At 41.0% G+C, this 72089-nt stretch overlaps 3 protein-coding genes across 7 annotated transcripts; 1 reads left to right on the forward strand and 2 right to left on the reverse strand.

The window, feature by feature from the left end:
- Positions 1-243: 243 nt before the first annotated feature.
- LOC109872835 (rho GTPase-activating protein 31) lies at positions 244-23127 on the reverse strand. Of its 2 annotated transcripts, none has more exons than XM_020464188.2 (12): positions 21496-22172; positions 18227-18329; positions 17803-17947; positions 10541-10623; positions 10333-10440; positions 9983-10122; positions 9619-9826; positions 9131-9255; positions 7367-7423; positions 6488-7198; positions 6170-6345; positions 244-6057 (listed from the first exon to the last, which is right to left on the reverse strand). In XM_020464188.2, the coding sequence occupies exons 1-12, from the start codon at positions 21593-21595 to the stop codon at positions 3937-3939; spliced, it is 4077 nt and encodes a 1358-aa protein (XP_020319777.1). In that variant the 5' UTR covers positions 21596-22172; the 3' UTR covers positions 244-3936. The 2 variants fall into 2 exon arrangements, with proteins under 2 accessions (XP_020319777.1, XP_020319778.1); XM_020464189.2 differs by having other exon boundaries at positions 2290-6057; positions 9131-9252; positions 21496-23127.
- Positions 23128-23652: 525 nt separating this feature from the next.
- On the reverse strand, positions 23653-32825 carry LOC109873181 (beta-1,4-galactosyltransferase 4). 3 transcript variants are annotated; one of them, XM_020464766.2, is made up of 8 exons: positions 31788-32422; positions 30562-30646; positions 30056-30475; positions 29209-29441; positions 28882-29069; positions 28542-28664; positions 26193-26297; positions 23653-26087 (listed from the first exon to the last, which is right to left on the reverse strand). In XM_020464766.2, exons 3-8 carry the CDS (start codon positions 30336-30338, stop codon positions 25952-25954), a joined length of 1068 nt encoding a protein of 355 aa, XP_020320355.1. In that variant the 5' UTR covers positions 30339-30475; positions 30562-30646; positions 31788-32422; the 3' UTR covers positions 23653-25951. The 3 variants fall into 3 exon arrangements, with proteins under 3 accessions (XP_020320355.1, XP_020320356.1, XP_020320354.1); XM_020464767.2 differs by lacking the exons at positions 30562-30646; positions 31788-32422 and adding an exon at positions 32714-32825; XM_020464765.2 differs by lacking the exon at positions 30562-30646 and having other exon boundaries at positions 31788-32579.
- Positions 32826-52426: 19601 nt separating this feature from the next.
- On the forward strand, positions 52427-66779 carry LOC109873295 (matrin-3). 2 transcript variants are annotated; one of them, XM_020464942.2, is made up of 20 exons: positions 52427-52550; positions 54349-54903; positions 55038-55099; positions 55228-55266; positions 55374-55452; positions 55564-55680; positions 58175-58300; positions 58382-58546; positions 58710-58828; positions 58939-59461; positions 61841-61934; positions 62066-62085; positions 62177-62305; positions 62540-62662; positions 64287-64415; positions 64491-64618; positions 64885-64999; positions 65642-65951; positions 66081-66202; positions 66514-66779. In XM_020464942.2, the coding sequence occupies exons 2-20, from the start codon at positions 54379-54381 to the stop codon at positions 66544-66546; spliced, it is 2958 nt and encodes a 985-aa protein (XP_020320531.2). In that variant the 5' UTR covers positions 52427-52550; positions 54349-54378; the 3' UTR covers positions 66547-66779. The 2 variants fall into 2 exon arrangements, with proteins under 2 accessions (XP_020320531.2, XP_020320532.2); XM_020464943.2 differs by having other exon boundaries at positions 52434-52550; positions 54372-54903.
- The last annotated feature ends 5310 nt before the right edge of the window (positions 66780-72089 follow it).

The following is a 72089-nucleotide window of genomic DNA, read 5'->3' on the forward strand; positions in this document are numbered from 1 at the left end:
AGCTCACCTGCTTTTCAAGAAGCTTTTTGTCACTCCAAGAGAACCTTTATAATATTTCTAAGATTTATTGGTGAATAGTTATTCCAGGAATCCCAATGGACACTGAAGAACCACGGAACCATTGAAGAACCTTTATTTCTTGCACTGTTTTCCAGTTTAGATCTGACTGATGTGTGGTACCATTATGGAAGTGACTAGAGGGGTTCTGTTGCATGAAACAGTACAGTGCTCTAATATAAAATGTAATCTTTATTTTCAGGTTGTTATGATTACATTGCTGGTCCTTTGATCAGACACTGCTCTGGAGTCACTTGGTTTGGAATCGCCATATTGTGTTGGACAGTGAGTACAAAATGCATTGCATCAACTTCCATAGGCATAAAAAAATATATTTTTGCATGCAATAGTATTCAAACAAATCTTCACTGCAGAAGAAATATACAGTGCTTTCAGACGGTATTCACACCCCTTTACTTTTTCCACATTTTATTGTGTTACAGCCTGAATTTAACATTGACTAAATTGAGATTTTGTGCCACTGATCTACACACAATACCACATAATGTCAAAGTGGAATTTTCTTTGTAGAATGTTTTTTAAATTAATAAAATGTACAACTGAAACATCTTGAGTCAATAAGTATTCAACCCTTTGTTATGGCAAGCATAAATAAGTTCAGGAGTAAAAATGTGCTTAACAAATCAAATAACAAGTTGCATGGACTCATCCCGTGTTCAACAATAGTGGTTAATTAACATGATTCTTTAATAACTACCCCATACAAATGATCTGTAAGGTCCCTCAATCAAGTAGTGAATTTCAACCACAAAGATCAGGGAGGTTAGTCAATGTCTTGCAAAGAAGGGCACCAATAAGCAGACAATGAATATCCCTTTGAGCATGGTGAAGTTATTAATTAGGCTTTGGATGGTGTATCAATACACCCAGTCACTACAAAAATAAAGGTGTCCTTCCTAACTCAGTTGCCGGAGAGGAAGGAAACCACTATGGAATTTCACAATGAGGCCAACGGTGACTTCAAAACAGTTACAGAGTTTATTGGCTGTGATAGGAGAAAACTGAGGATTGATCAACAACATTGTAGTTACTCCACAATACTAACCTAAATGACAGAGTGAAAATAAGGAAGCCGGTACAGAATAAGAATATTCCAAAACATGCATTCTGTTTGCAACAAAGCACTGAAACATTTTTTTATTCCTGAATACAAAGTGTTGTTTTGGGCAAATCCAACACATCACTGAGTACCACTCTTCATATTTTCAAGCATGGTGGTGGCTGCAACATGTTATGGGTATGCTTGTCATCGACAAGGACTAGGGATAAAAATAAACAAAATACAGCTATAAGCACAGGAAAATCCTAGAAGTTAAACCTGGTTCAGTCTACTGGGAAACAAATTCACCTTTCAGCAGGACAATAACCTAAAGCGCAAGGCCAAATCTACACTGGAGTTGTTTACCAAGGGCGACACCATGTTCCTGAGTGGCCTAGTTACAGTTTTGACTTAAATCGACTTGATAATCTATGGCAAGACCTGGAAATGGTTGTCTAGCAATGATCAACCATCAATTTAACAAAGCTTGAATAATTTTGAAAAGAGTAATGGACAAATGTTGTACAATCCTGGTGTGCAAAGCTCTTAGAGACACCCAAAAAGACTCACAGCTGTAATTGACGCCAAAGATGCTTCTACAAAGTTTTGATTCAGGGGTGTGAATACTTGTGTAAATTAGATATTTCTGTATTTCATTTTCAATACATTTTCAAACATTTCTAAAAACATGTTTTCACATTGTCATTATGGGGTATTGTGTGTAGATGTGTGAGAAATAATATTTTTCATCCATTTTTAATTCAGGATGTAACACAAAATCCAAGTGTTACTGTAGTTGCTCTTGCATTGAGACAACGTATGCATTAATCAAAATCAGTTTAATTTCAGCAAATAGGCCCAAATATTGTAAAATGTCGTTACTTAAAATGCCACTTAAATGTGCTGAGGAAAAGCTGAAAATAGCAACATGGAGAATTAGATCTTTGTTTTCCTGCAGTTCTTTGTGATATTGGGAGTCATTTTCCACTACACTCAGTCGGATTTGAGGATGACAAAGAAAGCTTTAAATAAACTTCAGTGCAGAGCTACCAGTAACGAAGTAATACAAATATTTACCTTTTTTGTTCAACAAATAACCTTAAATTCAATACATTTTCATCTCTGTTATCAAAATTAAGAGAACCAATGAATACAAAAAAAAAATATTTTGATTTGTTTAACACTTTTTTATTACTACATGATTCCATATGTGTTATTTTATATTTTGGATGTTTTCACTATTATTCTACAATGTAGAAAATAGTCAAATAAAGAAAAACCCTTGAATGAGTAGCTGTGTCCAAACTTTTGACTATGTTGTCAAAATAAATCATTATAAACTGTAACATGTAAAAATAAAGAAGTCACAGTGATGCCGAAACATTGGTGTTTCACCCAATAAATTACTGGGAGTTTATATATATATATACAGTGTGCGACTCTTTATTTTTATATTTTACCGATTATTTGCAGTTAGTCAGCACCTCTAAACTAAATCATTTTCTCTGGGTGTACGCCAGTTCATGCTTTTTTTCCCCAAATAAATCATTACGACAAATCATTCTATGAACAAATCCCTAGAAAATATGTTAGGCCTATACGTGTATTTTTACTTTTCATATCTTTCCATGGCTATACACAATACATCCAATTTTGGTCCATACAGAATTGCACAGGTCACAAATGTAGTATTATGTCAATACAGTTGCAAACAACCAGCATCCCTGTTCTGATATTCGTTTTAACTCTTCGCAAACATTTAAAGAATAGTGTTTGAGTCCTCTCTTTTATAATCTGCACTTGTATCATACACAAATACAAGTGTCAGCACATCCATTTCTCTCACTATCCTTTTCTTTAAAAAGCAAACATTTCTCTTGAAAGCCTGTTTTCATCACAACAGACACTTTTACATTAGGTACTTTTGTCATCTGTCCATCTGTCCAATTAAGAGAACACCAACTATGTCAGTTCTGATAAATCACTGGTAGCACTGGTAACACATACCAGTATAACTATTGGTAACATTACACAATATAGAATTGGTGGAGTAATGTCTGGCTACTAGAATTGAAGCCAAATAAAAACAACAACAACAAAGAATTGGTCAAGTGTGTTAATGACTATCTATAGATTGATAATTGGATAAATAAATACCATTTAGTGTCTATAATACAATTACAACTAAAGTAGCTGCTTTCTCCTGTTCTCATTACTTAGAATGTTGGAAAAACACTGTCCTGATACTATGTCAGGATAAAAGCTGATCACAGCGACAATAGCTGGGCGTCAGTGGGTCCATACTGTATGGAGTCATTATTCAGTTCACAAAATATGGAAGAAAAAAGGTAGAAATAAAAACAAAGCAGCGATCGCTGAAGGTACAACTCTCTTTGGCAAAAAGGCAATCTTGTGATTACCAATGATGACAATGCAAACTAGTAAAATACATTTTCTCAAATACCAATGGTAATATGGGTCGATGTAACATTCTCCTTTCTTTGGCTGTCTATCCTTCATATGCATATTACAAACATGTCTAACATTTGAATAAAAAAATATATATATTAATTGAATATTAATTGATCATTACTGCATATGATTTGGACTAAAATCTTCACCACTAGTCGAGAATACTTATTTTAGTGCAGGACAGAGAGGTGATTGTAGGAGCATTGGAAACAAATAAATGGTTCATTTCCCAAAGGTAGAATTATAAGTCCAATATTGCTAAAATCATTTACATAAGTCCAAGAAAAGGGAGGATGAGCAGAAGGATAACCAGAGTAGTGTTAGGAAACTGGTTACTGTCCAGTGTCTCATTCAATCTGCCTGTGGCTCCTGTTGTCAAATATCATGGACCTCCTCTGTGGCTGATAAAAGCAGCTGGTTGAGGTCTCCAGCCTCTGTCCACTCTTGGGTATTGTCATTTTGTTCCGCAGGGTCACCCCCTCTGGGGTCCTGAGATTCTCATCCATCTCTTTAGAAAAGACATCGAGTTCTGATGTTTCAGTTGGACTTCTGATGGCCGAGAGGAGGAGCTTACCATCATCCCCTAGCGGTGGGTAATCCATGATGGGGAAGGGTGGACTGAACAAGATGAGGCTCTGTGGTCTCTGGCGGTTCCTAAAGGACGGTCTTTGTAAAACAGTAGACCGTTCAGGTCTTGGACAGTCAGCAAAGGCCTCTGCATTGGAGGAGCGTTTCCTCCTCAGCACCGGTGGGTCTGAAATAGGTGTGGTTTTATTAGTCTCTGTAGATTTCTCTGCAATAGACTGCCTTATTTGGGATTTGGGGGCTGGCTCCTTATTCTCCAACTCCTCCTTTAGATCCCTGATAGATGGAAGAAGAGGTACAGTATCTAGTTTCTCTCCCCTGGTTTTTGTGAGTTCTTTCTCTGCTTCATTTCCTGCATCATTGTTCGTGGGATGAGGTATGTGGCTGTACTGCACCTTTGGGGGGATGACAGGCACGGCTTTGGCCTGGCAAGTCTTTATCATGAAGGCCGTCCTGACAGACGACACACTGACGGGGGCGGAGTTCCGGCGCACAGGGGCCTGACGATCGCTCAGGAACCGCTCCAGTTCCTGGGACAGGCCGTTGGATTTGGTCCCAGACGGGGTCACTGCCCCTCTCTGAATGGAGGACAACTCAGCTGACTCCAGGTTTTGCTGATTGGAAATGTCTCTGATGCATCGAAGTCCTAAATCCAAATTGAGTGAATAGGGTCTGTGTTTGGAAAAACTGTCCTGCACAGTTTTTTCTGAATAACATGCTTCATAAGACGTCTGTCTGTGGAATCTCTGGGAGGAGGTGGTGTTTTTCTGCTTGGCTATGCAGCTGTTCTCTCTGTGTGGTCTCGTTGCTTCATCACCGAGCATGGTGGTTTTGGCGGGTAACGGAAGTGGATGTGTGATTTTAGTCTCTGTTTTGCCGCTGCATGCTAGAGAGCTATTTCCTGGGAATACTTCTATGCTCCTAACGGGACATGATCCATTTGTTGGTTTGTCTTCTCTAGATTGAGGAGGAACGTTTAGATCTTTGGAGCTCAAACCTTCTTCCGCAGAACAAGACGATGACACATCTAGTTTTCCAAACAAATCCTTAAATGTGGGTGAATGAAGAGGACTGGTTACCCACTGTTTGGTGGAGCTGAAGACCTCCTCCCAAGGTTCCTCCTCCAAGTCCTCCAATTCGGAGTGTCCTCCACATCCATCCTCATCATTTTGGTGTGCTAGCCCCATGGTGTGGGGTCTTTCCTCCAAACATATTGAAAGCCTCTCAATGCCTCCCATGACAACTGACAAAGCATTCTTTCCATCATCATGGAAAAGCCCTTTGACCCAATCTTGATTTTTACTTTTCCATGATGGCTCTTTTCCTTTCTCTACTACAGACATGCCTATGTATGTTATGTCATCCCCTGGCTGCAAATGGTTTATGACCTGACTTTGTTGAGTAGAATGTAAACTTGGCTCTGCGAGGTGAGGAACCACAAGTCGTGGCTTGATGCTGATGGGTTTATCGGTTTCTGTGTGCTTAGATGTTGGGGAAATGTGGGGTTTGTTTTTTGTTTTATCTGTTGAATCAGCAGCATGTAGAGGTGTATTTTTCATATCTGTGCCAACCATGAAATGTAATGTTTTGTCAAACGGAAATAGTGTGCCTGAGGAGTTCTTTCTTGCTGAATGTGCTACTGTAGAAGCACTTTGATCAGTCAATGCAGGCCTGGTGGGCATCAAAGGCTGTCCCTTGTATAATAACGAGTGAGTTGGAAGACTGGTTCTTCTTTTTGCCTTAACATCCTCACGAGTGTTCTTGGTGGAACAAACGACAGGCATAAACTCCTCTTCCATAATGTCAAGCTCAGGCTCAGTGATTTTCAGCTCAAGATGGAGTTCACACCACAGTTCTTCCTTGATAGGTAGAGATCCCATATCCTGCAAAACATAAATCACAAACGCCCTAATAAAGCGACAGCCATTGTCATTGTAAAATCCTTTGTATGTTGTATGTGATGAAGCACAGAGCTAAACTGGAGATTAAACATACCAGTTGTGTCAGTTCTTTTGTCTCAAGCTGCGGTGCTGGTGGGCTGTCCAGTTGATTCCCAGGAGATTGCTGTTTCTCTTTATCTTCCTCTCTTGTGTTGGGAGTGGAAGACTGTCTCAGGTCAGATACTTCCACCTTCCCTTGAACCTCTTTCACCTCTCCTTCACTTCCTGAAACTAATAACATAAATAGATGTGTCATTATTTTATTAATAGACGCGGTTACCATGGATAATGAGGAAGGTTTTCAATCTGAGTGCATGCGCACACACACACACACACACACTTTTCTCCATGTTACCAGGTGAAAATGTCCTACCTTCTGGCACACTTTCGGAAGCTGCCTCCTCTCTGCTCCTCTCCTCTGCTGGTCTCGCCTCCTTTTCCAGAGGGGTTGAGCTGCTGTTACTGTAAATACTGCTCTCACTCCCCACACTGCTCTCTACAAGGGGGTGCTCTCTGAAACTTGAGCTGCCGCTGCTATCACTCTGGTCTGACTGGGAGGTTTCTCTGCTGGGTTTCAGGGCAGCTGCAGCAGGCCTCTCTTTCCCTGTTGCCCTGCAGGGGGTGCTGTTGGAGCTGATGACTGCAGACACCCTCAAGGGCACGGACACAGCAAAGGGCTCTGATATGTTGAGAGCCTTGCGCTGATGCCTAGGGGAGGACTCAGGGAAGAGGCTTCCTGGGAAGGAGGGCCTGGATGTGCTGCTGTGGGTGGAGCCAGAATACAGCATCCTCCTGTTTTTAGGAGAGGTGGGCTGGCAGCTGCTGAGGTCATCGCCTTTGAAAACCTTCAGTTGTTCAGGTAGAGACTTCTTTTGGGGTGGTGAGACACTTAGAGAGCCCCTTCTCTTCATGTTAGGGCTGCTGCCACCTGTGGCCTCGCTCGATTTCTTAATCTCAAACTCCCACCTCTGGTGTTCACTGAGGTCATAGAGCGAGTCAGATCCAAGTGTTCTGGATTTTATGCCTGGTGCAAAGAAACCGTTGGCCTCGCCTGCTGAGTTGAAATTTCCTGGCTTGTCATCATCTGTGTGTTGGAAATCAAATGTGAAACAAATTGTTAGATATACATCTTCTCAGCCTTATTTACAAAGCAAATGCTACAATGAGGATTTGTTTATTGGAGAGAACTGCTGTGAGTAGATTTCACGATGACAAAAGTCTTTTGTATGCAATGTAGTGCATTCAGCCCCACCTGTTGGCAGAGAGCACAAAGAGTCCATGCTTCTAGCTGGTCGGATAGCTGCCTTTTCTGTGAATCAAGAATGTAGTCATGGGGTAAATCCATTTGAATTCAATACATTTTTGATAGCATCCCTTTTGATGGAAACAAAACTTTCCATACATGTCTGCCCATGGAAGAAGTGGTCAGAGAGTAACTTTTTGGACCTGAATGCCAAAGCATTTAGGAGATAGAGGTGCTCAAAGTTGACCCATTTTGCATACCCTACCCCACGGGGGATCTGGGGGTCCTCCCATTATTTTGGGCATCTGAAGCTCATTTCCTGCATTTCTACTAAATATAACATGACCCATGGACCTTCTAGCCATCTATTTAGAACAACAAAAAGTAAGCAAAAATGCCCACAGTCATCAAGCTAAGTAAAAGATCCTTATTAAATATGTTTAAGTGATTGATAAGACTGAACTATATCAATGATAATTCAATAATCAATATTGTGTTGCTCCTTTAACCAACAGCCTAACAAATGAACAACTCCTACAAATAAAGTAGAAATACCTTTGATTGTCTTTTTGAAGACATCCTCTATCAAATTTCAGCCAGACTGCCCAGCTGCCCCAAGTCGCCTGCACACCAGACCCCCCACAAGTCTAGTCAATAACTTAACTCTCTCCCCAACACAGCTTCTTTCCCATCATTGTTTTATGTCTCAAGGGAAAACAAAAGTTGAATAAAAACACACATTAACACAGGGAAAAAGTACACCCTCCATAAAATTCATATCATAGGCCTAAAAGTAATGTAAGGCTATTTCTACTTACACACAATATGACGGAGTCACCCTGTCCTGCACCTAGGGGTCCACGGCCCTACAGCGCCACAACCCAACACACCCCACTCAGCTTTAGGATCTTACTGAAACATTCATTATTGGTTTCAGGTATGTTAGGCCAAGGCAACCAACAGTGACAACCAACAGTACAGCAGACCCCCAGGGCCAGGAGTGAGCAGCCCAGCAACTAGGGATTTCCTAAATGGGTATCTCCCCTGACACGGGCATGTTTTCAATATAGACTCCTTTTGTCGTACAGTATTCCATATAAGGCACCTAGACCTTATGAAAGTTGAACAGTATACCCTTAATCTTGTAGTAAATAAAATCTAGTGATGCAGTGCCTTCGGAAAGTATTCAGACCTCTTGACCTTTTCCACATTTTGTTACATTACAGCCATTATTATGAGCCGTCAACAGTCCTGCCACAGCGGCTGCAGCGTAACACTTGCTTTACATCGTCATCAGCATTCAGTCTGGTTGGCTGAAAGCTTATGCGCATCAGAAAGACACAGTAGAGAGGAGTGGCTGCATCTACGACCCTCCGACCTAACTTCATCCCTTCCTCAGTCGGGAGTTACACGTGTGTGTCAGGGCAGCAGCAATACAGGTAGTTTGGACTTTTCCTAACCATCATATACTAAAATATCCACACAAGCCACTAGCCAGCCTGAACTGTATATCATGGGTTAAAATATTCTGAATATTACATTATGAAGTTATTATTTAAGAGCATTGAGGTTAAATCAAAAATCAGTAAACCATTTAATATGGAGCTAGCTAACAAGCAGATTTACATCAATCAACAATGATCAACTGATAGCACACCCTCTTTTCCCGATGCCAGCCATGCCTTTAGGAGTCAAGTAGACTTGTTCAAGACCACCAAGAATCACCCTGACCCTGATTTAGCCTACTGCAGTAAAATGTTAAAGTGCTTTTACCTGTGATGTTCTGTGCTCTCAAGAACACACTCCCATTCCGGCTCAGTTTCCCCTTAGAGTCTGTCACAGACTTGCCCAAGTTGAAGATGGACTTCCACGTTTTGGATTTCCCAGAAAGCTTTCTTCTGACAGAAAAGGAGAAACATTTGTGAACAATATGGCCTGTTTGGTTTTGTATTTGTTGATAGTCAGTGTGTTTATTGAAGAGTAAAAGCAGTATGTACAGCAAAACAATGCAGTAACAATAAGGGTACAGTAGCTAAAACCGTACGATCAACCTAGACTGATTTGCCAGGCACTGTACTGCATACATGGGACAGTGTATGAGTTATTGTATACTACATTATGTTTGATCGGGTTATTTTTATTTATTTATGTTTTCACTGCCAAATGTATCCAGGTGCCTGCCTGCCCAGAGGATTTGTGTATTAAGCATGTTTGTTGAGTATACTAAATAAATAAGTCAGCTGAATCCTCATCCATCTCACTTGGTATCCGATATGTCTATGACGGTATGGTACAGGGTGGCAGTGCTGGTATCTGGTAGACTGTTCTCCCGTTGTCGTTCTTTCCGTGCTGGGTGGTTAGGGCTCAGGGAGCGGGCCTGGGCCTCTTCCAGGCTCATCAGCTTCATTGGACCACCCTGACCACTGATAGGCAAAGTGGCATACTTCTCCCCGCACATCAAACCGGGTCCTGTAATACACCATTGTGTAGCTTTTTTACTGTTGGCATGACAATAAATACAATCCATTGTCCAATGGCCATATAAATGACACAAGCAAGAGGGCAACATTCATGAAATGTCTAAATGCACACATTGGACACGATCAAACATTGTGACATGCATACCTTTAGGTTTTATTGGTGCAGCTGCATGGTTGAAGATCTGCTCAGTGTGATTTAAAATGAACTCAACCACGGACTGCTGTACCCGCACCTCCAGGAAAGCCATGTCCCCATTGCAGGATGCAACTTCAATATCTTTAGAGCTACAAAACACAAAGACAAGAGAGAAAGTAGAAATGCTTTCATTCACAACCAATGAGATTTTTTTGTTGCCGTTGCTCATTGAGAGTTACCATATGGAATAATGCATCCGATAGGGTATAACTCAAACCAAAGGTAGTTATCGCAGAACTGTTTTAGTATGTTCTTGGATAAGGTGATATTGGTTTGTGTACAATATGTGTAGAGCTCACCGCAACAGATTTGGAGCCCACACCAAGGCCAGGTTGCGGCTGTGCATGTTAGTCTGGGGGCTTAAGGTGGCCAGGTGGGCCAAATGTTTGGTAAGATATTCCAGAGTCCTGAAGAGAGAGGACACACACTTTCTTTTAGCTTATAAACCACATATAAATGTTGGAAAGGTCCTTTACAAGGGAAACAAAAGCCTGAAGTGAGTTTTACCTGAAGTGGGGGAGTGGTAGCTCTTTAATGACATCCTGAATATGCTGTAATCGTTCATGATCCTCCTGGACTGAGACGGCTTCCTAATAAACAGTAAAAGACGAAGACAAGTATCATTCGTGTTGCACATCATTCTCTCTTTGAATGTGCCACAGTATTAAATGACTAATCTCTCATGTAAATCAAACAGGGATTCTTGTGACCAAAGTGGACACATTACAGATGTATTGTACTGAATCCCTTGCACTGGCTCTATGCACACTTACTAGACTCTACCCACACACTCACACATACTACACTGAAACTGACACTGACACTCCAACACACACACAGATACGCACACTACATATGCTCACACACAAAACACACACACACACACACATGCATATTGACGCCACACACACACTCTACACCTGCATTGCTTGCTGTTTGGGGTTTTAGGCTGGGTTTCTGTACAGCACTTTGAGATATCAGCTGATGTACGAAGGGCTATATAAATAAATTTGATTTGATTTGATTTGACACATAGACACACGTTCACATACGTTGTTGCTACTCTGTTCATTATACAGTGCTGTGAAAAAGTATTTGCCCACTTCCTCATTTCTTATTTTTTTGCACATTTGTCACACTTATAATGTCTCAAATCATCAAACACATTTAAATATTACACAAAGATAACCCAAGTAAACACAAAATGCAGTTAATTGCATTTTGTGTTATGCATTTTATTTATTAAGGGAAAAAAGCTATCCAAACCTTCATTGCCCTATGCGACAAAGTAATTGCCCCCCCCTCCCTTATTAAATCATGAATTTACTGTGGTTAATCACATTTTTTGAAAGCTGAGTTCAATTTCACTAGCCACACCCAGACCTGTTGAATCAAGAAATCACTTAAATTTAACCTGTCTGACAAAGTGAAGTAGGCTAAAAGATCTCAAAAAGCAAGACATCATGCCGCGATCCAAAGAAATTCAGGAACAGATGACAAACAAAGTCATTGACATCTATCAGTCTGGAAAGGGTTACAAAGCCATTTCTAAAGCTCCGGGACACCAGCGAACCATGGTGAGAGCCATTATCCACAAATGGAGAAAATTTGGAACCGTGGTGAACCTTCCCAGGAGAGGCCGGCCTACCAAAATTACCCCAAGAGCGCAGCGACGACTCATCCAAGAGGTCACAAAAGAACCCACAACAACATCTAAAGAACTGCAGGCCTCACTTGCCTCAGTTAAGGTCAGTGTTCATGACTCAACCATTTTACTTATTTTATTTTATTTTACCTTTATTTAACCAGGTAGGCAAGTTGAGAACAAGTTCTCATTTACAATTGCGACCTGGCCAAGATAAAGCAAAGCAGTTCGACAGATACAACGACACAGAGTTACACATGGAGTAAAACAAACATACAGTCAATAATACAGTATAAACACGTCTATATACAATGTGAGCAAATGAGGTGAGAAGGGAGGTAAAGGCAAAAAAGGCCATGGTGGCAAAGTAAATACAATATAGCAAGTAAAACACTGGAATGGTAGTTTTGCAATGGAAGATTGTGCAAAGTAGAAATAAAAATAATGGGGTGCAAAGGAGCAAAATAAATAAATTAAATACAGTTGGGAAAGAGGTAGTTGTTTGGGCTAAATTATAGGTGGGCTATGTACAGGTGCAGTAATCTGTGAGCTGCTCTGACAGTTGGTGCTTAAAGCTAGTGAGGGAGATAAGTGTTTCCAGTTTCAGAGATTTTTGTAGTTCGTTCATTGGCAGCAGAGAACTGGAAGGAGAGGCGGCCAAAGAAAGAATTGGTTTTGGGGGTGACTAGAGAGATATACCTGGTGGAGCGTGTGCTACAGGTGGGAGATGCTATGGTGACCAGCGAGCTGAGATAAGGGGGGACTTTACCTAGCAGGGTCTTGTAGATGACATGGAGCCAGTGGGTTTGGCGACGAGTATGAAGCGAGGGCCAGCCAACGAGAGCGTACAGGTCGCAATGGTGGGTAGTATATGGGGCTTTGGTGACAAAACAGATTGCACTGTGATAGACTGCACCCAATTTGTTGAGTAGGGTATTGGAGGCTATTTTGTAAATGACATCGCCAAAGTCGTGGATTGTTGGATGGTCAGTTTTACAAGGGTATGTTTGGCAGCATGAGTGAAGGATGCTTTGTTGCGAAATAGGAAGCCAATTCTAGATTTAACTTTGGATTGGAGATGTTTGATATGGGTCTGGAAGGAGAGTTTACAGCCTAACCAGACACCTAAGTATTTGTAGTTGTCCACGTATTCTAAGTCAGAGCCGTCCAGAGTAGTGATGTTGGACAGGCGGGTAGGTGCAGGTAGCGATCGGTTGAAGAGCATGCATTTAGTTTTACTTGTATTTAAGAGCAATTGGAGGCCACGGAAGGAGAGTTGTATGGCATTGAAGCTTGCCTGGAGGGTTGTTAACACAGGGTCTAAAGAAGGGCCGGAAGTATACAGAATGGTCTCGTCTGCGTAGAGGTGGATCAGAGACTCACCAGCAGCAAGAGCGACCTCATTGATGTATACAGAGAAGAGAGTCGGTCCAAGAATTGAACCCTGTGGCACCCCCATAGAGACTGCCAGAGGTCCGGACAGCAGACCCTCCGATTTGACACACTGAACTCTATCAGAGAAGTAGTTGGTGAACCAGGCGAGGCAATCATTTGAGAAACCAAGGCTGTCGAGTCTGCCGATGAGGATGTGGTGATTGACAGAGTCGAAAGCCTTGGCCAAATCAATGAATACGGCTGCACAGTAATGTTTCTTATCGATGGCGGTTAAGATATCGTTTAGGACCTTGAGCGTGGCTGAGGTGCACCCATGACCAGCTCTGAAACCAGATTGCATAGCAGAGAAGGTATGGTGAGATTCGAAATGGTCGGTAATCTGTTTGTTGACTTGGCTTTCGAAGACCTTAGAAAGGCACGGTAGGATAGATATAGGTCTGTAGCAGTTTGGGTCAAGAGTGTCCCCCCCTTTGAAGAGGGGGATGACCGCAGCTGCTTTCCAATCTTTGGGAATCTCAGACGACACGAAAGAGAGGTTGAACAGGCTAGTAATAGGGGTGGCAACAATTTCGGCAGATAATTTTAGAAAGAAAGGGTCCAGATTGTCTAGCCCGGCTAATTTGTAGGGGTCCAGATTTTGCAGCTCTTTCAGAACATCAGCTGAATGGATTTGGGAGAAGGAGAAATGGGGAAGGCTTGGGCGAGTTGCTGTTGGGGGTGCAGTGCTGTTGACCGGGGTAGGAGTAGCCAGGTGGAAAGCATGGCCAGCCGTAGAAAAATGCTTATTGAAATTCTCAATTATGGTGGATTTATCAGTGGTGACAGTGTTTCCTATTTTCAGTGCAGTGGGCAGCTGGGAGGAGGTGTTCTTATTCTCCATGGACTTTACAGTGTCCCAGAACTTTTTTGAGTTAGTGTTGCAGGAAGCAAATTTCTGCTTGAAAAAGCTAGCCTTGGCTTTTCTAACTGCCTGTGTATAATGGTTTCTAGCTTCCATGAACAGCTGCATATCACGGGGGCTGTTCGATGCTAATGCAGAACGCCATAGGATGTTTTTGTGTTGGTTAAGGGCAGTCAGTTCTGGGGAGAACCAAGGGCTATATCTGTTCCTGGTTCTACATTTCTTGAATGGGGCATGTTTATTTAAGATGGTTAGGAAGGCATTTTAAAAAAATATCCGGGCATCCTCTACTGACGGGATGAGATCAATATCCTTCCAGGATACCCCGGCCAGGTCGATTAGAAAGGCCTGCTCGCTGAAGTGTTTCAGGGAGCGTTTCACAGTGATGAGTGGAGGTCGTTTGACCGCTGACCCATTACGGATGAAGGCAATGAGGCAGTGATCGCTGAGATCTTGGTTGAATACAGCAGAGGTGTATTTAGAGGGGAAGTTGGTTAGGATGATATCTATGAGGGTGCCTGTGTTTAAGGCTTTGGGGAGGTACCTGGTAGGTTCATTGATAATTTGTGTGAGATTGAGGGCATCAAGTTTAGATTGTAGGATGGCTGGGGTGTTAAGCATGTTCCAGTTTAGGTCGCCTAGCAGCACGAGCTCTGAAGATAGATGGGGGGCAATCAGTTCACATATGGTGTCCAGAGCACAGCTGGGGGCAGAGGGTGGTCTATAGCAGGCGGCAACGGTGAGAGACTTGTTTTTAGAGAGGTGGATTTTTAAAAGTAGAAGTTCAAATTGTTTGGGTACAGACCTGTATAGTAGGACAGAACTCTGCAGGCTATCTTTGCAGTAGATTGCAACACCGGCCCCTTTGGCAGTTCTATCTTGTCTGAAAATGTTGTAGTTTGGAATTAAAATTTCTGAATTTTTGGTGGTCTTCCTAAGCCAGGATTCAGACACAGCTAGAACATCCAGGTTGGCAGAGTGTGCTAAAGCAGTGAATAGAACAAACTTAGGGAGGAGGCTTCTAATGTTAACATGCATGAAACCAAGGCTATTACGGTTACAGAAGTCATCAAAAGAGAGCGCCTGGGGAATAGGAGTGGAGCTAGGCACTGCAGGGCCTGGATTCACCTCTACATCGCCAGAGGAACATAGGAGGAGTAGAATAAGGGTGCGGCTAAAAGCAATAAGAATTGGTCGTCTAGAACGTCTGGAACAGAGAGTAAAAGGAGGTTTCTGGGGGCGATAAAATAGCATCAAGGTATAATGTACAGACAAAGGTATGGTAGGATGTGAATACAGTGGAGGTAAACCTAGGTACTGAGTGATGAAGAGAGACGACCAATTCTTATTGCTTTTAGCCGCACCCTTATTCTACTCCTCCTATGTTCCTCTGGCGATGTAGAGGTGAATCCAGGCCCTGCAGTGCCTAGCTCCACTCCACTCCTATTCCCCAGGCACTCTCTTTTGATGACTTCTTGTTCATGTTAACATTGTCTCTAGAAACATCATTGAAACCAGGAGATGTCATTGCATGTGTGAGTGGTGGAACTAATAGGTTGGATAAGGTATAGTGAGCAGGACTAGAGGCTCTACAGTGAAATAAGCCAATAAACACTAACCAGAACAGCAATGGACAAGACATATTGACATTAAGGAGAGGCATGCTTAGTCGAGTGATCAAAAGGGTCCAGTGAGTGGAGAGGTTGGTTGGGGGTCACAGCGATTTAGACAGCTAGCCAGGCTATCGGTAGCAAGCTAGCATAGGATGGAGGTCTGTTGTTAGCCACCTCTTGCGTTCCGTCAGTATATTAGTGGGGTTCCGTGTGGTAGAGGGGATTAATCCAAATCACACAACAACAACAAAAATAAAAACAATATATATAGTTATAGAGGCCCAAGAAGAAAACATAATAATAATAAAAATAAATAAATTGTCCGATTGTCTATTCAGATAGCAGCCGGTAAGACAGCTAACGGTTAGCAGGCCGCAGATGGGCGTTCAGGTAACGTCGCGATGGAGGAGCCAGCCGGATCTCCTTCGGGTAGATAACGTCGGCAGTCCAGTTGTGAAGGCTAGCTTCTTGGAGTTTCTGGCTAGCTTCTTGGAGGATTACAGATGAGGTAAATAATACTTTTTTATAAATATAAATTGGTGAGGTGGGTTGCAGGAGAGTGTTTTGAAGATGAGTTGATGGAAAATAAAAATAAAATGTATGTGAAAAAAGTTGTAAATATATATATATACAGGACACGACAAGACGAGGACAAAAGACGTCTGAACTGCTATGCCATCTTGGTTGACATGAGAAACCATAAGAAAGAGACTGGGCAAAAATGGAATCCATGGCAGAGTTCCAAGGCGAATACCACTGCTGACCAAAAATAACATAAAAGCACGTCTCCCTTTTGGCAAAAAAACATCTTGATGATCCCCAAGACCTTTGGGAAAATATTATGTGGACTGACGAGACAAAAGTTGAACTTTTTGGAAGGTGTGCGTCCTGTTACATCTGGGGTAAAAGTAACACAGCATTTCAGAAAAAGAACATCATACCAACAATCAAATATGGTGGTGGTAGTGTGATGGTCTGGGGCTGCTTTGCTGCTTCAGGACCTGGACGACTTGCTGTGATTGATGGAACCATGAATTCTGCTCTCTACAAAAAAATCCTGAAGGAGAATGTCTGGCCATCAGTTCGTGACCTCAAGCTGAAGCACACTTGGGTTCTGCAGCAGGACAATGATCCAAAACACACTAGCAAGTCCACCTCTGAATGTCTTTTTTTTTTAAATGAAGGTTTTGGAGTGTCCTAGTCAAAGTCCGGACTTGAATCCGATTGAGATGCCGTGGCGTGACCTTAAAAAGGCAGTTCATGCTCGAAAACCCTCCAATGTGGCTGAATTAAAACAATTCTGCAAAGAAGAGTGGGCCAAAATTCCTCCACAGCGATGTGAAAGACTCATTGCCAGTTATCGCAAACACTTGATTGCAGTTGTTGCTGCTGAGGGTGTTACAACCAGTTATTAGGTTTAGGGGGAAATTACTTTTTCCACATAGGGCCATGACGGTTCGGATAGCTTTTTTTCCCTTAATAAATAAAATCATCACTTAACTGCATTTTGTGTTTACTTGGGTTATCTTTGTGTAAATATTTACATTTCTTTGATGATCTGAAACATTTAAGTGTGACAAATGTGCAAAAAAAACAAGATATCAGGAAGGGGGCAAATACTTTTTCACAGCACTGTATATCCTGATTGCCTAGCCACTTTTATCCTTAGCCACATGTACATACTCTATTACCTCAACTACCTCGTACCACTGCACATTGACTTGGTACTGGTACTCCATGTACATAGCCTCGTTTTTGTTATTGTGTTACTATTTTCTTTAGCAAATATTTGTCTTACTTTTTAACTCTGCACTGTTGGGAATGGGCTCTTAATTAAGCATTTCACTGTAAAGTCTACACCTGTTGTATTCGGCGCATGCAACCAATAACATTTGATTTGATTTTGATTTGATTTTTATAGGTAGAAAGGAAAGGGGGAAACCTAGTCAGTTGTCCAACTGAATGCATTCAACTGAAACGTGTCTAGCCGCATTTAACCCAACCCCTCTAAATCAGAGGGGTGTGGGGGGGGGCTGCCTTAATTGACATCCACGTCATCGGCACCCAGGGAACAGTGGGTTAACTGCTTGCTCAGTGGCAGAACGACAGATTTTTACATTGTCAGCTCGGGGATTCGATCCAGCAACCTTTCGGTTACTGGCCCCACGCTCCTACCCGCCAGGCTAGAAACACTGCCTCTTTGAACAGTACTCACAGTGAATTTCTTGTAAAGCTCATAAGTGAGTAGAGGATTGGGTAGCTCCCTGAAGTACAGCTTGCATAAGGAGCCCACACAGTGGATATCCTGGAGGTACATGTCCTTTGTGAGGTCAGGGCACAACTCAGTGCAAAATTCCTGTCTGTAAGTAAGCACACAAACACATGGGTATCGATACAGCTGGAGACGAATGATGCTTCCACAATCCCTCTAGTATGTGCAGGTTGTTTTGTAAGATTGAAATGTAGGCTGCTAAGGGTTTATATTGAATAAACTAAAGTTGTACAGCATGGTACGTTCATTATGGCCTAAATCGATTAAACGTACTACACAAACATGCATAGTATAGAGCCCAAACTGAAATGTTGACTTCCCTGTGCAAATTCTTTTAGGAGGCACAGTATGTGGTTAAAATAGTTACCTGAGTCGCTGGATATTGGAGGTGACCCCTGAGAGTCTGTATATCCCATCCACAACGCCATGTTTCTCAATGAACTCTGCACACGTCTTTAAAACTTGGGGAACTGAAAAAAAATAACAATAAACAAATATTATTTCAACCATCCATTCGACATGAAAAGACACACACACATGGCAAACCAAATAAAAACATTTTGAGGGTTCAGTCTGGCAACAGACAGACTTTGAGGAGTGAAGGTCAACATATTATAGGGTGGTTCATTCAACGGAATATCTTTCATTGTATTATTTTAAAACGTAATGCCATGTCTTCAGTCTAGGGCAGTGGATGGGAAAACGTGGCAACTTTTAGCAGTTTTAGCAGTTGGGAAAATGCTGGCATTCCATTTCAACTGCTGACATAAGGCAGAAAGAGGGGGGACAGAGAGGGCCTCTATGAACTGGACAGGGTCAGTTTAATGCTGTATTTACTATAAACAGAGTCAGAATCTGGATCTTTGGCTCATTCTTTGAGACAACCCTTTTTTCCATGGCAGAAAAGGACAGAGAAGCGTGAGGAGGATAGTTTGGGAGAAACCAATTGCCATTAGTATAAATTGTATTAGTACTTATTTAGTATTTGAAATCATACTAAACACACTTTATGCTGTAGCTTGGCTTTGTATTCCATAGGGTTGCTGATTGTGAAGAAGGTGGAATTTCACAGGAAGTGAAAAATGGTTTGTTTGTTTCAGAGGAAGGTTGACACACCCAATCCTTGCAGCTGGTATTACTTGTGACACTTCCTCTAATAGAAATAGCCTTTCAAATGTTACCACCCAATTCTCTATCGCTTTCCAAACTCTATTCCCTACTGGGATGTCTCTATTCTTAAAATATGTTATCTACGATGCTATATTCAAGAGGAATGTAGGGTTGCTTTCCACACCAATGAATACTTGTAAATCAAAAGAACATCTTCACAATACATTTAAACTGGAAATGAAACATGTATAGCTCCGCTTTGGCACGGTATGGCGTAGACTACAACAGTTAGTGTCCCTCCTTACTACGCTAATCGAAAAACCATATGATATAGCTCACTTCTTTTTGCCAAAGTTGTTCCACTCTGGACTGAAATCAGCAAACCAATGTATGCAACAACCTTAGACGAGAAATACCCCGTGGACAATGTTCCTGTAAACTCCTCTATCCCTCAAGGAAAGCACTTGAGACTCAAAGCTCAACTAATTTAAGCTAAATAGACCTTCCCACTTGGCAACCAGGCATTCCCCACTTCACAGATACACTAGATGAGGCCCTTCCCAGAACTCTTTACAAGGGGATAAGGAACCATCTCGCCAGTGCCCCAGTGACAGTGGAGCGTTTCGCATTTTTAGCCGCACAATGACAAGCATGGAGGTCAATCTCTCGTGTCCCCAGAGAATGCAGAGCGATATAGTGTCGGTCGACTCGACAACTTACAGTGGAACAGTGGCATAGATCAATGACAGTTTACAGATTGTTTCCCTCATTTGCAGACTCTTAACATATCTCATGAACAACACAAGTAAACTTGAACAATTAAATCAGTAAGCACATAGACATGATGATTTCTTAAAACTGCATTGTTGGTTAGGGGCTCGTAAGTAAGCATTTCACTGTAAGGTCTACACCTGTTGACTAATACAATTTTATTTTATTTGATATTATTCATATGCAGCTGAACATTAGCTAAGCAAAACTAAAATAATTTATTCCATCTTTGAAGCTTTGGAACGTACTAGCCAGAGGTTCCCCTGGGCAGTATGAATGAAAGTCTGTTCTCCCACATGAGGCTTGCTTAGGGACTACACATCGGAACAGACACTCTCAGTGACATGCCTGTGGTCAAAATGGTGGCTGGTCTGAATGGGATTTGAGTCACCATGAGTTTAGAGTATTTTCTCAGAACGAAAAATCCTGCTTGCCTGAAAATCTTCTTGCGGATTCAAAAGGAATCTAAGACTTATTGAATGAGATGCTGTTATTTTAGACGACAATTGTTAAATCAAATAACATCCTCGTAGGTAAATTGTCTGTGTAAATGAAGTAATTACACACATCCTTTCTCTTCCCTGTCTAGGATCAAACAGAGTTAGTAACATTTCAGCAACCTCAATACCAACTCAACAACAGCTGATATCTCAAAGTGCCATGTCAACAAAAGCAGATATTATTATAAGCCACTCGTAATTATATATGCCATTTGACAAATAAAAACTAAAAGTATCATCATATTAACCATATAGTCATTTATACCTTCTCCCCTGTAGCAGAGAAAAGTGTGTATTGTGTAACAAAGATCTACTGTATCAAATCGGTTCCATCGGTTCCATCGGTTCCATCGGTTCCATCTGTTCAAAATAAAGGTTTTCAAGTCACATCACATTACCTCACTTCATATTACAATTTTACCTCCATTCAAATACTATCTGGGTAAACACACCCATCCTCAATTGTTGTCTAAAATATGATCTGTTGGCTGACACTCCCCCCAATGAGCAGTGTTGCCCACCCAGAATCCTCAGACAGCGAGCCAGACACAGGCCTCTTGGTGGGCAGGGGAAGTTGACAAAAAGACTATGAGCCACACCCTAACTCACAAATCCCCTATTTAAAACTCTGTGGGAGCCTAAAGGACTTAATGGAATGTAAAACATATGTACATCGATATCCATATTGCAATATACATCTGTGTCACATACCTGAATAAACGACATCATCTTCTATACAACTGTTAAAAATAGCATGGATCTTTCCTAACCAATTTCACATTAAGTTTACAAAATCATCCAAGGCAAAGAGGTTTAACATTGTTTTTTCCAAAATTATGGGGTTAAATAAGTCTCAATCTAATTCGGAATTCTCCTAAAACCTTAGATGTGTTCCATACATGTATAGACAATTCAAATGTACCATGACACATCCTGTCGCAAACAGTCATCAACATTGTAATAGCTAAATTAAAAACAAAATATGTTGCTTATTAAAAAACATTAAAAAACGAAATGTGTTGTTTATATGGTTAATACATGTCTAATAAATCTGTAAACGTGAAATATGACAATGGCCTCAACAACTCTAGTACATGTTGAATAATGGGCCAATGATTAGGCTCCGTTCCTGTGTAACTCAGAATTCATAAGGTCAATATTATGGGGGCATGATGACATTTTCTGAAATCTGCTGGAAAAGGGAAGCAGCGGGAAAGGGAAGCAACATAATAAACATTGAAAGAAACAAGTTTACCGTCTTGTCCTGAATTGTGTAGATGTTCTGTCAAGTCACAGCCGAATGCATTCTCACATCTTTTCTTTTTGGACCTCTGCTTGGTTCCTTTATTCTTCATCTGGATCCAGTTGAGTAGTCCAGGAGTTCAGAACTAACAAATCCTCAAATACACAACCATTGATCCAACAGACCCTGGGAAAGTGGTGAGATGTAGCCCAGAAGTAAAAACCATACAAACCTCCCAAAAAGGATTCAGCCGCTCACATCTTGACCAACCACACTAAATGTGTGGGAGACTGAAAAGTCCTTGAGAGAAGAACGAAGCAGACGTCACTTTTCTGTCAGAGTTTTAGTGCTTTATACATTTCCAATCAATCTTACAAAAATGTATGGGAAAACCCCTTGTCAGTTATAATTGTAAAATGTGGATTGGGAATGGCAGTCCTCTGAAGTGATTTATCTCAGGAGGATTTGCAGAAAACAGCACCAGAATTATTTGGTTTCCTGTCGTTTTTTTACTCAGTGTCCCTCTGCCTTTTTTCTCTCCTCCTCTTTTCCTCTCGTCCACACAATCTCCCTGTTCTTTGGCTCCTCTGTATATGAGGAAATGTACCCAGTGAGGCGCAGGAATATTGTTTCTTTATCCTTCTGCTTCCAGTTTTCCATGTTTCGAAGGTCATGGTAGTTGTGGCACTGGCGTGGTATGGAGATTTGAAATGTCAAGTCTGTGAGAAGGGGAGGGAAGTGAAGTCATGGGAGGGGAATAGCGGACTGCTCTTTCTCCTCTGGTTTAGAGATTACTGACCCCTTTTATCCACACTTTTTTTTGTTGCCATGGTCCTAACAGGAAATCTGCTCTTTGCCTTCCTGAATGCTCCCAAAGTACACAATTTCCTGTACAGAGCCTTGTTTGGAAAACAAAAACAGACTGGTTCTTAAGGAAGAGGGAAGTGGGGGGAGAGTGAAATGAGGGCTTTAAGGGCACAGATGGGAAAACTGGGAAAAGGGACACATGGTTCTTGTTACTGACTGCTTAGCAGTTTAATCCTTTTCCCTCTAAAGCAGACTGTAGCTCCAACCACGTGTTTGAAGTACACTTCCTCATATCAAATTAATGTTTAACGGATCAGAATGAATCAATACTTTAAAACAACCTTACTAAAACTCAATAGGCCTAAATACATAGCTACTGGATTGGTTGAAAAACATTCAGGGTTTTCCATTTCATTTTAAAGCATATACCTGGATCGACACAACTGATGGATGTCGGATGTGGAATAAACTTAACACTTTTGAGGTCTGAAAACATCAGACAATATTTGGAGTGAATAAAACTAACTTTAATGAACATATGTATAGCTGTAGTTGGCCTTTCTTTGATTTGGTTTAAATAGTTTCTTGGCAATCTGTAGAACTGTTGAAAGAGCATGGTCTTGTAGCCCTCCCTGTTCAAACAAGAAATAAGTACACTACCAAATACCAAGAGAATTCACATGCCCTTGCTGTTCCTTAGGTAGTGTCAAGTAGAGTCAAACAAGGGAGTTTATAGTTGTACGGTATAACTTGGGCCCATAGCTTTTCCAGGTCAGGTTATGTTGTCAGCACTAGGTCTTTAGCCATTAAGGGTCATTTAATTGAACATTTGTTTTTGGCTTAAAATAAAGTTTCCAGTCAAGTGACCAGGCTTGCTGAGCCATTGAGAAAACAACCCACGTAGGGAGTCAATAGTTTCGACATATCCATAGTCATCCCCCCCCCCCCCCCCCCCCCCGAGGACAGCTGGCTAATAGTACAGTAGGAATCTTTTCTGTGGTTTTATTATAATTTTAAGCTCTTTATGTGTCTGCTGTAGTGCAAAGTACATTTCAAACTCTACATTCTATGATATCATGTGATATCTTGTTTGCTGGGCTCAAAGCTTAATGTTTCAAATGTCAAAAGTTAGCCTTTGGTGCCCTGGCCATCCTGGCCTCCACTGAACAAAGCTTTCTTTCTGCACCACAGGAAAACGAGATGACATCATTTTGCCCATACAAAGGCTCGGACATCACACTCCTTCCCCTCTTTGGTTCCCTCCACAAGACTGGACTGGTGAAACAAGTGCTCCCTTGAGAGCACAGCCTTCAAAATTGTAATCAAACTACTATACTGAACAAAAATATAAAACGTAACATGTAAATTGTTGGTCCCATGTTTAATGAGCTGAAATAAAAGAGACCAAAAATGTTACATATGCACAGAAAGCTTATTTCGCTCGAGTTGAGCACAAATTTGTTTACATCCCTGTTAGTGAGCATTTCTCCTTTGCCAACATAATCCATCCACCTGACAGGTGTGGCATATCAAGAAGCTGATTAAACAGCATGATCGTTACACAGGTGCACCTTGTGCTGGGGACAAAAGGCCACTAACAATGTCAAAGATGTCTCAAATTGAGGGAGCGTGCAATTGGCATGCTGACTGCAGGAATGTCCATCAGAACTGTTGCCAGAGAATTTAAATGTTCATTTCTCTACCATAAGCCTCCTCCAACATAATTTTAGAGAATTCTAGTTGGCTGGGCCTAGCTCAGAAGTGAGTGAGCCTATGCCCTCCCAAGCCCGCCCCTGCCCAGTCGTGTGAAATCCATAGATTAGGCATTTATGAATTTATTACAATTGACTAATTTCCTTATTTGACTGTAACTCAGTAAAATTGTTGCATTTATATTTAGTATAGATAAAAACATTTTACATTCCATCTTGTCCATCATTTGTAGAGCAGTAGAGGTAGAGGGTGAAGAACAGGGACTTTCTGTTTAAGTTCAGCTAAGGACCCTACTTTACAAATCAGTATCATCAACCCACTGTATAAACAATCACATTACACAACCCTACATTGCAAATCGAAGACTATCCCCAACTAAAACACACTTGAAAATGACTTTGTTTATAGAAATTCACAAGTCCCATCTGATTCATGTCTCTTCCCACCTATAAAACAATCTACAAGATTAAAAATGTTATTTTGAAAGGAAAAGATTCAAGAGAGAAAGGTCTCACCGAACAAGGCACTCTTAATTAATCAGTCATTATGGCATCCCAAAACATATTCTAAAACATCAATAATTTATAAATCAGATAAAGTAGGACCACAGAAACAAACAAATGTTCAACACTACAGTACTACTCATATAGCTGTAACCGCACACCATGAAAATATGAATGATGCATAACTTACAGAAGGATACATGTGAAAGAGCAGGCCATACCAAAACCATATTAAAATATATTAAACATTTAAACACAATAGTCATATTTGATATGATAAATAACATTGTTAAAACAGGCATAGATGAAGAATACATTTGTGCAAAATGGTGAAAGTGTCAAAGGCAGTATGTGGCTCTTAACAGCCTAAATGGGACAGCTTGCTTTGACTCAAGATGGCCCACAAGGACCCAGATAGACGGGGGGGGGGGGAATCTTGACTCCAACCAAATTATTTAGAATGTTGAATAAGTTATTGCAGGCCATTTGACTTCGATGTGAAAAATCTAAATTTCAGTTGTTTTTTTGGGGGGGCGGGGGTCTGTGCAGTTGTAAAACCTACAAATACACATGTGAAGAACACATGTTTTGGTTTATTTAAACTTATTTGAGAATAAATAGTGAATCATGTAAGGGTGGCAATATATTTGACCGGAAAAGTATAGCTCAGCAATAAAAAAAAAAAACAGGAATGGACCTCTGGTACTTTTACAACTGGATGAATTAAGGCAACAGAAGCAAAGTATTTTACAATATTAGACATTTGACTAAATTAGTGTTGGAGTTACTTCACAAATCTTGTAGCAGCATATTCAAAATATAAAACTTGTGATGTCTAGAAAATGAAGCCATCTACACTGTGATATCACTGTTGGCTGTTGTAACAAGATTGCATAAAAACTACACTTAATTTCCATGTAGCATACTTTCACAAATGTGAGAATGATTCATATATGAAAACGTGTTCCTTGTGTCCTATGTTGTCCCTTGTTCCTCCATTTTACCTTCACCATTCATCAATTCATGTAGGAGGGATTTGAGAGCAATTCTTGGTTCCCATTTTTATTTGACAACCAGAGATTAAGAAATGAAAAAAATCCATGATTCTTTAGAATTAAAAAAGAATAAAATGCTCTATTAGAATGTAAATACTTGTTGAAACAATTAAGTCACAGCAAAACTCTATGCAGAGCAACATTTAATTGTGGTTTTATTCTCATCCCTAGAAACTACTCACCAGTTTTGACTGAAGGGCTTCCAGACTTTACGTTATTAGGACCTGGCGATATTACGCGCCCTGCTTGGAATGGTTTACCGTGAAAACTTTTGCTTACCAGCTACTGCCACTCTGTTTGTTAGGGCAGGTACATAACATGTAGGCATGGACATACCAGAGCACCATTACTGCATTCAATGCAGCAAATCAAGACAGATGCTCTGAAGACTCAGTGCAGTGGTTTGCCAATGTCCACTGTGACATTAATGTACAGAGGTGGCCTCTCAACTGAGAGAGTACTGTAGGAGCAGGTGTTAAGGCCATCCGTTCTCCAGACTTGAGGTGTCCGTCCTAACAAGAGCATCCTGTGAAGTATAGGACAATTTCAGAATAAAATTAATTAAAATGACAAGTAATAGCTTATAATTACAGCAAGCAATTTATAAATTGATGTGTCCACAGTGACTCACCGGTCTTTATTAATTTCGTTGCCGCTATCTCTTTTATGAAATACCATGGTATAGCGTGCTATAAGAGGGGGTGGCCGTATAATCTTCATTTTCTGGAGTTCCACCCTATCAGAGACAAATTAAGTCAATCGATAACATCCCACATTGACTAAGATGTAGGACACAAATAAAGTAAAGTCCACAAATTGTACATTAAGCCAACATGGTTAGGACTGTTGCGGTGACCGTATTACCGCCACACCGGCAGTCATAAGTCATGACCGCAGTAAAATTCCACGTGACTGTTGGGTCATGCTAATCTCCTTTTATGCACTGCTAACTACTATCAGGTGGCTAATGACCTGGTACTCAGGGCTCTATTATCCCTCTAACCACTGACATCAATGGAAATAAGATTAGGGAGGTAAGGCAATAAATAGGTCATAGAGGTAAAATAATTACAATTTAGCATTAACACTGGAGTGACAGATGTGCAGATGATGATGTGCAAGTAGAGATACTGAGGTGCAAAAGAGCAAGAAGATAAATAGCAATATGGGGATGAGGTAGTTGGGTGTGCTATTTACAGATGGGCTGTGTGCAGGTACAGCGATTGGTAAGTTGCTCTGACAACTGATGCTTAAAGTTAGAGAGGGACATAAGTCTCCAGCTTCAGTGATTTTTGCAATTTGTTCCAGTCATTGGCACCAGAGAACTGGAAGGAAAGGCGGCCAAAGGAAGGATAGTCTTATGAGCCCAAGGCCAAAAACAAAACGGAATTAAATGATTGTACCCTTATAGAATGCCATGCGTAATATGCAGTAGGCTGAAAAACATAAAACAAAAATGATTTAAGATGTCTTTTGTACATAAACGGTCTAGCCTATACTCCAAAACGAAACAAAAATCGAGTAATCGCCTTTGAGTGTGGACTATATTACTATGCATACCGGATGGACTGGTTACCTTACGCTAGACTCCAAAATATCAATGAATGAGTCTGGGAGAGAACATATAGCAATGCTGTTGGTTCATTTATTGTGCAGGGCGGCTTACCGTTATCAAATACAAATTCACTATTTGTAGGCTTTGGATTTTGGATGATTGGGATTGGGATTTTTATTTTCATAATTAAATGCAGTGGAACAATACCTTTAGCTGTACAGAACATCTCACCGCAATGTGTTTCCAGCTCCTCCTCTCTCCTTCATTCCTTTATCAAACGCGCAGACAGCCCAACAATAGTTTAGTAAAATATGTTATGAAAAAAAAAGTTACTATCAATGTTCCCGAACAGATTTCACTTGGTTTCACAAATTAATCCTTGGGTAGCTGCAGGAACAAGAATGGAGAGCCCATGGCATACAGAGTTTGGGCGAAATATATCCTGTCGCGCAGCGAGAACATGGACTGGACTGGAGTGAAATAAGTGTCCTTATATTTATTTCTCAGCTGCTCATATTAAGCACATACTCTGCTATAAAACTGAAGTAGCCTACGAAACGGACAGACGGGAAAGCGCTTGGCCTCCATTCGCTATTCGAGTACATACAGATGTATTTTTTCCCACTGCCCATTTGATAATGGTCCAATCTAAATCAAAACTAATTTGACATATTGGTAAAGAGCAGATTAAATTGAGAAGTCTGATGTGTAAATATGATCACTTGATGAAAGAACAGCTGTGCAGCCTGAGGCAAGGGACAGAGCACAAGCTTTATTTTGCTGCTTCCCAAATCATTAAAAAGCCTAAAGTCGCACCATGCAGTCCATATACGTTTTGACTAAGACATTTTAAGGTTTGTATCATTCACAACTAAAGTTGCCAAAAAAAAAGCATATAGAATCAGTTTCAAATTATCACTTTTACACTGACCATAGCCACTTCATATGAGCGCTACGGAATGCTAAAAATATCCTCCTTTTATTCAGCTAAGTTGAATTATATTCCTCTAACTATAAAATCATATAAAATAAAATGGCACGGGACTCAAGCATATCTTGTCAGCTAAATGAACAAGCCTACAGCATATGTCATGGAGCATAGCCAGATAACATAGGCCTACAGTGGGCCAACTCATATTCTGTTCTTCTGAAATACATTTTCTTCAGACCTGACTAAAATAAATAATGGATTTATTGTGATGGTATATGAAATTGATTAGACTTTTTAAAATTTATTTTATGTAGGTTTCAAAAGGTGCGCATCAGCGACTTGTACGAGTCGAGGCCTGGATATGCTAAATGTGTTTCAGCTAATTAACGGTCAATTACCGTGAGACCGACACTATTTTGCATGACAATAATCGGTGGACAAAATTTCACGACCACCACAGCCCTAACCATGGTGAAAAGTAATAGAGGTCTCACCTGATGCGAAGGTCATCATCCTCCCCACCCCATCCCCAGTAAGTGTTTGAAAAGCCATTCACTTTGTGAAACTGGTCCTTCGTCATGGCCGTCACCCCTCCAAAGTACCCTTTGTATCGCAATCTACGACAGCAACAAACAAAAAAAAGCAAGACATTACAGACCTGTTCCCAGGACTTTGATTGAACGTTGGTAATAATTGAAATGTTAAACAGTGAATTTGGTATGAATAGTCAATTTATAGTGATAGCTGCCACATCACTTCGGACATGCTGTTGAGAGAGCATATAGACATTTACCTGCTTTTGCATAAAGGTGAGTTGAGAGCTAAGATATTTACTTGTATCCTGTGGCGTTCCTGCCGACCACTAAGTGTTTGGGCTGTTGGTCACACTTGTATAGGTTGTAGTCGTTCTCTGGAACCAAATCCACGTCATGAAAAACAAAGCAATCCCAATCGTAGTCCTTGAGTGCCTCCAAGTACCCCACATTAAGTAGCTTGGCACGATTAAATGTCACCTCTCCAGCCTGTCACAACACACAAATCAACCACAAACATCAACCTCCTTCAATTTCAAAGTTTGTAACCCTTATCGGCTCAGAAATCGGATACAAATATAATTGAGGAAATGACATAATGTAGTGTAACTTCATATGAGAGTAATACCTGGTGGATGACGTAGATGCCGTAGTGCAGCTGCTGCCTCTGAAGAAAGGGGTGCAGGTGATGCAGGAGGTAGAGGAGGTGTTTCTCCCGGTTACGGTGAGGGATGAGGATGGCCACACTCTGCTGGGCGAGGCAGTCTGGAGGCTGGTATTGGCCCTCAGCCACTCCACTGTTCTCACTCTCCACCTCCTTCAGCGTTAAAGAGTCCTTGAACGTCAGCTTCAGGGCTCCATCTGCAGGCAGAAAATAATAGGCATGATGAAAATCTAGACAACTAAATTGTCAAGTCTTGGAGAAACTCCATTGCAATATATTTACATGGCACTAGTTTAAAATACAATATCATGAACTGAAAAACAGCATGGTCTGGACAGATAATTACAAACGTGTGTGTGTGTGCATTCTGTTTGGGCCACAGACAAACACAAGCCGTCTTCAAACAGGAATTGATGATGATGGAAAACCCACTAACGCTGTGCCATCTGCCTCCCACATGGTGTAAGCCTTATTACAACAGTTGTCCACTTCCTGTCAACAAGGAGCCATTGTATGTAGGCTACATGCAAACTGTTACCACATAGGCTACAGTATGTGAAAAGAATCCAAATGAGCCTCAGCCTAGCAATGGTTATGAGTAATAAATCAGGCGGTTACACAATCCCTACATTGCACATTAGAGTATTCACTTGATTACCAATGTTCTTCTCTCCACATTAAGACACACTGCACATAATGTTCTTTACAAGGAAGTACACAGTAACATGGCATTATCATCAGTAAGTAAGCTATAGCAAAGCCTGTATTAAGCTTACAATAACATCTGTGGATACTGTGTAGCCCTACTTACGAAGCAGTGGTGATTTCTCAGGACAGCTTTCTTTTGGTGGTGGGGTATCAGGGAGAGGATTGGAGAAGACTTGCATCACTGTTTTCCATGAGTATTGCATGCCCCCCCTCAGGACCTCAGCGTTATCCTCAAGTGTCTGTGCTGACCTATGGGTATCCTGAATTGCTTTCACTGTTTCGCCGGCAAAAGTGGCGATCCAAGCCAAAACGGAGACAGAGAGCAGCAACAGTATCATATACTTCCACCTCCGGAAGTACCTGGACACAGCAGGACAGACTCCCATGGCTGATTGGTTGTACAGGTATTAAATCCCCCAAAATGTGGGAGGCTTCAATCTTGGTTTATGACATCTGGTTCTCCTTTGCAGCAGCCACAGGAGAAATTACTGAGTAGAGAGCACCAGGCCCCCTGACATTCAACCTATGATGACACAACGTTCTGGATGAGTTTCATAAAAAAAAAATATCGTTTTTTTTGTCATGTAAAAAAGCATTAGGGTACTTTACATTATTTAGTTGATTTTCCAGAAAATATAGTTGCATGTGAAGGAAGGTGTGCCACTTAGAGGAATTGAGTTCCTGAGTGCTGTACCTGTATATGTAGAATAAAATATTTCAGTTCCATTGACACTTCCTACTTGAATTTATAGCATTTGACTAGTGCATTATGCAAAAAGTAGCCTTAGGCACCCAGGCTTTGGTGAAAGCCTGTGAAAGAGGCTAGGCCAATGCGACAACAGAATTCACAGTACTTTACATTGGCTGTGCACTGAGGTGTTTAATCTATACACACCCGGCTCTATGTACTCCCAGCTAAACTCCACCCAAAAGAAACGGTAACTGAAGTGGAACGGTTCTCTTTTCTACTTCCACCTGTTTGCACTTTGGTTTCATGTTGACAATTACAATCCATTGTCTTTCAATGCACACTATTCAGGGATGTCCTGGATCGTAATCTTAGGCTTTAACTGTAGCCTGCTTTAGTGTGTGCTTAGCTTAGACACATCACATGTTGCCACGTTGTTCTTATTTCTCCTTCTCTATTCACACAACCAAAATGGGATACCTATCCTAATCAAAACGGTCATTAGCTAAAATGAATAAAGAACAGGCCCAGGACAAATTTAAATTTACTGTAAAATGTACTGTAAAAAGACAAATTGCTGTAAAGTCCATGCACTACTAGCTAGTTACATATCCTGACATGAGCAGTAGAATTTAAACACGACGATATGTTGTGCAGAAAGCCAGTAGCCTTCTGCACAATTGTACAGTCAGGGAATTAATGTAAATTGTTGTTTGAATGTTGCCTGTTATACATTCAACTGGCTGTAGTTAGCTAACTTAGCTCGATGCTGACATCTTTTTGGGTGGTCAAATGAATTGATTTACTAGCTTCACGCATACAGATAACGTTAACCAGATTTACAAACGTATTGCTCTCTGAACAGTGACACATTTTACTTTAGAACTCAATAAATGTTTCGTGGATTCGTGCAACCAAAAGCTAGCGTGTTAACTAGCTAAGTAACGTTGTAGCTAGCAAGTAGCTCGGGCAGTCCAATGTAGAGAACAGCTTGCTGAAACTAACCAACAGCTATTACTGTCACCACATTGGGTTAGCTATTTCGGTAAGAATGAAGTCCCAGGGAATACGGGTTGAAATGTACACAGCATTTCCCACATTTAACGAGACATACATTTTCTTAGAGAATGATGAGCAGATGTCTTACTTGCCAGTTGCATAGAGTTCTGCTGTTGTTTTGGGCAGCTGGCTGGCCACTCCCGGTTGGTACTACTCCTGTAAACTCCGTTCTAAAAGGATATGCGCGTTCAAGACTCACACATGAACGTCAAATAGAAAAATAAGGGGAAGGGTGACCCACATGTCCCGGATTGTTTGGGACAGTTCCGAATTGTCCCTCAACCAAACAATCATGTCCGGCATTTTTATAAAAAAATTCAAACGCCACTCGTTTAGAAAAAAAAGTTGCCCTGTATTTCAGTCAGACGTTCCAACCTGTCTATTATAATCACGTTTGCGCGTATGAAAATATAAGGATGTGGTACTGGTGATGTTAAACAAGTATCCAGTCGTTGTTGAGCTCTGATATTTTGTGCGGCGCAAAACGAGACTGAAGGCCAATGGCATAGGACTATCGTCAACTAATCACGTTTCTCAAATCCCTTTGCACTAAATTCCAGCTCAATTTGGAGACAGTTAGGCCTAAATTGAACAACCTCCCCCCTCATAGAATTCATTCGAAATAATAATAATAAGGTTTGTGAGGTCTGGGGTCTGCTCGCCTACCAAGAATTCACAAAATGGGACAAACACCAAATTGACTATGCATGCAGAATTATGCTCAAATATCCTCTGTGTTAAACGTAAAACACAAAATAATGCATGCAGAGCAGAACGAGCCGGATACCCGCTAATTATCCAAATCCAGAAAAGAGCCGTTATATTCTACAACCACCTAAAAGGAAGCGATTCCCAAACCTTCCATAACAAAGCTATCACCTACAGAGAAATAAACCCCCTAAGCAAACTGGTCATGGGGCTCTGTTCACAAACACAAACATACCCCACAGAGCCCCCAGGACAGCAACAGAATTAGACCCAACCAAATCATGAGAAAACAAAATATATAATTACCTGACACATTGGAAAGAATTTATGCCGATGGCAGACTTGGCTCTCAAGAGAAGACTGTGTGCACACTGTCCACAACATGAGGTGGAAACTGAGCTGCAATTCCTAACCTCCTGCCAAATCTTTTTTTTTTTTTTTTTTAACCAGGTAGGCTAGTTGAGAACAAGTTCTCATTTACAACTGCGACCTGGCCAAGATAAAGCATAGCAGTGTGAACAGACAGCAACACAGAGTTACACATGGAGTAAACAATAAACAAGTCAATAACACAGTAGAATTATTATTTATTTTTTAATTTAAAAAAGTGTCTATATACATTGTGTGCAAAAGGCATGAGGAGGTAGGCGAATAATTACAATTTAGCAGATTAACACTGGAGTGATACATGATCAGATGGTCATGTGCAGGTAGAGAAACTGGTGTGCAAAAGAGCAGAAAAGTAAATAAATAAAAACAGTATGGGGATGAGGTAGGTAAATTGGGTGGGCTATTTACCGATGGACTATGTACAGCTGCAGCGATCGGTTAGCTGCTCAGATAGCAAATGTTCAAAGTTGGTGAGAGAGATAAAAGTCTCCAACTTCAACGATTTTTGCAATTCGTTCCAGTCACAGGCAGCAGAGAACTGGAAGGAAAGGCGGCCAAATTAGGTGTTGGCTTTAGGGATGATCAGTGCGATACACCTGCTGGAACGAGTTCTACGGGTGGGTGTTGCCATCGTGACCAGTGAGATAAGGTGGAGCTTTACCTAGCATGGACTTGTAGATGACCTGGAGCCACTGGGTCTGGCGATGAATATGTAGCGAGGGCCAGCCGACTAGAGCATACAGGTCGCAGTGGTGGGTGGTATAAGGCACTTTAGTAACAAAGCAGATGGCACTGTGATAAACTGCATCCAGTTTGCTGAGTAGAGTATTGGAAGCCATTTTGTAGATGACATCGCCGAAGTCGAGGATCGGTAGGATAGTCCGTTTTACTAGGATAAGTTTGGCGGCGTGAGTGAAGGAGGCTTTGTTGCGAAATAGAAAGCCGATTCTAGATTTGATTTTGGATTGGAGATGTTTGAGATGAGTCTGGAAGGAGAGTTTACAGTCTAGCCAGACACCTAGGTACTTATAGATGTCCACATATTCTAGGTCGGAACCATCCAGGGTGGTGATGCTAGTCAGGCGTGCGGGTGCAGGCAGCGAATGGTTGAAAAGCATGCATTTGGTTTTACTAGTGTTTAAGAGCAGTTGGAGGCCACTGAAGGAGTGTTGTATGGCATTGAAGCTCGTTTGGAGGTTAGATAGCACAGTGTCCAAGGAAGGGCCAGAAGTATACAGAATGGTGTCGTCTGGGTAGAGGTGGATCAGGTAATCGCCCGCAGCAAGAGCAACACCATTGATATATACAGAGAAAAGAGTCGGCCCGAGAATTTAACCCTGTGGCACCCCCATAGAGACTGCCAGAGGACCGGACAACATGCCCCCCGAATTGACACACTGAACTCTGTCTGCAAAGTAGTTGGAGAACCAGGCAAGGCAGTCATTAGAAAAACCGAGGCTACTGAGTCTGCTGATAAGAATATGGTGATTGACAGAGTCTATAGCCTTGGCCAGGTCGATGAAGACGGCTGCACAGTACTGTCTTTTATCGATGGCGGTTATGATATCGTTTAGTACCTTTAGCGTGGCTGAGGTGCACCCGTGACCAGCTCGGAAACCAGATTGCACAGCGGAGAAGGTACGGTGGGTTTCAAGATGGTCAGTGATCTGTTTGTTGACTTGGCTTTCAAAGACCTTAGATAGGCAGGGCAGGATGGATATAGGTCTGTAACCATATTAGACCATATTAGAGACACATATTTCCCTCAGATTACACAGACCCACAAAGAATTTGAAAACAAATCCAATTTGATAAACTCCCATATCTATTGGGTGAAATACCACAGTGTGCAATCACAGCAGCAAGATTTGTGACCTGTTGCCACAAGAAAAACTCAACCAGTGAAGAACAAACACCATTGTAAATACATTTGAAGTCGGAAGTTTACATACACTTAGGTTGGAGTCATTCAAACTTGTTTTTCAACCACTCAACAAATTTCTTGTTAACTATAGTTTTGGCAAGTCGGTTAGGACATCTACTTTGTGCATGACACAAATAATTTTTCCAACAATTGTTTACAGACAGATTATTTAACTTATAATTCACGGTATCACAATTCCAGTGGGTCAAAAGTTTACATACACTAAGTTGACTGCCTTTAAACAGCTTGGAAAATTCCAGAAAATTATGTCATGGCTTTAGAAGCTTCTGATAGGCTAATTGACATCATTTGAGTCAATTGGAGGTGTACCTGTGGATGCATTTCAAGTCCTACCTTCAAATTCAGTGCCTCTTTGCTTGACATCATGGGAAAATCCAAAGAAATCAGCCAAGATCTCAGAAGAAAATGTGTAGTCCTCCACAATTCTGGTCCATCCTTGGGAACCATTTCCAAACGCCATAAGGTACCACCTTCATCTGTACAAACAATAGTACACAAGTATAAACACCATGGGGCCACTCAGACATCATACCACCCAGGAAGAAGATGCGTTTTGTCTCCTAGAGATGAATGTTTTTTGGTTCGAAAAGTGCAAATCAATCCCAGAACAACAGCAAAGGACCTTGTGAAGATGCTGGAGGAAGCAGGTACAAAAGTATTTATATCCACAGTAAAACGAGTCCTATATTGACATAATCTGAAAGGCCGCTCAGCAAGGAAGAATCCACTGCTCCAAAACCTCCATAAAAAAAGCCAGACTACGGTTTGCAACTGCACATGGGAAGAAAGATCATACTTTTTGGAGAAATGTCCTCTGGTCTGATGAAACAAAAATAGAACTGTTTGGCCATAATGACCATCGTTATGTTTGGAGGAAAAAGGGGGAGGCTTGCAAGCCGAAGAACACCATCCCAACCATGAAGCACGGGGGTGGCAGCATCATGTTGTGGGGGTGCTGTACTGCAGGAGGGACTGGTGCACTTCACAAAATAGATGGCATCACGAGGGAGGAAAATTATGCGGATATATTGAAGCAACATCTCAAGACATCAGTCAGGAAGTTAAAGCTTGGTCGCAAATGGGTCTTCCAAATGGACAATGACCCCAAGCATACTTCCAAAGTTGTGGCAAAATGGCTAAAGGACAACAAAGTCAAGGTATTGGAGTGGCCATCACAAAGTCCTGACCTCAATCCTGTTGAAAATGTGTGAGCAGAACTGAAGAAGTTTGTGTGAGCAAGGAGGCCCACAAACCTGACTCAGTTACACCAGCTCTGTCAGGAGGAATGGGCCAAAATTCACCCAACTTATTGTGGGAAGCTTGTGGAAGGCTACACGAAATGTTTGACCCAAGTTAAACAATTTATAGGCAATGTTACCAAATACTAATTGAGTGTATGTAAACTTCTGACCCACTGGGAATGTGATGAAAGAAATAAAACCTGAAATAAAATATTTTCTCAACTATTATTCTGACATTTCACATTCTTAAAATAAAGTGGTGACAGGGAATTTTTACCAGGATTAAATGTCAGAAATTGTGAAAAACTGAGTTTAAATGTATTTGGCTAAGGTGTATGTAAGCTTCCGACTTCAACTGTACAACCTATATTTATGTTTATTTATTTTCCCTTGTGTACTTGAACTATTTGCACATCATTACAACACTGTATATAGACATATGGCATTTGAAATCTCTTTATTCTTTTGCAACTTTTGTAAGTGTAATGTTTACTGTACATTTTGATTGTTTATTTCACTTTGGTTTATTATCTATTTCACTTGCTTTGGCAATATAAACACATGTTTCTCATTCCAATAAAGCCCCTTAAATTGAAATTGAATTGAGTGCAGCGCCTGTGTTGTGGTCGGCGAACCCTCAACCTTCTAGCCCCTGGGTGGCATTGACTGTGTCACAAAAACAAAGTAGATATCCATGGGTCGCTAACCATGAAGGGCAATGGGTTCTATAACTGATTCAAGTATTTTTTGCCAGATCCAAATTGCACTCTCCCTACATGTTTCATTACTTCCGAGCCAGTTGCAGACAATGATCAGCAAGGGAGAAATCAGATTTTCTCAATTTTGATGCCATATTTATAACTATATAAAATGTATACAACAAATTTTCCACCAACAGGTTACTGTGCCAATGCACCACACAACCAATAGGTCTAAACAAAACATACCGACATGGTTTGTGTTTTCAACGACACAATAAATAGACTATGTCAATCTCGACAAACAGAAAACACATCCCTCCCTACCTTGTAGGCTTACCCAGTATCGAAGGCTTGGCTTGACAATCTGTATGTCATGAAACTTTTTAGGTCTATAGACAAATAATTGTAAAAGTGACCGGGATTGCACAAAAAAAGTTGGGTACTTATTTTCATTGTGGTCCGTACATTTGCTGCAGCATATGCTACGGTAATATAAGGACTGAATGCATGTCTTACTTACATATCTCCATCTGGCTTTTGGGGGTCGCCTTGTTTTTGAACATAGCTACATCAGCTTTTATTTTTTATTTATTTCACCTTTATTTAACCAGGTAGGCTAGTTGAGAACAAGTTCTCATTTGCAACTGCGACCTGGCCAAGATAAAGCATAGCAGTGTGAGCAGACAACAAAGAGTTACACATGGAGTAAACAATTAACAAGTCAATAACACAGTAGAAACCAAAGGGGGAGTCTATATACAATGTGTGCAAAAGGCATGAGGAGGTAGGCAAATAATTACAATTTTGCAGATTAACACTGGAGTGATGAATGATCAGATGGTCATGTACAGGTAGAGATATTGGTGTGCAAAAGAGCAGAAAAGTAAATAAATAAAAACAGTATGGGGATGAGGTAGGTGAAAAAGGGTGGGCTATTTACCAATAGACTATGTACAGCTGCAGCGATCAGTTAGCTGCTCAGATAGCTGATGTTTGAAGTTGGTGAGGGAGATAAAAGTCTCCAACTTCAGCGATTTTTGCAATTCGTTCCAGTCACAGGCAGCAGAGTACTGGAACGAAAGGTGGCCAAATGAGGTGTTGGCTTTAGGGATGATCAGTGAGATACACCTGCTGGAGCGCGTGCTACGGATGGGTGTTGCCATCGTGACCAGTGAGCTGAGATAAGGCGGAGCTTTACCTAGCATGGACTTGTAGATGACCTGGAGCCAGTGGGTCTGGCGACGAATATGTAGCGAGGGCCAGCCGACTAGAGCATACAAGTCGCAGTGGTGGGTGGTATAAGGTGCTTTAGTGACGAAACGGATGGCACTGTGATAGACTGCATCCAGTTTGCTGAGTAGAGTGTTGGAAGCCATTTTGTAGATGACATCGCCGAAGTCGAGGATCGGTAGGATAGTCAGTTTTACTAGGGTAAGCTTGGCGGCGTGAGTGAAGGAGGCTTTGTTGCGGAATAGAAAGCCGACTCTTGATTTGATTTTCGATTGGAGATGTTTGATATGAGTCTGGAAGGAGAGTTTGCAGTCTAGCCAGACACCTAGGTACTTATAGACGTCCACATATTCTAGGTCGGAACCATCCAGGGTGGTGATGCTAGTCGGGCATGCGGGTGCAGGCAGCGACCGGTTGAAAAGCATGCATTTGGTTTTACTAGCATATGTTTTTCTGTCGTGCGAAATGTGCGGTAGCCTATAACATAGGCTATGTATTTGATAAGAAGACAATCATTTGGGCTTTTTTTGGGCTTGGGCTCATAAAATGTCTTTAATGCAGGGCTCATAAAATGTCTTTAATATATAGCTCATCAGGCATCAGACTTTAATGTTCATGCCGAACAAAGCTCTAATCAAATCCAGACATATGCTTTAGAATGACAGTTCCGGTCTGGGTAGGAAACACGGGGTTGCCCTGGAGAAAAGTTATTATTCTCAGGGTGGAACATTTGTAAAATAGTTGGAAAATATTCAACCCTAGTCTAGATCATTCTTTAGATGTTTGGGGGCTGCTGGTGAACCATGAAATGCAGGCATAATCAAAGTAACACTGGACTAGCGCATTTGCCAGAGTCTATAGGGTGTCCATGCATTCCTTAATGCCAGATGGCTACTGTGTCTGCTATACAGATATAGATGTACGTGAGGAGGCTGATTTGTTAAAGATAAGCATTATACTGTTAGATTATAGGAGTAAGTATGCTAGGCCTAAAACCTTATTTTCCCAACCAGTTCAAATGTCAGAGTCAGTTGGAGCACAAGTGCACACTGCCTTTATATCATAGGTTTGCAGTAGAAAAAGCTTAATAAAAGGCACACCACACCATCAAAGTTTATACGTTTCTAAGCCATTGTTTACAAGAAAAATAGGAGCAGGCTATTATATTGCGGCAAACACAGCAATACAGTTGGAACTTAATTTGGCCAAACAAAATGACTCAATAGAATGAAACAAAACACTTGCGAACTGGTTTAAACCTTTACAAAAGTTTTGAACAGGCTATGTTGCAGCAATTACCAACAAAGACAAGTGCCTACCATACTCAACCAATTATAGAAATAGGCTAATGTTATTTATTTTACAACAGACCTACTTATAACCCATCTTAAACAAAAAAAATGGAGCACACAATTCAAATCATATTCAATTTAGCCAAAGAAAATGTCTCAGCCAAATTAAACAAAACAGGTTTAGCATATTTAAAGAACTGGTTCCGATTAATAAATAGGCTTACAATAATAACAATGATATACAATAATAGTAATAATGATAAAACAAATTATTATAAATATATACATTACCGGCCAAAAGTTTTAGAACACCTACTCATTCACTTATTTTTACTATTTTCTACATTGCAGAATAATAGTGAATAGCTCAAAACTACGAAATAACACATATGGAATCATGTAGTAACCAAAACAGTGTTAAACACTGAGATTCTTTAAATAGCCATCCTTTGCCTTGATGACAGCTTAGCACACACTTGGCATTCTCGCAACCAACTTCATGAGGTAGTCGCCCGGAATGCATTTCAATTAACAGGTGTGCATTCTTAAATAGTTAATTTGTGGAATTTCTTTCCTTCTTATTGCGTTTAGCCAATCAGTTGTGTTGTGACAAGGTAGGGTTGGTATACAGAAGATAGCCCTATGTGGTCAAATACCAAGTCCATATTATGGCAAGATCATCTCAAATAAGCAAAGAGAAACAACAGTCCATCATTACTTTAAGACATGAAGGTCAGTCAATACGGACATTTAAGAACTTTGAAAGTTTCTTCAAGTACAGTAACAAAAATCATAAAAGGGCTATGATGAAACTGGCTCTCATGAGGACCTCCACGGGAATGGAAGACCCAGAGTTACCTCTGCTGCAGAGAATACGTTAATTAGAGTTACCAGCCTCAGAAATTGCAGCCCAAATAAAAGCTTCACAGAGTTCAAGTAACAGCCCCCTCTCAACATCAACTGTTTAGAGGAGACTGTGTAATTGCTGCAAAGAAACCACTACTAAAAGGACACCAATAATCAGAGACTTTCTTGGGCCAAGAAACACAAGCAAGACATTAGATAGCAAATTTCAATATACACAAAAAAAAGACGTTTTCGTCTTTTGAGCTTCTAGTCATGAAATCTATGCAGCCTACTCAATCCCTTTTTATAGCTACTGTTTACAGGCCGCCTGGGCCATATACAGCGTTCCTCATTGAGTTCCCTGAATTCCTATCGGTGTAACGCTTGTCGTCTGGAGGAGGACCAAGGTGCAGCGTGGTAAGTGTTCATATTAGTTAATGAAATACTAGACAAACACGACAAACAAACAGTCCTGAAAGGTGAAACAAAAATACTAAACAGGAAACAACCACCCACAAAATACAATGGAAAACAGGCTACCTAAATATGGTTCTCAATCAGGGACAACGATTGACAGCTGCCTCTGATTGAGAACCATACCAGGCCAAACACAGAAATAGAAAATCATAGACAAACTAACATAGACAACCCACCCAACTCAAGCCTTGATCATACTAAAACAAAATACAAAACAAAGGAACTAAGGTCAGAACGTGACAATCGGACCTTGTAGTCATAGCAGATAATATTCTAATTTTTGGTGACTTTAATATTCACATGGAAAAGTCCACAGACCAGATGGGCAGTAACACTACAAGCATATGAGCATATGGCAAAGGACAATGGTAATGCAGATGCTCTCAGCCGACTCCCTCTCCCAGAGTGTCCAAGCAGTCGCCTCCGGAGGAACGAGCCCACTGATGACCTCCCAGCAAATCCAGAGCTGGACAGCGAAAGATCCAGTCCTGTCGAGGGTCAGTGAGTACACACTGAGGAGGTGGCCAGATCACAATGTGGGACCCGAGTTTGCTCCATACAAACAGAGACAGCATGAGCTAGGTGCCCAGGACGGCTGTGTGCTGTGGGGAGCCTGTATCATTGTTCCAGAGAGAGGACACACAGCGATGGTGAAACAGCTACATCAGAGTCATCCCGGCATGACCAGAATGAAAGGCTTGGCCAGGAGCTACATGTGGAGGCCTAATATGGACTCTGACATTGAAAGGAAGGTAAAGTCATGCACCACATGTCAAGAGAAAAGGAAAGCACCTGCTAGTGCACCACTCCATGCATGGGAGTGGCCCATTAAGCTCTGGAGAAAGCTAAACATAGACTATGCAGGTCCTTTCGTGGGGAAGATGTTTTTGGTGAGCTTCTACGCTCACTCAAAATGGCTGGATGTATATCCAGTGAGCTCAGCTACATCTGCTGCTACCGTGTAGTGCTTCAGGAACAGTTTCAGTATTCATCGCATTCCAGAGATGATTGTTTCAGACAATGCTCAGCGTTTAGTGTGTGAGAACATTAAGGAGTTCATGACAAAGAGTGGAATCACACATCGGAACCACACCACCCTGCGCCGAATGGTTTGGTAGAGAGACGTTCTGGCGTTCAAAGAACTAATGAAAAAGAGAGCAGGCGACTCGTTGGAGACAACTGAGTAGAGCGTTGTTTAGCTAACTTTCACCGGCTGAGATGATGATGGGGAGGAAGTTGAGGTGCACGTTGGTCTTGATACACCCAGACCTAAAGAGTAAGGTGCAGGCTAAGCAAGCAGGACCGAAAACTTACCATGAGAAACATGCCAAATCTCGCAGTTTTGTAGTCGGAGACTCAGTGTATACCAAGAACTTTGGGTATGGACCCAAAGTAAGATTGCATCCTGTATCCTCCAATTATATGTTGGTCTATTCAATATATTACACACCACAACACTGAATAAAAAAATACAATAATTAAGTAAAACAAAAACGGACAATTCATTAAAAAACCCATCTATTGGACATGTTCTCTAAAACATCCCCTTGAGATCACCAATTTTGGACAGTTTGCATACCATGTCCAAATTCTAGAACAAATCATTCTGATCCTATTTTGTTCCTGAAATGACAAATACATCTAAAATGTAACATAATCTGTCAAAAATCCTTGTACTTCAGAGAAGTGAAAGTTAACAGGAGAGAAGCCACAGAATGGGTTTGTGCCTACGAATACCGAGGACAGAATCCAGAACAACCTAGAGGGACTGCACCTTAACAAACAGCCAGGAAGGTAAGATCACCGTAACTATACTAAACAAAAATATAAACTCAACATGTAAAGTGTTGGTAACATGTTTCATGAGCTGAAATAAAAGATCCCAGAAATTTTCCAGATGCACAAAAAGATTATTTCTATCAAACGTTGTGCACAAACTTGTTAACATCCCTGTTAGCGAGCATTTCTCATTTGCCAAGATGATCCATTCACCTGACAGGTCTGTTATATCAAGAAACTGATTAAACAGCAGGATCTTTACAGAGGTGTAACTTGTGCTTAGGACAATAAAAGGCCACTCTAAAATGTGCAGTTTTGTGACACAACACAATGCCACAGATGTCTCAAGTTTTTAGGGAGCGTTCAATTGGCATGCTGACTGCAGGAATGTCCACCAGAGCTGTTGCCAGAGAACTTAATGTTAATTTCTCTACCATTAGCCGCCTCCAACGTTGCTTTTAGCGACTTTGGCAGTACGTCCAACCGGCATCACAACCGCAGACCACGTGTAACCACACCAGCCCAAGACCTCTACATCCGGTTTCTTCACCTGCGGGATCGTCTTAGACCAGTCGACCGGACATCTGATGAAACTGAGGAGTGTTTCTGTCTTTAATAAAGCTCTTTTGTATGAAAAAACGAATTATGATTGGCTGGGCCTGGCTTCCCATTGGGACTTTATTATATGAACTGTAACTCTGTAAAATCGTAGACATTTTTGCATGTTGTGTTTATATTTTAGCTCAGTATAATTACTTATAGTGACATGCACTATAGCCATATGTACTGCAGCCTTGGTCCCAACGGGATGGATCTGACTGGTCTCATCTGATGTTCTACAGGCAATATCTCTTCAATGCAAGAACTGCATCTAATATCAACATTCAGACAAGGAGAAGACAATCCACTCTTGGTTATGGCTGGTCATAGCTCTTGTTTGATTTTGACATTAAATATGATATTTGTCAATCTGATCTGGGGATCAAATTTGTTGTCCAAAGTAGAATATGATCCTACTTATGAAATTCTAGAGACTAAATGATCTGCATGCAAATGTTAACAGTCATATTAGTTTTGTCTGTAGTGTCTTATCAGCAATATAGACAGCAGTGTTCAGTATATCTATAATTAAAACCAAGATTGCCTGTCATTGGTTGATAAATAAAGTGGGTTTAATCATTCGTGTTCTATTCTGATTTAATATAGGCCTACCATTACTTACAGCATTCTAAATGAGTTGATTGTCCAAATGATGTCATCAAATATATTTGAACAAATCCTCTGCTCTTGCAGAATGTCTGGTGCCAGGCTGTTACTGTTCATCTAGAGCCTGTCTCTTAGGAAGCCCATGGAGCCAGAGGGGTAGGTGTCCAATTTCAAACAATGTCTGATGACCCTTGACCTGGTGGCTTTGGGGGATAGCAGCACACTGGAGGCTGGCGTGTATGTGCTGTCAGGAGATATGACCAGGGTTGTGGTTGGGCCCCGTATACTTATTTCCTTGCGGCAGCAATAGCCTCCATCTTTGCAGGGCTGTGCTATGCTGAATTTAGAGCTTGGGTGCCCAAAACTGGCTCTGCCTATTTCTACAGCTATGTGACAGTGGGGAAGATCACTGGCTGGAACTTGCTGCTGTTATGTCATAGGCATGTCAAATCTAATAATCAATATGAAATATTAGATATAAGCTGTTTTATTGGATGCTCCGTCAGAGCTCAAGCCCATACAGACAAAAATATATTAACAATACCAATCAGAGCTCACTGCTGCATTGAAAGTGTCTCATTGATATACTATATATTTTTTTATACAAAGCAAACGTAACCACCTGTGGTTTCTTGATACAGTATTTTTCTTCTCTGATCAGGAACATCAAGTGTAGCCAGGGCATGGAGTGGGACCTTTGATGACCTCATTGGAAATGCCATTGCCAACTCTTGATTTGGCATTTAACGAGTCTGCTATTGTGAATAAGATTTTTTACAGCAGTAAATACAGTAGTGTTTGTTTTTGTTGTCATCGCTGGCTTCATCAAAGGTGACATTGACAACTGGTACATTAGTGAGGAAACTATCATGAATGGAACAACAAATGAGTAGGAACTTTATTCATTTTTTAAATGTTAATCTCAGCACTATTATGAAATATGATGTGTTCTAATGAAGTACAGTAAATTGATATTCAAACAACATGAAGTGTGTCATATATCCCTTCAGAAACTTCACATCTGCACTAAATTAAACCACAAATGGCTTAGCTTTGTGGCTTGGGGCATTATCCTGCTGAAAAATATATATATTTGCAGATGGATATACTGCTACCATGAAGGGATGCACCTGACTGGCAATTATGTTCAGATACCCTGTGGCACTCAAATGTTGCAACACATAGATTTTAGATACAAAACTATTCACATGCTTCATAATTCACAGTTGTAATTGAGAACTGGCCTACCTGGTTAAATAAAGGTGAAATAAAAAATTAAAACATGTATGATCTCTATAGAAGTTTAATCAATTATTATTATTATTATTATTATTATTTTGGCCTCCTCACAGTTCATTGGAAGAGGAAATGTAAACTCTATCATAACATATTTGCTAGAAAGGTAAAGCTATCTTGGCGGTGGAGAGAAAAAGTTGCTTTTGTACATTTTTCCATTGAGCTGAAAGAAAATATTGCAGATTTTAAGATAATTTCCAACAATTCCAGAGCTGAGAAAGAACTTTGCAGTTTCAAAGCAAATTTCCTGCAATTCTATGCATTTTGCCATGGCTTCTCAAACATAACAAAATCAATGGGTATGGGCCTGAATGCCTGACTTCTTTTTATTTTCGATCCCTGACTGTATAGATTTGATTTGTTTTGTAGTTCTCAAAGATGGTATAAAAATATAATTTATGTATGATTTCTATCTGGTTTTGGTCATTTAAGTTGACACTGAAAATGTTTTCGCATCCCGAACATTACCACTTAGAAGGCCCACCTAAGAATATTCTATAGAGAAAAACCCCTGTAATTAGTAATGTCCTCCATATTAAGGGGATTGTTTGAGATTTTTGCAGTGAGGACATATATCTACTTCCCCAGAGTCGGATAAACTGGAACAGCTAGCATGCCAACTGTTCTTGGAGACTTCCAGTCATTGTGCTAACACTAGTTAGCATTTGCTCGTGAAACTACCTCCTGTTCTTCATACTAGACACAGAGACATAAAATGGTATTCACGATGGTATTCTCTTGTATCTAGCGATATTCATAAAAATGTTTTTGTCATATTAAAAAATCCCCACAAATATTTCCCACCCAAAAATAAGCAGACCCTCTGCACTACATCCATAGACCACCAGCGAGGCGCGGGAAAACCCTAGAGCCAGAGAGAACAAGGGATTGGCATCCGGCAAGCAATATTAAGACTTCCGTTTTTCCGATTTTGCCTTCAAAATAAAAGTCTAGTTGAAACGCTAATTATGATACGAAATCTTTTTTTGCAGCTTTGGATAGTTAAAATATTCAAATGATTTAACAAAATTATAGCTACATCAGGGAAAAATCTAAACTAAAGACAATGACTACTTTATATAGATAATTAATATTATAAGGTGGAGCACATTGGGAAATGGCTACTAATTGTCATTTTACTATTGTCATTTTATGTTATATGACTGGTGCTATGATTAAAAGTGTTTCTTGGTTCTCACAGATCCTATCACGTCATAATTTATGTCCAGTTTTGTTGAGATGTATTCCTAGATGATTATATGGACTAGTGGCTTATACACTGAGTATACAAAACATTTAGGACACCATCCTAATATTCAGTTGCTGTGCCCCTTTTGCCCTCAGAACAGCCTCAATTCGTTGGGGCATGGACTCTACAAGGTGTCAAAAGCATTCCACAGGGATGCTGGCCCATGTTGACTCCAATGCTCTCCACGGTTGTGTCAAGTTGGCTGGATGTCCTTTGAGTGGTGGACCATTCTTGATACACAAGGGAAACTGTTGATTTTTTTATTTTATTTTTATTTTATTTCACCTTTATTTAACCAGGTAGGCTAGTTGAGAACAAGTTCTCATTTGCAACTGCGACCTGGCCAAGATAAAGCATAGCAGTGTGAGCATACAACAAAGAGTTACACATGGAGTAAACAATTAACAAGTCAATAACACAGTAGAAAACAAAGGGGGGGTCTATATACAATGTGTGCAAAAGGCATGAGGAGGTAGGCAAATAATTACAATTTTGCAGATTAACACTGGAGTGATAAAAGATCAGATGGTCATGTACAGGTAGAGATATTGGTGTGCAGAAGAGCAGAAAAGTAAATAAATAAAAACAGTATGGGGATGAAAAGGGTGGGCTATTTACCAATAGACTATGTACAGCTGCAGCGATCGGTTAGCCGCTCAGATAGCTGATGTTTGAAGTTGGTGAGGGAGATAAAAGTCTCCAACTTCAGCGATTTTTGCAATTCGTTCCAGTCACAGGCAGCAGAGTACTGGAACGAAAGGCGGCCAAATGAGGTGTTGGCTTTAGGGATGATCAGTGAGATACACCTGCTGGAGCGCGTGCTACGGATGGGTGTTGCCATCATGACCAGTGAGCTGAGATAAGGCGGAGCTTTACCTAGCATAGACTTGTAGATGACCTGGAGCCAGTGGGTCTGGCGACGAATATGTAGCGAGGGCCAGCCGACTAGAGCATACAAGTCGCAGTGGTGGGTGGTATAAGGTGCTTTAGTGACAAAACGGATGGCACTGTGATAGACTGCATCCAGTTTGCTGAGTAGAGTGTTGGAAGCCATTTTGTAGATGACATCGCCGAAGTCGAGGATCGGTAGGATAGTCAGTTTTACTAGGGCAAGCTTGGCGGCTTGAGTGAAGGAGGCTTTGTTGCGGAATAGAAAGCCGACTCTTGATTTGATTTTCGATTGGAGATGTTTGATATGAGTCTGGAAGGAGAGTTTGCAGTCTAGCCAGACACCTAGGTACTTATAGACGTCCACATATTCTAGGTCGGAACCATCCAGGGTGGTGATGCTAGTCGGGCATGCAGGTGCAGGCAGCGACCGGTTGAAAAGCATGCATTTGGTTTTACTAGCGTTTAAGAGCAGTTGGAGGCCACGGAAGGAGTGTTGTATGGCATTGAAGCTTGTTTGGAGGTTAGATAGCACAGTGTCCAAAGACGGGCCGAAAGTATATAGAATGGTGTCGTCTGCGTAGAGGTGGATCAGGGAATCGCCCGCAGCAAGAGCAACATCATTGATATACACAGAGAAAAGAGTCGGCCCGAGAATTGAACCCTGTGGCACCCCCATAGAGACTGCCAGAGGACCGGACAGCATGCCCTCCGATTTGACACACTGAACTCTGTCTGCAAAGTAATTGGTGAACCAGGCAAGGCAGTCATCCGAAAAACCGAGGCTACTGAGTCTGCCGATAAGAATATGGTGATTGACAGAGTCGAAAGCCTTGGCAAGGTCGATGAAGACGGCTGCACAGTACTGTCTTTTATCGATGGCGGTTATGATGTCGTTTAGTACCTTGAGTGTGGCTGAGGTGCACCCATGACCGGCTCGGAAACCAGATTGCACAGCGGAGAAGGTACGGTGGGATTCGAGATGGTCAGTGACCTGTTTGTTGACTTGGCTTTCGAAGACCTTAGATAGGCAGGGCAGGATGGATATAGGTCTGTAACAGTTTGGGTCCAGGGTGTCTCCCCCTTTGAAGAGGGGGATGACTGCGGCAGCTTTCCAATCCTTGGGGATCTCAGACGAGATGAAAGAGAGGTTGAACAGGCTGGTAATAGGGGTTGCGACAATGGTGGCAGATAGTTTCAGAAATAGAGGGTCCAGATTGTCAAGCCCAGCTGATTTGTACGGGTCCAGGTTTTGCAGCTCTTTCAGAACATCTGCTATCTGGATTTGGGTAAAGGAGAACCTGGAGAGGCTTGGGCGAGGAGCTGCGGGGGGGGCGGAGCTGTTGGCCGAGGTTGAAGTAGCCAGGCGGAAGGCATGGCCAGCCGTTGAGAAATGCTTATTGAAGTTTTCGATAATCATGGATTTATCAGTGGTGACCGTGTTACCTAGCCTCAGTGCAGTGGGCAGCTGGGAGGAGGTGCTCTTGTTCTCCATGGACTTCACAGTGTCCCAGAACTTTTTGGAGTTGGAGCTACAGGATGCAAACTTCTGCCTGAAGAAGCTGGCCTTAGCTTTCCTGACTGACTGCGTGTATTGGTTCCAGACTTCCCTGAACAGTTGCATATCACGGGGACTATTCGATACTATTGCAGTCCGCCACAGGATGTTTTTGTGCTGGTCGAGGGCAGTCAGGTCTGGGGTGAACCAAGGGCTGTATCTGTTCTTAGTTCTGCATTTTTTGAACGGAGCATGCTTATCTAAAATGGTGAGGAAGTTACTTTTAAAGAATGACCAGGCATCCTCAACTGACGGGATGAGGTCAATGTCCTTCCAGTGTGAAAAACCCAGCGGCATTACAGTTGTTGACACCGGTGCGCCTGGCACCTACTACCATACCCCGTTCAAATGGATTATAGCTTTCACCTGGATTCACCTGGTCAGTGTATATCATGGAAAGAGCCGAGTTCTACTAATGTTGTGTACACTCAGTGTACGTCTTGTCCTAGTAGCACCCTCTAGTGGCTGAAAGCCTCATGTGCCTAGTCCGAGTTGTGTGAAACCATAAAGCTATGTGCTGTACCCAGCAGTTGTCTTACTATCTTTCAGTGCTGGAAAAAAAATACTTGAGTAAAAGTAAAGATACGTTAATAGAAAATGACTCAAGTAAGTGTGAAAGTCACCCAGTAAAATACTACTTGACACAAAGTTGGAAGCACAGAATCATCCAGAATGTCATTGTATGCTGTATCATTAAGATTTCCATTCACTGGAACTAAAGGAGCCTAGCCCGAACCATGAAAAACAGCCCGAGACCATTATTCCTTCTCCACCAAACTTTACAGATGGCACTATACATTTTGGCAGGTAGCGTTCTCCTAGCATCCGCCAAACACAGATTCGTCAGTCTGACTGACAGATGGTGAAGCGTAATTTATCACTCCAGAGAACGCGTTTCCACTGCTCCAGAGTCCAACAGCGGCAAGCTTTATACCACTCCAGCTGGTGCTTGGCATTGCGCATGGTGATCTTAGGCTTGAGTGTAGCTGCTCTGCCTTGGAAACCCATTTCATGAAAGATCCCTGACAAACAGTTCTTGTGCTGAAGTTGCTTCCTGAGGCAGTGTGGAACTCCGTAGTGAGTGTTGAAACTGGGAACAATTTTTACGTGCTTCAGCACTTGGCGGTCCCATTCGGTGAGCTTGTGTGGCCTACCACTTCGCGGCTGAGCCTCTGTTGCTCTTAGACGTTTCCAATTCACAATAACAGCATTTACAGTTCACTGGGGAAGCTCTAGCAGGGCAGAAATTTGATTCACTGACGTGTTGGAAAGGTGGCATCCTATGACGGTGCCACTTTGAAAGTCACTGAGCACTTCAGTAAGGCCATTCTACTGCCAATGTTTGTCTATGGAGATTGCATGGCTGTGTGCTCGATGTTATACACCTGTCAGCAACGGGTATGGATGAAATAGCCGAATCCACTAAATTGAAGGGGTGTCCACATACTTTTGCATATATAGGGTATATACAGGGTAAGTACCAGTACCAAATGTACAGGGTCGGGATACTGGAGTTGTTAAGGTAGATTTAGATGTAGGCAGGGGTAAGGAGAAAGTGACTGGTAGCAGGATAAATAATCATTATAATAATTAATATAGCAGCAGTATAAGTGGTGTGTGGGTGTGTGTGTATGTATGTACTGTATGTGTGTGGGTGTCAGTGTGTGTGTTCGTCCGTGTGTGTGTACTTGCATGTGTTTTTACATGCGTGTGTGTGTGTGTGCTCGTGTGTGCAGGACTGTCAGTGTAGGTGTGTGTGAGTGTCTGTCTAGAGACCTGTGAGTGGCATTTAGTCAGTGCAGATACACTGTGGGTGAGTGTGGCCAGCAATCGCCTAGCTGTTGAAATGTCTCAGTGCTTGAGGATAGAAGCTGTTTCGGAGCCTGTTGGTCCGAGTCCCAATGCTCCTGTACCGCCAGCCAGACGGTAGAGGAGAAACCAGTCCGTGGCTGGGGACGAAACCAGTCCGTGGCTGGGGACGACACAATGCGGAGTGCCTGGATACAGCCCTTAGCCGTGGTATATTGGGTATATACCACAATCCTACGAGGTGCCTTATTGCTATTATAAACTGGTTACCAAGGTAATTAGACCAGTAAATAGTTTTTTGTTGTTGTCATACCCATGGTATACGGTCTGATATACCACGGCTTTCAGCCTATCAGCATTCAGGGCTTGAACAACCCAGTTTAGAACACCATTTATCGCATGTGTTGAATAGTTGTTGTCGTGAAGGGCATTCTAGACCGCACGGTATATCAGCATGGTAGAAATCAATGGATATAGTTCATTCTTACATGTTCTACGTTTGAGCCGCTTTTGAAGGCAAAAGTCGAATTGAAAACATTATTGGCATTGTTGAATTTGATTAGCATAATAGCAAGCTAGGAATCAAATCACATTTTATTGGTCACATACACACGGTTAGCAGATGTTATTGCGAGTGTAGCGAAATGCTTGTGCTTCTAGTTCCGACAGTGCAGAAATATCTAGCAAGTAATCTAACAATTCCACAACAAATACCTAATGCACACAATTCTAAGTAAAGGGATGGAATAAGAATTTGTGCATATACAGTGGAGCAAAAAAGTATTTAGTCCACCAATTGTGTAAGTTCTCCCACTTAAAAAGATGAGAGAGGCCTGTAATTTTCATCATAGGTACACTTCAACTATGACAGACAAAATTAGATTTTTTGTGTGTGTGTCTTTTATACTGATAACAAATTCAAACAGGCAGAGGAGCCTCTTAAAGAAGAAGTTACAGGTCTGTGAGAGCCAGAAATCTTGCTTGTTTGTAGGTGACCAAATACTTATTTTCCACCATAATTTGCAAATAAATTCATAAAAAATCCTACAATGTGATTTTCTGGATTTTTTCCCCTCATTTTGTCTGTCATAGTTGAAGTGTACCTATGATGAAAATTACAGACCTCTCTCATCTTTTTAAGTGGAGAACTTGCACAATTGGTGGCTGACTAAATACTTTTTTGCCCCACTGTAAATATATGGATGAGCAATGACCGAGCAGAATAGGCAAGAAGCAAAAGATGGTATAAAATACAGTATATACATATGGGATGAGTAACGCAAGATATGTAAACATCATTGTTAAAGTGGCATTAATAAAGTGACTAGTGATCCATTTGTTAGAGTGACTAATGATTTCAAGTCTGTATGTAGGCAGCAGCCTTTCTGTGTTAGTGATGGCTGTTAAAAAGTCTGATGACCTGGAGATATAAGCTATTTTTCAGTCTCTCTGCGTGTACTGACCTCCCCTTTTTGGATGGTAGCCGGTTGAACAGGCAGTGGCTCGGGTGGTTGTTGTCCTTGATGATCTTTTTGGCATTCCAAAGGACTGATGGTTTGCTAAACTAGCAAGTCTGTTTGATAAAAAAACAAAAAAAATGTGTCATTTAGCAGACACTCAAGAGCGACTTACAGGAGGAATTAGGCTTCATAAGTACCTTGCTTTTACATCGCCATTTCTCTCTATAAGAAAAATTATGGGTAGGCCGTCAATGTAAATAAGAATTTGTTCTTAACTGACTTGCCTAGTTAAATAAAGGTTAATTACATTTTTTAAATGAGCCAATATGTAATTTATAGGCCTACAGTTTATTGCATTCAGGGCTATGGAGTGTGTATATGTGTGTATATGTAGATTCTACTGACGCCACTGAGTATTCCCAACCCCACTTTTACATTGGCACATAGTATACTTTTTTTCTCTATAAGCCAATAGGTATTTCATATACAGTGTATTGCAATGGGGACATGTATTTAACTTTGAAAAAAACATTTAATGCAATGTCACTTAAATATTAATCATAGTTCATGTTTAGACAATTATTTTTCAAATATCTTGAATAAATACATGGGGGGACTTTTATTATGAACATTTTCTAAATGCCCTGATAGGGAAGTACTTTTTTTTATGTCACTGACGAGTCGCTGGTAGAAGGATTAGTTACACATATCTTTGTCCAGACTGTAACGTTAGCCACCAAATTTGACAAAATACCTGAAAGGGGACTTCTTAAAAGGTATGTTTTGCAGCATTCACCATTTGTATTTCATGTGGTAGTTGAACTGGATGCATACATTTTCGCCCCGAAACTATCTTGCTAGAAAGCTATGGTTAGCTTCTTGCTAGCTAGTTTCCTGGCTGTGGGCGGCTAGGCAGCATTCTCCAGCGTTGCGTGCTGCTAGTTAACAATAATGCACTTACTTTATAGCTACATGGGGTATACTTGATGGATAATCTTTATTCATCCCGGGTGATGAGATATTGGGATTCGTTTTTCAGAGCTAAAGATGCGTAGGTAGCTAGTTAATAGCAACTGGCTGTCGAGGCCTTCGGCGAAGGCCCATTCGATGTAACTAGCTACAGTAGCTAACGTTAGCTTGCATCTACGTTGTTCTGGGGTGGTAGACATTATTCTTTCTGTGAGGGACATCAATTGACATCTAATTAGCTAGTTAGCTATTGAATGATTTAAAGATGGTAGTTTTTCAGATACACAGTCGTCGAAGGAGACATCCTTCCCAAGGCTCTTCTTTAGGGCCTACACTTTATACCAGGCTGTATATCACTGTTTGGCCGGGGTAGGCCGTCATTGTAAATAATAATTTGTTCTTATCTGACTTGCCTAGTAAAATAACGGTTAAATAAAAATTATTTAAAAAATATATAAAATAAAAAACAAAGAAAAAAACTGATTTAGACATCAAATCAAATATTTGTCACGTGCGCCGATTTTTTTATTTTATTTTTTTATTTCACCTTTATTTAACCAGGTAGGCTAGTTGAGAACAAGTTCTCATTTGCAACTGCGACCTGGCCAAGATAAAGCATAGCAGTGTGAGCATACAACAAAGAGTTACACATGGAGTAAACAATTAACAAGTCAATAACACAGTAGAAACCAAAGGGGGAGTCTATATACAATGTGTGCAAAAGGCATGAGGAGGTAGGCAAATAATTACAATTTTGCAGATTAACACTGGAGTGATGAATGATCAGATGGTCATGTACAGGTAGAGATATTGGTGTGCAAAAGAGCAGAAAAGTAAATAAATAAATAAAAACAGTATGGGGATGAGGTAGGTGAAAAAGGGTGGGCTATTTACCAATAGACTATGTACAGCTGCAGCGATCGGTTAGCTGCTCAGATAGCTGATGTTTGAAGTTGGTGAGGGAGATAAAAGTCTCCAACTTCAGCGATTTTTGCAATTCGTTCCAGTCACAGGCAGCAGAGTACTGGAACGAAAGGCGGCCAAATGAGGTGTTGGCTTTAGGGATGATCAGTGAGTGAATACAACAGGTGTGTAGACCTTACCGTGAAATGCTTACTTACAAGCAGTTAACCAACCATACAGTTCAAGAAATAGTTAACAGAAACTTTTTTACTTTAGTAAATATTAACACAATAAAATTACATAACAATAACGAGGTTATATACCGGGGCTACCGTAACTGAGTCAATGTGCGGGGTTACAGTTTGGTCGAGTTAGTTTGTACATGTAGGTTGGGGTAAGTGACTATGCATAGATATTAAAAAGCGAGTAGCAACAGTGTAAAAACAAAGGGTGGCCATTTGATTAATTGTTCAGTCGTCTTATAGCTTGGGGTAGAAGCTGATAAGGAGCCTTTTGAACGTAGACTTAGTGCTCCATTACCCTGCGGTAGCAAAGAGAAGTCTATGACTTGTGTGACTGGAGTCTTTGACACTTTTTTGGGGCCCTTCCTCTGACACTGCCTACTATATAGGTTGCCTTAGACATGTTTATATGTTACAACATCAGTTGAAATGACTGAACACCATTTTCCCCCAATTTCAGAATAAACTTCTGTGCCCTGACAGTTTGAGGATGGAGGACAGTGAGGGTCACAGCTCTGAACACCAAGGATCTGGTGATGGTGCAACGAGCACTATGAACTTATATGCCACTCTGGGGCTCTCTCCAGAAGACGTGGATGCTCTGGCCCAGATTCCAGAGAATGAGATCAGTGTGGAGACGTTGCCTTATCTGATAATGAAACTGAAGGCCAGTCGAGCCAAGCAAGAGGAGCAGGGACAGTCCTCCCCAAAGGGAGACAGCTGTCAGGAGGATACAGATGATGGAGACCTTAGCAAACAGGACAGTCCCCCTGCTGTCCCTCGCAGGTCAAACAGCCACTGTGACACTGATTATAGGAGAGCGGAGATTCACAGTCGACCAGAGCGGACTGAAGCAAGGAGAGGTTCCCGTCACACTAGGCCCTCAATGGAAAAACCATCCGACAGCCAGCAAAAGATTCCTTTCTCCTATCAAGTGGATGATTTTCATGGAGTTGTGCCCAAGGTTTACCCACACACATGCTCTCTATGCTTATGCATGTTGAATTCTAATAAGGTAAGCTTTGTTATATTTCAAAACTCCTGCTTTTGGACTGTATATATATACTGTATATATATTTTTAATCAGAACACTCAACCTTCCACGATGGCAGTAATTTAGCTTAATATGTTTTTTGTTTTTTTTCACAGACATGGAAGGAACATCTCAATGGATTACGACATGCGGAGGGCTGTCAAGAACTCTCGCGTCTGTAAGTGTTTTCATGCAAAGTAAAACATTTAGAAAATGTACTATTACAGGTCACAAAATCAATTGAGATATTTTCTATAACATTGTTTTATTTCAATTAGTTTTTTCTTTGTTTTTGTTTTTTTACAGATATCCAGATTGGAAAAAACACGATGCTCGGAAGGAAATGTTAGGCAAACCATGAAATTAAGCTTTACGTTGAAAACAGGCATGTCATGATGTAAAACTATTAGCTGTTCCTCTTCTTACTTAGCACTGTTTACGTTATCTTCCAGGTCCAACTCCATTCCAAGTAGAGATGCTATTTCAACCGCCCAGAAGTCTGCATCAGAAAGACACTATTTGAAACCCAGGGTAATGATGCCCCTTTTGTGACAATATTCTCTTATAAATAGAGCATTTTTAATTCACTTATGTTTATTTGCTTAAAGCTGCATGCTTAAATGTATTTCCATTTTGCTTCAGGCTGGCACGAAGGTGGTGGTCACAAAATTTCCCCATGGCTCTGTTTGTGTAGAAGACTTGATGACTTTGGCTAAGCCATTTGGCACGGTTGTAAAACATCTGGTGTTCCCCTGCAAGGTAAGTTACACAAATTGATGATAAAAACCAAGTTATAAACACTCTAAACTCTTAAACATGCACTATGCAGAAATTGCTCCGGTCATTTCCTGGTTGCTAAAATTAATAGTTCACCTAATTTCAGTGTATGTGACAAAACAATAAAGTATAGTGTAGAGAATCATTGTACCATCTAAACCTCTGAAATATTTAATATTTCTCTAATACCAATAATAACCTACTGTATGCTACATACTTAATGAGTGCATAGGACAGGGCGGCAGGGTAGCCTAGTGGTTAGCGCGTTGGGCAAGTAACCGAAAGGTTGCGATTTCGAATCCCCGAGCTGACATGGTACAAATCTGTCATTCTGCCCCTGAACAAGGCAGTTAACCCACTGTTCCTAGGCCGTCATTGAAAATAAGAATAGGTTCTTAACTGACTTGCCTAGTTAAAGGTAAATTAAATATTAAAAAATATATACAATTAGTTAATTTTAGTATACTGTAAACTAATGCTATTGTTTCAGTTGTTTCAGCGCTTCGCCTGTCTACCGGAAGTTGATGCTATTGCTATGCAACCTCTTGCTAGCTTGTTAGCATAACAAATGACTAGCTAGACATTTTACGATTCCCGGTGTGTTAGTAAATTCAATCTGGAGTGCCAGCGTGCGCTCTGGGTATTTGTAAATCCAGAGCATTGTCAGATTGTCCTTTGTAAATTCAGAGCGTTTTGCTCTGAGGGTTTAGAGCGCACACTGGACGCTCTGGCCGAGGAGTAGGGTTGGATCAACCCTGCGTTCTACGGCAGTCAAGCACCCAAGCTAATTGGTTAACGTTGGCTAGCTACTTCCAGACACATAATGAGAGAGAACCTCAGTCTGACCAGTTCACTCACCCTAGCAGAGCTGGGTTAGGCTGCTTTTATGTTATCCAGACCGTTGGTGACTAACTGTGCTGCTGGCAACAATTGAATGACACGTTTTTTTTGCCGACGTTTACTGATGGGTGTTGAGCGTTCATCAGTTATTCTGCGCTCTGGCACACGCAGACGAGTCGGACCAATTTTTTTTTGTCACGTGCCAAATACAACAGACCTTACAGTGAAATGCTTACTTACATGCCCTTAACCAACAGTGCTCTGAAATCTCTGTACAGTTTATGACCATTGCAATAAATAATACGAAGTCCACCTTTTTAACATGTAGCATTTCACTATCCCTCGGTTGATGAGAAACTTCACTGGTCATGGTGGCTCTACTACTATTGCTTCTTCCCCGCTACTCGTTCCTTCCAATTTTCTCATCACCTCCAGATAGGATACACGCTGGACACTCCTTACCCTTTCCACCTCATTCTCCTTCACCTTAACAGGACACTTCAAGAATTCAGGCGCATGTTCACCTTCACAGTTGAAGCATTTCCCTTCATCTGGCATACAATATTCTTCCCTTCTGCACACGCTTGACACATGACCAAATCTTTTACATTTGTGAAACTGAAGGGTCTTGTGCACAAAATCTCTTACAGGGCATCCCATGAATCCTAACTTTATTTGAGATAGGAGAGACTCTTCATCAAAGAACAGTAGCATGGATGAAGTCTTTCTTTTCTCCGTCCACCATACAGGTCAGACGACGTGGACCAACTATTTCATCGATGTCTTCAGTTATGTCCTCTGCCTTTATGTTTTGCGCCACCCCAGAAATAATCACCTTGCTAGGCGCCCTGCTACAAAAGTCCATGCAGGAAACATTCCACTCCGATATCTTAAAACACGCTTCTTCTTGCGACTCACCGACTCCAGACTTTCCTCCAACACATTCCAGATTTTCCTGGAGACGTAAACGGATTTCCCAAGTAGCATTGATCCAAAACCCTGACTCGGACCAAAAACTAGTTCCTGTTTTCCAACATAGCTTTGCTACTCTTGTTTCCCTTTTTTCTTCGCCACTAACCCACTCATTCTTACTTTCTGTACTATAAGCTTCACTCTACTCAGTTTCCGCCATCTTCCATCCTCAGTCACTCTAGCTTCGCCTTTGGCTGCATATTTGCATTTAACAGCCCTAAAAGCACAGAGAAAGTGTACACTGCTTGTATACTTTGTATTTTGGCGAAGTTAGTACGACATTGGGGAACTTTTGGCATACTAACTATATCCATGCTATGACCAATAAGCATACTAGATTCTCAATTCATATCACAAATAGTGCAGTTAGTATGAGTATTCAAAACACAGCTATTGTCTTTTCAGCTATTTGAAGCTGGTGTACAAAACCGAAGGTAAAAGAGGAAACTTAAACCGAGGAAGCATAGAAATGTTCTATGTGCCCTATATCTACTGCTTCTTAGACTTGCTTTCCATGAGAATGACACAGATATATCTCATTTCTATGTGAATTTGGTTGGGTTGCCAAAAAAGTTACATTTTGCAGCTTTAACATTCTCTCTCTCTCAAAATCATCTGTAGTTGAATGTTTTGGATGATTCACTGTTGTATTTGTTTGTTACAGGGATTCCTGGAGTTTGGTTCTCACAAAGAGGCAGTTAATATGGTGAATCACTTCAGTGAAAAGCAAGCTTTCGTGAAGGGATATAAGTTGAATCTGTACTTGTCACCTATGGTGTGCAGTATTCATGTAAGTGCACCTGCCTCTTAAAAGTTTGAGATTCTGTGTTCTTAATCAGAGATCGCAGTATGAGCTTGTTTTTTCCTTTAGCCGCCAAGGTTGGATGAACCAACAGAAAAACGGCCGACCAAACAAGCTACCAATACAGTGGTTTGTTTTTCCCGCCTACCTCCTGGGAAGGAAAGAGAATCAGAGATTCTTGATCTCGCCAAGATGTTTGGGGATGTGCGGCATTCAACATTTTCAAGTGATCAGGTAAGGTTCGAGCAATATGGAATTAAAGTGTGGTCAATCATATTCTGCAAATCTCTGGTGATTTCAAATAGACAACAATTATTAAAACAATTTATTCCACAACCTTCATTATGCAGCACCATATTTAGCTTTGTCTAATGAATTCTCCCTTATTCATCTGCAGGCCCTGATTGAGATGGTAGATTGGAAGGATGCTGACATTATGGTGAAGTACTACCACTCCAACCCCCTAAAGATCAGTGGAAAGAGTGTCAAAGTATACTTGTCACTGAAACGCCTGAGGTAAGTAAGAGTCCTTCAACTGGGGCTATTGCGGCCAGACCGATTTTCCTGTGGGACTCATCAGGAAGTATGTCTCAGGGAAGTTTACCTCAATGGTTTTTGCCTTGTAGAGAAAGTCCTGACTCCACCACATCCAGAAGAGCAGATTCCAGTAAAGGCCGCAGCAGCAGACACAAGAGTGAGGAGACTAGCAAGACCTCAAACTCCACAAACAAAGAGAAACCCAGTACAGGCAAACAACCTGCCGAGGAAGTGATGGAACAAGGAGAAGGTCAACAAAGCACCTCAGAGGAGGTCAAGGAAGTGGTCAAGCAGGACATCGAGGAGATGGTCAAGGAGGAGGACGTTGATTTGGAAAACAAAGATCTGGACGAAGAGATTATCCAGGTGGCAGCTAAACAAAGCTTGTTAGATGACGAGAATGGAGCTGGTGTTGATACTAAAGACCCTGCTCCTTCTAAAAGTGCCTCTCTGGTGGCTGATTCTAAAGATAAGGGGGAACCCGAAACCTCAGAACTTTTGGCAGACGATACCTTGGAGGATTGTGACATCAAGGCCGCCGATGATCCAGCTCTGTGTGATGCTGACGTCTCAATGGAGAACATGGTGGAACAGGAGAGCTTTCAAGAAGATGTAAGAAATTCTTGTCATTCATATTTGTGACCGGAACCAACAAAAGGCTTATTGTTCCCAGAATTGAAAATAAGTTTGTCAAGTAACCAAGATGTGGGTTCCTAGCAATGGCTTCTTAAAGCATGTGTGCTTCAACTCTTCAACTTGGTTGAAGTTCTGGGAGCATTCCTGAGAATGTAGTTTGGTTGAGTGAGATCCTCCACTGATCAGTTGAAACAGATGTGGCCATCTATTGCCTAGAACCACTGAAATCTGGCAGAAGTTTCAGTGGCAAATAAAATGTATCTGACACTTCAGATTGAACCTCGTCAATCTAGACAAACAGTCAAGATGTTTTCTGTGACTCATGTCAGCAATGCCCGGTTTGACTCATGGCTTGTTGGAATATTGAGTTTGCTTGATACCATAGCACGCTATTTACAGTGCCTTCAGAAAGTATTCATGCACCTTGAACTATTCCACATTTTGTTGTTACAGCCTGAATTTAAAATGTATTACTTAGTCTCACACATCTACACACAATACGCATTATGACAAAGTGAAAACATGTTTTTATAAATGTTTGCAAATTTGTTAAAAAAATTAAATACATATCTAATTTACATAAGTATTCACACCCCTGAGTCTGTTAGAATCACCTTTCTGGATAAGTCTCAGATTTTCACACCTGGATTGTACAATATTGGCACATAATTATTTAAGCTCTGGCAAGTTGGTTGTTGATCATGGCTAGACAGACATTTTCAAGACTTGCCATAGATTATCAAGCAGATTTAAGTAAAAACTGTAACTAGGCCACTCAGGAACATTCCATTTTGTCTTGGTAAGCAACTCCAGTGTAGATTTGGCCTTGTGTTTTAGGGTATTGTCCTGCTGAAAGGTGAATTTCTCCATGTCTGTTGGAAAGCAGACTGAACCAGGTTTTCCTCTTGGATTTTGCCTGTGCTTAGCTCTAAGCAGTGCCTTTTTATCCTTAACTCCCTAGACCTTGACAAGGATACTCATAACATGATGCCTCCACCACCGTGCTTGAAAATATGATGTGGTCCTCAGTTAATTTCTTTGCCTTATTGCAAACAGGATGAATGTTTTAGAATATTTTTATTCTGTACAGGCTTCCTTATTTTCACTGTCATTTAGGTTAGTATTGTGGAGTAACTACAATGTTGTTGATCCATCCTCCATTGTCTCCAATCACAGCAATTAAACACTAACTGTTTTAGTCACCAATATTCCATGGTGAAATCCCTGAGCTATTTCCTTTCACTGAGTTAGACTGGGTGTATTGATAACTTCACCATGCTCAAAGGGATATTCAATGTCAGAATTGTTTTCTTTTTTTTACCCACCTACCAATTGGTGCCCTTATTTGCGAGGCATTGGATGACATCCCTGGTCTTAGTTTGAAATTCACTGCTTGACTGAGGGACCTTACAATTATCTTTGTGGCGTACAGAGATGGGGTAGTCCATGCAAGTTATTTGACATGTTAGGCACAATTCTACTCCTGAACTTTAGGCTTGCCATTAACAAAAAGGTTAAATACTTATTGGACACAAGACATTTCAGCTTTTAAAATGTTTTATTTGTTTAAAAAAAAATTCTAAAACCATAATTTCATTTTGACATGGGGTATTTTGTGTAGGCCAGTGACACTAAATGTAATCTGTTTTTAAATTCAGGCTAACACAACAATGGATAAAGTCTAGGGGTGTGAATACTTTCTGAAGGCACTGTATGTAGGCAATGTGATTTGCTCAGGGGCTATTAATTCCATCAGTTTTATGAGTGCCCTACAAATCAGATGGAGATCAGCTTTGAAGGATCTCCTTACGTTCCATGGTTTAATATCAAAGGTTATAGAGCCATCTCTGTACAAGCTCCAATTGTTTCCAGAAAACCTAGACTGACAGTAATCCAGAACAGGCGCTTAATCGCTCAAAAGTCAGCCAAACATTGTTGAACTGCATTGTTGGTTAAGGGATTGTAAGTAAGCATTTCAAGGTTAGGTCTACACCTGTGTTTGGCACATGTGACAAATACGATTTGATCAATTAGACATGCTTATTTGTTCAGCCTTAGCATGGTTAAAACCTGGCATGACCAAGAGGTTTGAATAACTTTGGATATTTAAGCTGTCAATTGTAATAGTGCAGCCACAGAGTTCACTTCCTAGCTTTGTGACATGGATCTTTATCATACTTCAGTACTATTGAATACAGTTTTGCATACTTTTATGTTCAGTGTTTGAAATGCTTTTGACAGTTTCCCATTGCAACCTCACATATTTGTGAGATTCGTAATGGTTTTGGTGCAGCACTGTGGAACTTGAAACTCAAATTCTTTAGCTTATTGATGTTGTGGACTTATTTCCAACAGGACAATATGGATGACATGGATTTCCCTGAGAATATGGATGACTTTGTTACATTGGATGAACTTGACGACAGTACTGGAGGGGACACACCGCTGGGTAAGCAATGAATGATCTAAAACATTCTTACTTGGCAGCAATGGACAAAAACAATTATTACAGTTGTCTAGCCTGTGTGGATAATCTCTAGATAATTTATAGTAATAATTACTTTTTGTTTTTATTTGCAGAGTCAAAGGATGCTTCATGGGTTGGTATTCCTCCATATCGAGTAGTTGGAATGTGTCAAACGTGTAGAAAAGTTGTTTTTATTGATAGTCTGTTAAAATTGTTTTCTACAGGATGGAAAAGTTGTCCAAATTAGCCCAATTAGAAAGGGCTATGGAAATGTGGAGGTGGCCCTATTGAAACTGGCAGAGCGGGCAAACGTGAAAGTTGTAAACCATTCCATATCCTTCCTCAGACAGGAGGTATGTTCATAATTATGTTACTTGCAGATATGTTATTTGGGGATCGGTGTTTTATTTTGTATGGTACTTATCTAGTTTTCTTCATGGGATGGAAATGTTGTCAAAGCAACAGTGGTGAATAATTTGACATTCATGTAGTTCGGCATACAGGACGGAGTTTATTTACTCAACCCCTGATTTGTGCAAACATTTGCTGTCTTTGTTTTTATGATATAGCTTTTTCTATATTTTCAGGCATGGTTAGAGCTTGAAACTACCGAGGAAGTACGTGAAATGGTGAAATTCTACAAAGGAAAGGGGCAGTTGTTGAGGAAACATGTCAATGTTAGCATGTGCTTTTCACGGAAAGAGTTGGAGGTGGGTTTGGTGTCTGCTAAATGGTATAGTATGCGTTATGCATCTGATGAAAGAATTGAGTTGACGTGCAGTCAAAGTATTCAGACCCATTCTTTTTCGACATTTTGCTACGTTACAGCCTTATACTGAAATTGATTCAATTGTTTTTTTCCCTCAAGTACAACACACAATACCCCATAATGACAAAGCAAAAACTGTTTTTTTTTATTTTTTTTTAAACTAATTTAAACCCCCCAAAAATTAAGTCACGTTTACTTATGTATTCAGACCCTTTACTGAGTACTTTGTTGAAGCACCTTTGGCAGTGATTACAGCCTCAAGTCTACTTGGGTGTGACGCTACAAGCTAGGCACACCTGTATTTGGGGAGTTTCTCCCATTCTCCTCATCAGATCCTCTCAAGCTCTGTCAGGTTGGATGGGGAGCGTCGCTGCACAGAGCTGTTCGATCGGGTTCAAGTCCGTGCTCTGGCTGGGCCACTCAAGGACATTCAGAGACTTGGCCTGAAACCACTCCTGCTTTGTCTTGGCTGTGTGCTTAGGGACATTGTCCTGTTGGAAGGTGAACCTTCACCCCAGTCTGAGGTCCTGAGCGCTCTGGAGCAGGTTTTCATCAAGTCTCTCTCTGTACTTTGCTCCGTTCATCTTTCCCTCGATTGTGACCTAGTCTCCGCCGCTGAAAAACATCCCACTAGCATGAATCTGCCACCACCATGCTTCACTGTAGGGGTTCCTCCAGACGTGACACTTGGAATTAGGCCAAAGAGTTCAATCTTGGTTTCATCTGGACTGAGAATCATTTAGGTGCTTTTTTGCAAACCATGCTGTCTCCCATGTGCCTTTTTCTGAGGAGTGGCTTCCATCTGGCCACTACCATAAAGGCATGATTGGTGGAGTGCTGCAGAGATGGTTGTCCTTCTGGAAGGTTTTCCCATCTCCACAGAGGTCTTGGTCACCTCCCTGACCAAGACCCTTCTCCCCGAATTGCTCAGTTTGGCTGGGCGGCCAGCTCTAGGAAGAGTCTTGGTGGTTCCAAACTTCTTCCATTGAAGAATGATTAGGGCCACTGTGTTCTTGGGGACCTTCTTGGGATGCTTCAGAAATGTTTTGGTACACTTGTCCAGATCTGTGTGTTGACACAATCCTGTCTCGGAGTTCGCCAGACAATTCCTTCAACCTCAGCTTGGTTTTTGCTCTGATATGCACAGTCAACAGTGGGACCTTATCTAGACCGGTGAGTGCCTTTCCAAATCATGTCCAATCAATGGAGTCCACCTGTGGTAAATTCAAATCACGTTGAATAAACATCTCAAGAATGATCAATGGAAACAGGATGCACCTGAGATCAAATTTGAGTCTCATAGCAAAGGGTCTGAATACTTAAGTAAAAAATGTATTTCAGTTTATATTTAATAAAATTGCAAACATATCTAAACCTGTTTTTGCTTTGTCATTATGGGGTATTGTGTATAGATTGAGGGGGGGGGGTGTTTTAGAGTAAGGCTGTAACACAACAAAATGTGGAAAGTAAAGGGGTCTGAATACTTGCCAAATGCACTGTATTATAAACTAAACTACAGACCTAGTCAATATTTGTGTAATGTGACTTTGTTTCTGTCAATATAGAGTCCTAGTGGGAGATCCATCTACATTTGTATGCTTCCACTCCAGAAGTACTCTGACGTCTCTCTTTTACGACTTGCTCAGCCTTTCGGGAAAATCACTGGCTATAATTTGAACTGGCGTCATGGAAAGGTAAAGTTTCACCTGCCCATTTTGTTTTTCTATTAATAAAGGACTTTCACATGGATTTTTTCTTCTTTTTTTCAGTGTTATATCCAGTTGGAGAGCGTGGAAGCCGCTCAGAAAATGGTGAAGTACTTCCAACGTCCACACAAGTTCTACGGGACCCTGTTAAGGGTCAGTTTGTGCAAAAAGGGAGACTCCCTAATATACTGGTAAATAATTTTAATGACCCTAAGTATATGCAGTAGAGTATATGATAGAAATGATAGTTAGACTAAATGGAATTAGAATGCAGTATCCAGTCTTCAATGTCCACTACCAGTTCAATTGATTGGAATTTATTGGAAGAATATACAGCCAAAGAATAATCTGATAAAGAATGTTGTGATCTATGGTTCAACTGGACTGTATGAGGGCTGTGTCTAAGTACACTTTCATGATATAGTACTCCATGACATATTCTGCCCTCCTGATACAGGAAGCCTCCAGTCAAATATGAGCTGTGGTTGGCCAGTCAGAAAGACAGAAGATCAAGAGATCATCATGGAGATGAAAAGACTAATGGCCAGTCAGCCAAAAGCCCCTATCCAGAGGTGAAAGATGGTTATTGCTATGTTTTTGTTCCCTTAATTTAAACAAGGTGAAATATTGCCTTGTTAGTTAAATGCTAGCTGAATATTTATGTATTTAATTTTGGCATGTCCGTGAACAATCCTTTTACAGTTACTGGTTATTCAATAAGTAATCAGTTGGTGTTGGTCTCTCAGGCTAAGTAGAAGAAATTAGTAAAATACATCAAAAAATAATAATAATAATAAGGCAGAACAGTTGAAACTGGAGCAGCAGCATGGCCAGGTGGACTGGGGACAGCAAGGAGTCATCATGTCCGGTAGTCCTGGGGCATGGTCCTAGGGCTCAGGTCCTCCGAGAGAGAGAAAGAAAGAGAGAAGGAGAGAATTAGAGAACGCACACTTAGATTCACACAGGACACCGAATAGGACAGGAGAAGTACTCCAGATATAACAAACTGACCCCAGCCCCCCGACACATAAACTACTGCAGCATAAATACTGGAGGCTGAGATGATTGTGTGATGTTTGGGAGAACCAAGCTATCATAAGTGCTTTATATAGGCCTATTTTGCATTTTGTAGAAACAAATAGAATATTCTATAATTGTGGTACAACAAAGGTCAACTTGGTGTCCACAACACATGATTGTGTTTGTTTGGCCAGGATGTCCAGAGCCCTGTGTCTGACAGTGAGGGGGTCTGTGGGGACCCTGAGGGAGAGGAGGAGAAGCAGGAGGAGGAGAAGCAGGAGGAGGAGAAGCAGGAGGAGGAGAAGCAGGAGGAGGAGAAGGAGGATGAGGAAAAGAAGGAGGATGAGGAAGAGGAGGAGGAGGAGAAGCAGCTGCAGCAGGTGGAGGAGAAGCAGCTGCAGCAGGTGGAGGAGAAGCAGCTGCAGCAGGTGGAGGAGAAGCAGGAGAAGAAGAAGAAGAAGCAGGAGGGACCTCTGGGTCCTTATCAACCTGACAACCCTGTTGGTAAGATGCTAGAGAAACTGACTTATGTTTGTGTGGCTGCCTATTTTTATTATCAGGTGTGACAGGGATCTGCTTAAGAGCTTTTAGTGCCATATTGTGATAACCCTTTCACTCTCCTTTTAATTGCAGGGTTAGATTATCTGGTGCCAAGGACTGGATTCTTCTGTAAGCTGTGCAACATCTTCTACAACAATGAGGAAACAGCCAAATCAGTCCACTGTAGCAGTGAGGAACATTATCTGAACCTTAAGGTAATTCTCAACTATGACAAGTCAGTCTTATGAATCATACTTTGGTGTGGTGTTTTTGAAAAAAAAAAAAATTGTTCACCTTGGAGGCAAGAACACATTCTCAACATTCCCCAGGCTTCACTGTTAAATGTTAATTGTCGAATATTCATCCATTTCAAGGGAAACCTTGTTTATTTAAAGCAAGTATCACCTGTGCTTGTGGAATCTCAACCATTTGGAAAAATTAGGCTTGGATCTGTTTTAGCTGTTCTTGGTAATGGGTTAACATAGATAATGCATTGAAAATGTACACTGATTTTGTTTTCTTTCAGAGAAAGATGGATAAAGAAACAGACCTTATCTGATTGAGGATTGTTGTCCCCTTGTAGTCTTCCCAGAGGAAGGCCGTTTTAGTATAAACATTTCTGTCCAGTTTGTTTTTAACATTCCAGTCTTTTTTGTTACTGTTAACATTGTTACCCATTTGAAATTAATTAATGCAGCCTATTACGAAATGTAGTCCCATTCTGTGGTTAGGAATAGTACCTGGATTTAGTTTCCTCTTATTGAATAAATAAATGTTGGACTTGTTCTTTGACTTGTGCTGTTACTTTTGTCACCTCTTATGGCTAACATTTACTCTGAACCTACTGCACTTGAGAGGCCTATGGTTGTTTATGGTCAACTGTCATTTATCAAGGACATGTGGACAGGTTTGGCTTGAACTACATCCCATAATTTGCCATAACCCAGAGAACCATCTGGTGATTGACTGTGACAGCAGAGCTGGCTAAGAAGATTCACCCAGTCTGTGGCAAGGAGCAGCACATCACTTGAGGAAAAAGACAAACGAGGGAGATCGAACAAACAGGCCTAGACGCTTCTGATAGGGGAGAGTTCAGTGACTGTGTAAAATGTTATGGAATACAAACTCGAGGCTACAAATGTTGTGCATTTTATATTCAAGCTACCACCGTTTTGGAACACTGCCTTCAGGGAAATGTCATGAAAGCTTGACTCTGGTTATGTAGACAGTGTAATTAGTTCAACCACTGACAATAGTGAAGGGGTGTGTCATGTTATTAGAGTGATGGAGAATGAAAAATAAGTTTAGATGTTGAATATATTGCAACATAAGTAGATATTTTACATAGTATTAGTATGAACATGATTTAATTTCATATACACTTTATTTCCATTTCATCTTTTGGTTCAAATGGAATGCACGATATGCAGAAAAAAAATCAAGTAATACTATACATATTCTAGTAATTACTATAGAAATCTGTACTATCATTTAGGATTGTTATGTCCAGCGGGTAATACACTCCTGTCCCCCATGGGCCGGCTCGCACATGAAGCATCCTCCATTCAGGCTGCAAAGGCATAATGTCCCTCAATAGTGGGGGGTGGGGGTACTTAATTAACCACACCCCCATTTTCGGATAAGGGTGTGAAACATCCCAAATTGTCAGACAATTTTAAAAATTGTTTATTAAGAAAGTACACATCTTTCCAGTTTTTTTTTCAGACAGCCCGGCGGTATTTTAGTTGTTGGCTTGAGCACAACGCGCAAAGCCCAGTGCACATTTGCTCGATAATGCAATTTATTTTATGACAAAATTATCAGTAGCCTAGAGTTAAAAATGCGATGGAAATTGTGTAAATGCGCATGTTTTTATGCAGATTTTTTTGTAATTTGCTTGGAAATCTGTCACCAATTGGCTGGAAACCTAGCTATAGAAAACAAGGGGTGGGGGTTGTGCTGTTACTCAAAAACATGTCCCAATGTTGACAGGTCTGCTATTTGTATGTTGAAATGCATGTGTAGGCTACATTTTGTTGTTGGTGACCCTGCATACAGAAAGCACATATCTTTAAATTAAAACGAAGGTTTTGAACTTGGTCCTACAGCAGATGGCAGAGACTCGTGTGGGACATTGTTGAGGTTTTGTTTCATGGTCCTTAAAGGCATTGGCCTTCTTGCTGGTAAGTGGGAGTGGGGGGGGGGGGGGTTGTTCTTGGCTGAGCATTGAACAGAAAGATTTTTTAAATTCGGATTTTGGAGCCCTCATCCAGTTCAACCTATAGAAAACACATAAGCTTATCATACATCATTAGTTTTGGCATGTGGTCACTTTTCCAATAATGAGATATGTAGCCTTGTTAATGTTTGTAAACGTGTTTACGTTATTCACAATGCACCCGTTCACAGTTGACTAGTTAATACAAAATAATGGAAATTAGGGGGGAAAGGATAAGGAATAGGTCAATCTGTTCAGATGTACTAAAATCAACTGTGTCTCGTGCATTGGGGGACAACGGGGCTGAGTAAATTAAGTTGAAGAAGATAGATGACTGATGCTTACCCTTGTTCATTGAGGAGCGGGGGAAGTTCTACGAAACATTGTTAGTTTCAGTATTAATAGTAATGTTCAACAATTCTAAATAGCTACTAAAAACTATTTGTAAAAATGTATTAATTATCATCTTATCTCACAAATACAAATGTTCATGTCATTCTCAACATATCCCTAACAACAGCAAATTACAATGTTTCCCTTTATTTACACTTTCCGCGTGAACGTTCGTTGGAGTCCTCAGATGACATGACTGTGGTAGGCTAGCTTGGCTGGAGCTAACGTTGGACGATATGAACTTCTATGCTAACAGAGTTTAACAGATTAATTAAACTATGGGAACATCATAAAAACATGACAATAATATCATTAAACTCCGCTTAACTTGGTATTTCACACCATATGCTTTATAACTCGCTCACCGTGAAGATTAAAAATAATGATTTTATCTGGTGTTTCAGTTGGCTCTCGTTCAACTTCACTAGGCAGGCAGGCTAGCGTGATAGCCACTGTAGAGTGAGAGCACGTGAAGTACCCACTTCCCAAGAAACAAGCACACCCCTTGACTATACATTGATTATAAATAGCAGATTAGGCTACCATATATCTCACATTCTCCAACATTTCTGGTTGGCAACACGGGGAACCCAAACATGAGCACTTAAAAAAAATAAAAACTATTAACAGAAAGTATTACCCCTTTTTCACAGCAACTATTTACGTTTTTATTTGATGTTACAGACAAACTAGGGCCAACAATAGTAGCCTCATGCCTCTGACTTTAGCGCTGAGCACAAATGGTACATATACGAAAGAAAGTAAATTGGTCACTTCCTTTGGTAAATATATTCCACTGTCTGTCAATCTTTATTCTTCCATCAATCTAAGGACCATATGAGTTTATTTGTGCTTCTAACTGTGTTCTTTTTCCAGAGGAAAGGAATATGAACAGGTTGGAAGAGCCAGTGCACAGTGAGTGTGTACCCGCCACATCTGCTATAGCATCCCTGAGATAAGATTCTGCCACCACCTTTCAGCAGAGAACAAAAAAGATGACCGTGCATGAGAAGTTAGCCAGAGAAATTCACAACCATCAAATGAAATATCTGAAGAACATGAAATGAGAATTGTACAGGTTGAACTGGATATGAAGTTGGAAGAGAGTGGTATGATGCAAAATATATACAGTAATGAGACAATTGTGATTACCAGCCATGGTGAACAATATATGTAAAAAATGTTTTGTCATTTGGATATTCATGAGTGAGTATTTTAATCACCACAAACTACGTTTTAAACTAGTCTTGGTTTAGTCACTCATTTTGTTTTGCTGCACACTATTGTAATTTTGTACAGAACTTTTGCAAAGATAAGCCATAATGAATAATTCCATATTTAGATGCATCTCATGTAGTTGAGGTGTTGCAATTTGAAAGCAACTGTGTGCAAGTCCTCGTTGGTCCTTGCCTGCCTCATCCATGGGCACATCTTGCTTGATCCTGATCTTCCATTGGAGGATCAGGACAGCAATGCTGCTTCAGGTAGTTGTGCAGCACAGCCGTAGCAACGATCACTTTGCAGCATCTTGTCTTGAAACAAAGTGTATTGTGTAAACACTGGAATCGATTTTTCCATACTCCAAACATACGCTCGACCATCCCTCTTGTCCGCATATGAGCTCAGTTGTATCTTTGCTGCTCAGACGTTGTGGGATTTATGTATGGGGTGAATAAAAAGTTACTGACCATATCCACTGTCACCAAGTAGTAGTCCACTATGTTGTCCTCTTTGAAACTAAGCATACAATGAAGAGTTGAGGAAAAATCCTTGAATTGTGAGTTGCACCTTTTGTGAGGGGAAAAATTATGTATTCATCTTATTTGTTGGATATGGAACAATTTATTTACTTAAATATTTCTCTCCTGCTAATGCTGAGGTTTATGATGTCCACTCTAGCTTCCTGCAGCTAATCTGGGTGTTGTGGACATGGGTTTTACTAGAGAGAGCTGGAACTGACACTTGATTGACCTGGTGATTTAAAACCTACAGCCGGCATTCGTGACAGGATGTGGGGTGGTTGTAACTGGGATAGAGAGGAGTAGAACAAAGGCCTCTGGTTCTTAGACATCCTGGCATCTGGGAAATTAGGCCAGGGTCGGGGGTAAGATAACGCCGGGGGCAGATAAAGACAGGATGTGCCCAAAGTGGCTCATGGTGCCCCCTAATCCATATGGGAACGGTGGAGCCAGCCATGGTTGGAAGCATTTTTAGGTTTGGTATATAAATACACGGTATTTTCTGTATGATTCAAGCACTCGGTCCGACAGTCAAGACTGCTGGGCTGACCGCTTCATTATTGCATTAATTAATCCATTTGAAATAAAGATGATTGTTTGAAGAAGAAATGACCAAGTCTCTCTCAGTACTGAATTTCCACAACACTTTACAAAAGGCAACATTGTTTGAAAACTCTAAATTAGGAGTGCATACACCCTGAACATGAATGGAAAACCAGTTCTTACTGTTCCTGTACTCCTCAGCATCAGGAGTTGATAGACACTTGATGGGAACATGACATCCATCTACAGTTGAAGTCGGAAGTTTAAATACACCTTAGCCAAATACATTTAAACTCAGTTTATCACAATTCCTGACACTTAATCATAGTAAAACGTCCCTGTCTTAGGTCAGTTAGGATCACCACTTTATTTTAAGAATGTGAAATGTCATAACAGAGAGAATTATTTATTATTTATTTATTCTTTCATCACATTCCCAGTGGGTCAAAAGTTTACATATACAAGGTCCAAGCACGTTAGCAGGACAGTAATATGGTGAATTTTGTCATGATGTATCAGCTAACAAAAACATGCTAATGCAGGGATTTCTAGTGGGGCGCATATGAATTATAACAATAGACCCCTATCTGTGTTTGCGAACATTGCTGCACTAGGGAAATATGCACAAGTTGGTGGCGGGGAGTTCTTATAGAACGGCAGCAAAAAAAGCTTCTATAATGGTTGTGTCATCACAAATCAACTGCATTACAGTTAAAAAAACACTTAAACTTCAACCAATAAAATGGCTCTTTGGCTAGCTTTTGCTAAAGCCTTTCTATCAATTAGAGTTAGCATTATAGCTAACAACTGTTTCCAAAAGTGTTATTTTGCAAAGATCACAACCAAATATAACCTTAGCAACTGTTCAAGCAAGAATCAATACACTAAGCGTATGAGAACTCAAAAAAGTGATTTTGTTTAGAAAACATAAATCTAAGCTATGTTGGTCGTAGATGGAGATGGCTTTCTTACTGCGGCCTAGAGTCCCGCGCATCTGTGCCTGACGTCAATGTGTCCTGTACTAGAAAAAGGTATATAGGCCTACTCTTTTCTTAAGAGACAAAGACCAGGTCGCCCCATGCCCTTAATGCTATAACTGCATTTTCTATTGCATCAGGATTAATGCTGAATGTTTCTAAATGTAAAATCTTATGTTTATTTGACTCTGATAAAGAAATATAAAATATTCCTGTAAAGGACTGTGTTAAA

The sequence above is a fragment of the Oncorhynchus kisutch genome, linkage group LG28, assembly GCF_002021735.2.
Source record: "Oncorhynchus kisutch isolate 150728-3 linkage group LG28, Okis_V2, whole genome shotgun sequence".
NCBI lineage: Eukaryota > Metazoa > Chordata > Actinopteri > Salmoniformes > Salmonidae > Oncorhynchus > Oncorhynchus kisutch.

Coding starts and splice junctions, on each gene's coding strand:
- LOC109872835 (XM_020464188.2), bottom strand. CDS start 21,595: ATGAAGAATAAAGGAACCAAGCAGAGGTCCAAAAAGAAAAGATGTGAG. Junction 10,123..10,332: donor TGGGCTCCAAATCTGTTGCG/GTGAGCTCTACA, acceptor TGTGTTTTGTAG/CTCTAAAGATATTGAAGTTG. Junction 9,256..9,618: donor ATAGACATATCGGATACCAA/GTGAGATGGATG, acceptor CTTTTCTGTCAG/AAGAAAGCTTTCTGGGAAAT.
- LOC109873181 (XM_020464767.2), bottom strand. CDS start 30,338: ATGGGAGTCTGTCCTGCTGTGTCCAGGTACTTCCGGAGGTGGAAGTAT. Junction 29,442..30,055: donor TGAGAAATCACCACTGCTTC/GTAAGTAGGGCT, acceptor TTCTGCCTGCAG/ATGGAGCCCTGAAGCTGACG. Junction 26,298..28,541: donor GATGATGACCTTCGCATCAG/GTGAGACCTCTA, acceptor TGTCTCTGATAG/GGTGGAACTCCAGAAAATGA.
- LOC109873295 (XM_020464942.2), top strand. CDS start 54,379: ATGGAGGACAGTGAGGGTCACAGCTCTGAACACCAAGGATCTGGTGAT. Junction 58,301..58,381: donor CTATGGTGTGCAGTATTCAT/GTAAGTGCACCT, acceptor TTTTTCCTTTAG/CCGCCAAGGTTGGATGAACC. Junction 62,306..62,539: donor TATCCTTCCTCAGACAGGAG/GTATGTTCATAA, acceptor CTATATTTTCAG/GCATGGTTAGAGCTTGAAAC.